Source organism: Pyxicephalus adspersus, chromosome W (assembly GCF_032062135.1).
Source record: "Pyxicephalus adspersus chromosome W, UCB_Pads_2.0, whole genome shotgun sequence".
Classification (NCBI taxonomy): Eukaryota; Metazoa; Chordata; class Amphibia; order Anura; family Pyxicephalidae; genus Pyxicephalus; species Pyxicephalus adspersus.
The window spans coordinates 3,869,969-3,942,057 of record NC_092870.1 but is presented as its reverse complement, the minus strand read 5'-3'; the positions used below and the strand labels follow the sequence as shown (position 1 = coordinate 3,942,057).

At 42.9% G+C, this 72,089-nt stretch overlaps 1 long non-coding RNA gene across 1 annotated transcript; it reads left to right on the top strand.

The window, feature by feature from the left end:
- Nucleotides 1-31,108: 31,108 nt before the first annotated feature.
- Nucleotides 31,109-47,625, top strand: LOC140342785 (uncharacterized). Its single transcript, XR_011923153.1, has 3 exons — nt 31,109-31,180; nt 31,269-31,329; nt 47,000-47,625. It is a non-coding gene; the product is annotated as an uncharacterized lncRNA (long non-coding RNA).
- Nucleotides 47,626-72,089: the final 24,464 nt, after the last annotated feature.

Here is a 72,089-nt window from a genome sequence, read left to right as displayed (position 1 = left end):
AGCCCATTTCATACCGCTACCCGTTACCCTAAGCCAAGGAATTGGCTGATTTATTTGTGTTTCATGTGTTCCGCCTTCATGGGGCTCCGGAGAACATTGTTTCAGACCGTGGGGTTCAGTTTGTGTCTCGGTTCTGGAGGGAGTTCTGTGCCCAAATGGCCATCGAGCTTTCCTTTTCGTCAGGGTTTCACCCCGAGACGAATGGCCAGACCGAACCAACCAACCAATCAATCATTGGAACAATACCTCCGGAGCTTTGTATCTGATTGCTAGGAGAGATGGGCTGACTATCTCCCCTTTGCGGAGGTGGCATATAACAATGCAGAGCACTCCTGCACCAGGATCTCTCCGTTTATGTGTGTCGGGGGTCGGAGTCCCAAAGTGTCCTTTCTGTCAGGTCCACCCTCTGATCTTCCCGTCCCTAACGATTGGGTAGAACGTTTCCGATTTGTTTGGAACCAGGTCCAGAGTAATCTTAGAGAGGCAGTAGCCCAGCAGAAGAAGTTTGCAGATCGCCATAGCTCCCCTGAGCCCCAGTTCCAACCGGGTGATCTGGTTTGGGTGTCTACCCACAATATTCCCCTTCGCCAACCCTCGGCCAAGCTAGGACTCAAATTTATTGGCCCGTTTCCAATATCGGAAAAGATTAATAGAGTGACTTATAGGCCCTGATTCATCAATGAAATCCGCGCTCGCTGGACGCGCGTACTTTCGCGCTTCCAGCGAGCTGGTTTCCCGCGGTCCGGAGTCGAGTGCGCTCGTACACTCGCCCCCCTCACTGCCAGCCGGATTCCTGTCTTGATAATAATGAGCAATAGGGGTCGCAAATCTGCCAATTAAGGCGATTAGATTTCAGTTGCGCGATAAAGGAGGATCTGTTAAGCTGTCACTGGTGAGATCATAGCAATTAATTAGCGCACACCTGCTCTCTGTTCTGTGCGTATCTACAGTCCATTACAGGTCAATTAGAATCTTTAATGCTTCATCTTCTTTTGGGTAAGTGCTACTTGCCTGAACTCTGCCTGCCCTGACCTCGGATTGGTAATGACCATTCTTGTCTGCTGCCTGCCCTGACCTCGGATTGTTCCTGACCTGCCTTTGCCTTACCCTCCTGTACTTTGCTCATTTGGACTTAACCCTTGTCGTGTTTTATGACATTAATAAAACGTGATGGAAGGATATCTGTAGTTGGTTGTGGTTTGTGTGCCCAGGCGCATTACACCGTTATCACAGATTATAGTATACATTGTATATTGAAGTGACTATAGAAGGTTAAGTCAAATGACCTAGATTTTTCTAGTGTTGGCTAATATTAACTACAGCTTACATGGTATAATCATTTATTCAAGCAACACAGTCAAAAGTAATGTAGCATAGTGTAAAATAAAGTATTAGGGTGTTGACATAATTTCAGGAATGTACTGTCACTAATAATGTTTGATACTTTTTGCAACAAATTGTTATTGAGGTAGCACAATATTTAAACTTTCGTTACAATTTTAACCTTTAAACTTACCTTAAGTCACATCACCACATCTGCTTGCACCATTCACCTCTGCAGACTTGCATACTAACCCTTGCCTACCCCAACCTCAAAACTTATTAACAAATAATATTATAATCAAATAACATTAAATAACGATAGAAAATAATATAACAATATATCAATATTATCATAGATAACCATTACAATAAACAAATATTCAACTGAACAAATAAAACATGAAACATTATAACAAAAATACAAATTAACAATACCATAAAATACTGCTTCAAGAATTTTTGCTTACTGGTTGCAGATCCTCGAAGGCCACCACTTTATACCTTTTGGGATCTGCACATTACAACAACAATTGCTCCCAGCCGCCCAACGAAACTAAACATTTATTGTGCAGACCCCAGCAACAACTTACACCAAATGGCAACCCAAACTGGGGGCTCCATACCTTAGATGGGCCTCCCCAACATAGTTATTACAAAACAACACTCTCCCCTTGAGGATCTCAACCGCCTACTACCAACCACCAAACCCCTCATATTGTATCCCTAATAACCAAATTAGGAAGGGAGGGTGGGAAAACTTTTCCCTCACTTGTGTCTCTTGCGAAAAGGCCTTCACTTCCTTTTCCTGACCTTTTTAACTCCTACTGACCCCTCCTATCGCCACCTCCCTACTCCCCTCCCACCACCACCTTTTGCACGCTCTCGCTCAGAAAAATTAACCCCCTGCTGTCTGCTCTCCTGTCTGCCCAGTCATGCCGGCCTTCCACTATACTCCTTTTCTCTCTCGCTCCAGACCTAACTTTGATTCCCTTCCCTTTAAAAGAAAGTGGCCAGACACAAATAAAATTCAGATGCAAGTTGAACCCTTTTTAAAAATATATTTAGCAAAGCCTAGATCTTTTGTAATGCAACATAAAGCCCTGAAAACTAAAGGCAAAAGATTAAATAACTTTTCTTCCACTAAACATAGATGCTGACATTTAAATTATTTGATCGTTTTGCTGCTTACCGAAATAAAGATGATGATAACGTACAGCCACAAAAATAGGAAAAAAAATTGTCAAAGGTAAAGCCAACAATATATCTTTAAAAGATTTGTATTTTTTGAATAAATAATAACATGTAATTGTGCTTTTTGTAGCTTTTAGGACAGACTGCTTGTATAAAATAAAGAAAACTGCTGGAAAAATATACATTTTGTAAATACATTAAAAAAAATGGTTCACACTATCCATAAGCAAGTATCTTTCCAGGACCAAAAGGTCCAAGGTGAAAAGCTGGTGTCTTTGGGAAAGGGCATTGTTTCTTGCATAATCCACTTGGTACACTAATTAGTTATTTTAGTAGCCAGGTTGTAAAAAGGTCTTTAATAGGCTGGGTAAACCTCTGATCAGCAAGGGTGCTTCTGAGCATCAGTAATGTTCTTTATCAGCATCTATAACCCAATCTTTTCCTTATGTGGACAAGGCTTTTATAGCTGGCCTTAAAGAGGACCTGAACTCAGGAAATGTCATTAGGAAATTCTAGTAATATTTGTGTCTAAAAACATTTTGCTTTTGCTTTTCCTCCTAAAAAGAATAGCAGTTCACTTCCAGAAATCTTGCAGAGCCTAGGTACCCCAATGCCTGTATATCTGCAATGTGAAATCGAAGGCACTGGTCAATTTTGGTTTCATTAACTGAATAATTAACGAATCATTCCAAGACCGTTTCTTTTTATTTAAATTGACAATGACATGACTATCGCATGTAGCCTTTGTTGTGCTAAGCTGACGTTCACATAAGCTATATTCACATTGATGCCTTTATGCTTCTTGACTATTGAAGTCCAAGATATAGTTTATCTCTGACATGGGCAGCATTTACAATGGTATGTAAAAGCACTGAGCTTTTTAAAATTTGCTTTGTAACTTCCAGTTCTGGTGCCACATGGAGTAGCAGCGCTTAGTGGAAGCTCCCACTCATCCGATGACACTAAGAGGCTGATTCATCAAGCAAAATCGGAAGCTCGCTTGCCCATTCGTATTCGGGATCCAAAATCATACGCCGTCGCGCAATTCAGCAACTGAATGAGCTTGCGGCCGGAGCCGCATCTCCGGCAGCTTTACACTGGCGAGCTTGCATTAAAAGTCACTGTTCCCCTAAAAAATCATTCTTTCTAATGGAACGACATATTATGAAGTGCTTACTAGTATATATACAGCTTGATCTCAATTAGTTTGCAGTGTTGCAAAGCAAACCAAAAAGTATAAAAACAGTGCAACAAATGTAACAATATATTAATTATTTTGTGCATTAGTACAATATAACCTAAAAAAGTAGCACTTCCCAAAAGAAGATGAAGCATTAAAGATTCTAATTGAGCTGTAAAGGACTGTAGATACGCACAGAACAGAGAGCAGGTGTGCACTAATTAATTGCTATGATCTCACCAGTGACAGCTTAACAGGTCCTCCTTAATCGCGCAGCTGAAATCTAATCGCCTTAATTGGCAGATTCGCGACCCCTATTGCTCATTATTATCAAGACAGGAATCCGGCTGGCAGTGAGGGGGCGAGTGTACGAGCGCACTTGACTCCGGCATGTGGGAAAGTACTGGCAACCAGCGAGCGCCGGATTTCATTGATAATTCAGGCCATAAGTATCAACACACGCCCACTTCACACTGCACCAACTTGGCAAGATGCCTGATCACCTCTGCTGTTTCATGGGATGGACAAATTCCTGGAGCGAGCACCCTCGACATCAAAAAGACAGCTGGAGAAAACACGGGCCACACAATCCAATATGGCCGACGCAGCTCCTCCGCAGGCCAATAAAGCTGCATATTGCAGCCTACATCTGAACACGCTCTCATTGCTAATGCAGTAGCTGTGCTCCTAAGACCTATGCTGCAAGAAGCTACAGATACGGCCATAGGTAAGGGGGTACAATTCGTCCACCTACAATTCGTCCACTTACACTCCGGGACCACTCTCTGTCCTATGCTCTACCATAATTCTTTCAAATTTGCCAGGTGGACAGGGCCCATCGTCTAGGACCTCAACACAAGTACACAGCTAACATGAGTTAGATCATAGTTAGCCACTGTGATTATGCAGACAGGTATACCATCTTACAAGCAAACCGCAACCACGGCGACCTTAGAGGGCGAAAATCTACTTATTTTCGTAGACTACTTTGCAGAGGTGTCACAGAAAAGAAAACAATTTCAAAGGCTGTGCTCCCTGCTTGATTGTCACCAGGTTCGCTTTCATCTGGCCTATCCAGCCACTCTCCATATTAACTTAACTTCCAAGGAGCAAACCACATATTCATGAACCACTGAGAAGCAGAGGAATTCATGCATGGATGGCTATCATCTCCACAATCATCGCAAGAGGAAACGGACAAGACACACACCACCCAAGATGCTTTACCTTAAAGACCCAGTCGCCCAACTCTGAAATTTCGCGGTAAGATCAAGCTCGAGTTTTAATTATAAAAAATTTCGGTCTGTGCCAATCAATAAATCCAGCGCCGACTGCAGGAAAATCAGAAAGCACTAGAGGTTTTGAATGGGGAGATTTGTCCCCATTTACCTTCTAGTGCCGGGGATCGCACACAGGAATCCCAGGGCTGCATGAACGAATGCAGCCCCGAGAATCCACTGCGATCCCGGGGCAGTAGAGGGTAATTAACCTCTAGTGCCCGGGGATCGCAGACAAAAGGATTTCCAGGGCTGCATGAATGAATGCAGCCCTGCTAATCCACTGCGATCCCGGAGCACTAGATCACTTCATTTCAGGGGGTCAAAAGTAATTGGACAATTGACTCAAAGGCTATTTCATGGGCTGGTGTGGGCAATTCCTTTGTTATGTCATTATCAATTAAGCAGATAAAAGGCCTGGAGTTGATTTGAGGGGGGGTTCTTGTATGTGGAAGATTTTGCTGTGAACAGACAACATGCGGTCAAAAGAGCTCTCTATGCAGGTGAAACAAGCCATCCTTAAGCTGCAAAAACAGAAAAAATACATCCGAGAAATTGCCACAATATTAGGAGTATAAAATTAGGAAAATCTACAGTTTGGTACATCATGATAAAGAAACAAAGCACTGGTAAACTCAGCAACGCCAAAAGACCTGGACGTCCACGGAAGACAACAGTGGTGGATGATCACAGAATCATTTCCATGGTGAAGAGAAACCCCTTCACAACAGCCAACCAAGTGAACAACACTATCCAGGAAGTAGGCGTATCGATATCCAAGTCTACCATATAGGCAAGACTGCATGAAAGTAAATACAGAGGGTGCACTGCAAGGTGCAAGCCACTCATAAGCCTCAAGAATTGAAGGGCTAGATTGGACTTTGCTCAAAAACATAAAAAAATGCCAGCACAGTTCTGGAAAAACATTCTTTGGACAGATGAAACCAAGATCAACCTTTACCAGAATGATGGCAAGGAAAAAGTATGGAGAAGGCGTGGAACAGCTCATGATCCAAAGCATACCACATCATCTGTAAAACATGGTGGGGGCAGTGTAATGGCTTGGCGTGCATGGCTGCCAGTGGCACTGGGACACAGAGTGTTTATCCATGATGTGACACAGGATAGAAGCAGCCGAATGAATTCTGAGGTGTTCAGAGACATAGCCCCTGATTCATCAATGAAATCCGCGCTCGCTGGAAGCGCGAACGTACGCGCGGCCATCGATCGCGGATTACCGCGGTCCGGACTCGAGTATGCGCGTACACTCGCCTCACTACCAGCCGGATTCCACCCAGGAGTTTATTAAAGCAAAGAAGTGGAATATTCTTGAATGGCCAAGTCAGTCACCTGATCTGAACCCAATTGAGCATGCACTTCACTTGTTGAAGACTAAACTTTGGACAGAAAGGCCCACAAACAAACAGCAACTGAAAGCTGGTGCAGTAAAGGCCTGGCAGAGTATTAAAAAGGAGGAAACCCAGCATCTAGTGATGCCCATGAGTTCAAGTTCTTTTGAGCCCCTGATTGTGATTGTGTTAAAAATTGTGTAAAAAAGGCTTTAGTTCCTCACATGTTTAAGCAATCTTTTTGTTCAACCCACTGAATTAAAGCTGAAAGTCTGCAGATCAACTGCAACTGAGTTGTTGGTAATGTACAGAACCAAAATTAGAAAAAAGTTGTCTCTGTTCAAATATTTATGGAGCTAACTATATATATATATATATATATATATATATATATATATATATAGACTTTAAATGTCATCATAATAAAACAATATAGGATATGCATACAAATTTGTGTGGATACAGATTCAAATATAACATGTATATAGAAATTTTATAGGTAAGGTCATTGGTTTGTTGCGTAATATATGATACCATATAGGGTTACATCATGATGTATAAATATTTCAAGATGGTAAGATAGGCTAGGTATATATAATTATCTATATATACAAAAAAATAATACTTTGAATAGGTAGGTTATTTATGTATGTATGTATGTATGTATGTATGTTGGGTTAGCACAATTTATTTAATATCAGTAATTTCTCACCAACAATAATGCTTTATCAGTATATACTGGTACATGTATACCATATATGAGGTCATCCTAAAGGAATGCAGCATATCCTGTAACTGACATCCTTATAAGGTAAAATGCTGGTTTAAGGGATGACCATTGGTCAGTACTGGTCAAACACTGGCCATTGTCTCAGTTTCCTAGATAGTTAAAAACACAGTACCATGCTTAATAACTAGTCTGGACCAGAAGTAACTGTATGCAACATGTTTTTTGATCATCTGCCAAGCCATTAATTTGGAAGACTCCTTGAATGATGAATGCAACTCACTTCCGTAGCTAAGTATTTTTGTTATATCTAAGTCTTTGTAACTGCATTGTTTTATCTATCTATCTTTATTAATAAATAGTATAATCTTTCAAGTCTGTGTGTTATCTCTCTTTGTACACTTCAAATTGAACCCATCAATATTTGCATAAACTGTCACAAATGATATCCGTGACATAACAATGTATATGTGTATGTATGTACCTGTGTTGAGTGGGTAGGCTGTATATAGTTTTATATATATATATATATATATATATATATATATATATATATATATATTCCCGAGTGGTTGAACTTGATTGTTTTGATTTTGATTACACTAACTTGATTGTCTTTTTTCAACCTAACCTACTATGTAACTATGTAGTAATGTTGTTGAAAGATATTAGAATAGACATAGATAAGGTTGACTTACCGTATTTTTGCAGTATAAGACGCACTTTTTCTTCCCCAAAACTGGGGGGGAAAAGTTAGTGCGTCCTATACGACAAAGGTGTGATAAAATAATTCATGAAAAACAGTGTACCGCTTTTGGTACAGAAATCTAGATATCAGTGAAACGCCCAGGTGGTTAAATGTATGAAATGCCTATGGAAAAGCAGTGGTAGTTAGACCATAAGGAATGACAGGGGGTAAGTTGTAGTCTGAGTGCTGTATGCAGCTGCTGTCAGATGGTGGGGATAAGCAGGACTGCTTACCAAGTCTGTGAATAAGGGAGGAGAGAGGTGTGCAGGGAAGCATCTTGCTGGATTTGGCTATCAAAGGGTTATGGTAGTGGGAAAGTTTGTCTAATATAGGCGAGAGTGTCAGCGCCCTAGGATTCTCTGTGAATGATGGACAGAGTGCTAGACCAATAGGGAGAGAGTTTGCCCCTGACGTTTCAGGGAAACTCAGTAGGCGTGCCTGAGCTTTAGTATGGTGAGCTGGTTCAGTAGGTTTGATAGGCGGAGAGTCTGACCGAGGAGGGGTTCCTCCCCTTCTGCTTCCCTCTTTAGCTTTCCAGATCAGTCAGAAAGAAGAAAATATGCACATATCTAAGATAAATAAAAATATTTAATTAGTGATTTTTAAAACTATTGTATCAAGCAGAGAAACTACATAATTGTATTGGCCAAATGGACATGTTTCATTTTGACTTTGCTTCCACTTTTTTCCAAATGCTCGAGAAAACAGGGTCAATTTGAAAACTTTTGATAGTACATTTGATATGCAACTGCTTCAAGTGGGTTTTGTGCTTCCTTAGACTTGAAATGCAAAATCTGCTTAAGGAGAACTCAAGTCTGGGGATGCAGGACTTTGCTGGCCCTGGATCACTTTATTTTTTTCAATATATTTTAGTTCATGGAGGTTCCCTTTTACATGTGGATGTTACCTAGAGCAGTCCACATGTAAATGCAGCTTTCCTAGAAATGCCCACTTCTCTAGACTGGCATCCACCTACTAATGCATTTTGATATTTGCATAGAGAACCAGTACAGTCTTCACCTGGGTCTATAATAAGGTATGTAAAAAAAGGAATGGTTTAATTTAAAAATTGAACTAGCATATTGATGAGGGGAGGGATAAACCAAATAAACAGAAGACTAAATATATATAAACTTTTAATGTATTCCATAGGCTTTCACATGTTCTGCATGTATATCTAAAACATTTTAGTAGTGGATACAGCAGGAAAGGGTTAAAACCCCAGTAAGTTTGTTTGTTGCCTGTATTTTTTCTAGTAAGTGAGGGAAGTCCTGTCTTAGACACCAGAACAAGAATCCCCTAGAAAGGTTTAATATTTCTACTTGTTCTGGTGACAATTCTTGGATTTCTCATTACATTTTGTCTTGGTCAATATGGTCACAGGGACAAACAGGTTATTAAAATGCTACATAAGGACACAGACAACAGTAAAAACTTGATAGAGGTTTTACCCGTTGGGCTACGCCATTGAAACTAAGAAGAAAGTTTCAGCTATACCTAAACTTTAGGATAATCAAAGGTTTTTCTTTTTGTAAATATTTTTTTTTCAAGGAGTAATATAAAACAATTTCAATCACATAATGCTACCAAACAAGTTGGCAGTACAAAAACAAAACGTGAGATAAATTTTATAACGGGATACAAAAAGCAAGAGGAATAGAGTACAACACATTCACAGTAGGGTCATTGCACAGAAACCAAGTTAAACAAAATTAAACAACTAGCAGGAAGGAGTGACCTCATTAGTACTGAAATTGGTAGTGTAGTTACATTTAGTCTATTACAATATAGATTAACACAGATGTTGAACAAATCTGATTTCGTGAACAGCTAACGCAATACTGGAGGATCATTATCTAAAAGACGGTAGGCATACCATGCGAACTGTTCAAAGGGGGAGACTATTTTCTTTCTTGTTTTAACATGAATAAGGCTATATACAGTATGATTCCCAAACCTCAAAAAACCCTTTGACTTGGGACTTTTTAGCTAAGGAGGCTTCATTCTATTCCGGTTGGAATATTATAGGGGACAATGGACAGCCCTGACTGGTTTCTCTGGTCATAAACACCTGAGCAAATAAAGTGCCATTCATAAAAAGTTTTGTTTCTGTGGTGTGATAAATGTATTGTATGTCGGAGTGGAAAATTTGACCATATGCACAATGAGCCAAAATAGCATTTAGGAGGGGTCATTTCACTCTAGCAACCACTTTCTCAGCGTCCAACCCCAGCAACATAGACTTAGGGGCGTTTACCCTAGCTGCCACCACCGTTGCCACTATTGCTGTGTGCACTCAAACCTTAGAGCGTTTCCCCCTGATAAAGCCCAGTTGATGTGAGGTAAGAAGAGCTGCCAAACGCTGCTATCTATTAGTCATCAATTTTGCCAGAATTTTGTAGTTGCAAATAAGCAGGGAGATTAGTCTAAAAGATGATACTGATGTAGGGTCCTGGCCTTCCTTTGGAATTAAAATGGTGTGTGCCTCATTAAAGTCTTAAAGTGTATTGTACAACAATATTGACTTGTATACCTCTGTTAATAATGGGGTAATTTCTGCAGTAGCCATTTTATAAAATTCTGCAGAGAAGCCATCTGGGCACGGTGTTTTATAGTTTGCCATACCATTAATGGTTTCTAAATTTAATCTGCGGTTATATGGCTATTCACTGCCTCCCTGTGCTCGGAAGACAATTTTGGACAGCCTGGCTTTCTGTAAAAGCTTGCCCAGAAACTCTGGACGAGAGGGCTGGGCAGTGTATAGCTTCAAATAGTCTTCAAATAGTCTTCAAATATACAACAATTTTTGCAAGGCCATGGACTGTGAAGGGCCCTAACTGTAAGAATAAGGCTTTCAGAAGGAGGAGGTTTGCTAAATTTCGCTATGCACCAATCTTGCCCCATCTATAAAATATATGTATTAGAAAATTAGTGTAAGTCTCCACCTTAGTGGGTACATAGGCGCTTAAAACCTTTGACTGCGTCCTTCCAGTTTTGTTTTAGTGTGTCAGTTTTCTTTGTCAGGTACTCCCTATATGCTTTAACTACTTTTTCCTGCGGTTCTGTTTTGATACTCTATTGGTATTGGTATTCCTTTTGTTTGCGGGTTGTATGTTCTAGAATGTGGTCCTTTAATACTGCTTTCATTGTTTTCCATACTGTCACAGATCCCTACAGGTCCAGGGGATCTGTGCCTCCTTCAGTGTCACCCACCTTACACTCCCCTGCTGCCAGCACCAGCTCTGCTAAGGCATCACCTCAGCTCACTTCCTGGTCTAGGTCATGTGACTCTCAGTCAGCTGCTCCACTACCTCAGAGGACTAGAGTGTTTCGCAGACGCGCTCCCCCTGCTGGTGGAGATGTGAACACCACCAACCTCTAGTCTCCAGGACTCCCTCTGGTGGTAGGATAGGATGCAGCAGGTTACATAACTCCATCCATCACATGACCTGCCCTTAAAAGGAAGTGAATGGCAACAGGAACTTGCCTGAACAAGGAGTTCCTTGGGCTCTGCTTCCAGGTTCCTGTTTGTTTTTCTCATTCTTGACTCTTGGTGTATTGACCTCTGCTTGACTTTGACTACTCCTGATTGCTACCTGCCCTGACCTCTGGCTTCCCTGACTACTCTCTGCTCCTCATTCTGGTACCAGGTCTTGTTTCTGCCGCCAGCAGTCACCTGCCTCTGCGTGCATGGGGGTCGCAACCTGGCAGTTGCCCGCAGCTCAACACCCTCACCTCTATAGGCTCTGGTGAAGAGCAGGCAGCTGCTTAGACTCTGCGCCCTGTGCACATCTCTACCAACTGAGCTGGTGACACAGGGTCCACCATCCTGCCGTGCAGCTACTGTGACAGTTTGTTCAGGGCATGATTCCATGCAGGACCTGGGGGAGCAGATTCAAAAACAAGAGTCACTTCAGATGAAGGTTGTGGACTTCCTCCAGGGTGTGATGAACGTCTGAATGAGCTCCAAACCTTTATTACCCATTACCCACTCTCCTACCTCTGCGACTGCAATTCCAGCCCATGTACCTGGGATTCCAGTACCAGCTCCAGCCACCATGCCGTCATACTCCACGCTTCGGATTCCCACTCCCTCCCGCTACTCCGGTGACCCCAAGCTCTGTCGTGGGTTTATTAACCAATTCCAAATAAAATTTGAATTGCAGCTCTGGAACTTTCCCACACAACAAAGCAAGGTGGCTTTCTTCATTTCCTTGTTGTCGGGAGAGGCCCTTGCTTGGGCTTCACCCCTCTGGGAAAAGGACGATCCTATCCTGGGAGATTTCGATGCCTTCCTACAGACCTTCCGCAAGGTCTTTGATGAACCTGGCTGGGCCTCCTCTGCAGCCTCAGAAATCTTGGGCCTACATCAAGTCTCCATCTTGGTAGGCCAGTATGCGGTGAAATTCCAAACCTTGGCGTCCGAATTAAATTGGAACAATGACACCCTGGTGACATTTTTCTGGCAGGGGTTTGTACTGTGCTGGGGAGGACCACTACAAGCTCAATAGTCCATTGAAGGCCCCAAGCGCCAGTGCCTAGGGAAATGGGGAGAGGGTTCCCCAGGGAAAACTATTACCTCTCCACCATCCAAAATAACTTTTACTGTCTGGATCTCATCTGACAGACACCATTTCTGGACCCATGCCCTTTTGCACTCTGGCGCTGCTGGAAACTTCATCGGCCAACAACTGGTCTCTGAGCACAACATCCCTGTGGTGCCCCTATCCAAGCCTTTGGTGGTCTTTGTGGTTAAATCACTGCTCTACTGGACTACATTCAGCATACCACTGTGCCACTCTTCATAAACCTTGGGGCTCTGCACACTGAGGCTATTTCCTTTTTGCTGGTTCCCAAGATCTTCCATCCAGTTTTGTTGGGGTTGCCATAGTTGCGCAGACATGCCCCCTCCATTGAATGGAGCACTGGAGACATACTCTCATGGAGTGCCACCTCCTTCCAAGAGTGTCTTCCCTGGCTACTTCTCGTCCAGCAAATCTTTTCTGCTGCTGCTTCACCTCAGCCTGGCTTACAAAGTCCATACTGGGGATTTGTTTTCAGCAAAAAACAGGCTGAGACGCTATCACTGCACCGCCCATACGACTGCGCCATTGACTTAGTCCCTGGCTCTTCTCCTCGGGGTAGAGTGTACCCCCTCTCCATCCCTGAAACTAAGGCCCCATCTGATTATATTCAGGAGAACTGAGTTCTTCTTCGTGCAAAAAAAAAGATAGTTCCCTGCCTCCCTGCATTGATTATGGAGGTCTGAATTAAATCTCAATTAAGAACAAGTATCCGCTGCCCTTAATCTTGGAGCTGGTGCCTTGCAGATCCCCCTCTGGGGGGATCAAATAGAGCGGATGAAGCAATCCCTGGAACAGTATCTCTGCATGTACAGAAAATCCCAGCAAAACAATTGGTCTGACCTACTGCCTTGGGCTGAGCTGGCTCACAACAACTGCTCCAATGAGTCTACAGGTTACAGCCCTTTCTTCATTGTCTGCGGTCATCACCCCAAGCTCCCTGCTCCTGTTTCTGCACCGTCGGATGTTCCTGCTGTAGCCGCTGACCACTTTCGGCAAGTTTGGAGAGAGGTTCAAGAGACTTTAAAATGCTCCTCCCTACGCTACAGGAAATGGGTCGACAAAGGATACCCCACACCTCAGTTTTCCCCTGGCGAGAAGGTCTGGCTTTCTACAAAAAATATTCCCTTACGGATGCCGTCTCTCAAGTTGACTCCGCATTTCATTGGTCCTCTTCCTGTTCTGTCTCAAATTAACCCAGTCACGTACAAGTTGAAACTGCATCCTTCTCTAAAAATCCATAATTCCTTTCACGTTTCACTCCTTAAACTGTTTATTCTCAATAGATTCTCTAAGAAGACTATACTCCCTGGACCTGTCCCTGCTGCTTCAGAAGAAGACTATGAAGTAGAACAGATTTTGGACTCCAGACTCGTCCAGGGATCATTGCAATATCTGGTGCATTGGAAAGGCTACGGCCCTGAAGAGCGTTCCTGGGTCCATTGTAAGGATCTCCATGCTCCTTGTCTACTCAGGGAGTTCCACGACAAGTTTCCCCACAAGCCCGTGGGGGGCAGGATGGCGGGAAGGGGGTACTGTCACAGATCCGGGGGATCTGTCCCTCCTTCAGTGTCACCTACCTTACACTCCCCTGCCTCTGCAGTCACCTGCCTCTGTGTGTACGGGGGCTGCAACCTGGCAGTTGCCCGCAGCGCAACACGCTCACCTCTAGAGGCTCTGGTGAAGACAGAGCAGCTGCTTAGACTCTGCGCCCTGTGCGCGTCTCTACCAACTGAGCTGGGGACACAGAGGCTCCATCATCCTACTTTGCAGCTACCGTGACACATACCAAGACAGGGGTGTCCCAATGTTCCAAGTTATCATCTAAGCTTTTAGCCCACTGATATTTAACCAGGTTAACAAAATCTGGCAACTTTGCCAAGTAGTTCAGGAATCGACAAACCAAAGTGCTATGAAACTGTTTAGAAAGTGCCAAAGTCAGCAAGACTGGGGCATGGTCTGATAAAGTAAATTCCACGATTGATGCGTGTGATACCTGGGAGAAGAGATTCCTCCACCAAAATATGATCAGTCCTAGAGAAGGAAGTGTGTGCCTCAGAATAGTTCCTCTCTGTGGGGTTAAGAAGTCTCCACGGATCAATCAGGGAGGTTTGAGATATTAAATTGAGGCATTCCCTAGGGGGTGTGACTGATGTCCTCCTAGATGTGGACGAACAATCTACCTTTGGTTCCATAGTGGCATTGAAATCTCCTGCCATAATCAGATTTGGGTAGTGTCCTTCTAATAATCTCTGTAGCAATCTAGTGTACAATTGCGAAGAATTGCCAGTAGGTGCAATGATAAAACACAAAGAATAAACAGTTCCCACCAAATCCAAGACCACAATGACAAATCTACTCTCCTCATCCAATTCCATTGATAAAACTTTAAAAGGCAAGTTTTTGCGCCAAAGAATCACTGCCCCGCTCTTCTTAGTTTTGTAGGTAGTAGCAAAGACCTCCCTAACCCATGAATCCCACAAGGTGGCTTGTCTCCTACTTTTCAATGCAAGAAAACAACATTGGAAGATTTGCGTTTCAGGTGTAGCAACAACTTTTTCCGTTTTTGAGGGCTATTAAGTCCAGCAACATTCCAACACAATATATGTAGCCTAGTATGTGAAATTGTTTTAGGTTGGGATGTTGGGGGTTTAGGAAGTCTTATGTACATAACCAAGTGAGGGTGGCATCTTTCTGTTCCTTAGCCTCTTGGGCATGCCGCAGTCCCAGCGAGCTGCAGCTGAGACCCAAACAATTTGATACTGACATCCTAAAACAAACCAGTACTGTCAATAGTATTCGATTTTGCATAACCAAACTCATATTGCTTTATAACCCATTTTGCATAGTACTAAACAATGTAACTTTATCCTACTTTTTAACTTTTTTCCTAAAACCTATTGCATTTGTAATCAGAGAGTTGAGTAACAGGTACAAGTAACCTTTAACAAACATCAATGTAAATACAAACAAAATGTGAGGCGTTCATCAAAGCCAAAATGCACATCGTAAACATTGGTATATAAACAATAACAATCAAACATGTTTTAGTTAGGTGCTCCAGCATTTGGATAAAACTAACTATAGTTACCAATGGGGCCATATCTAATCAAGCTAAATGTTCTTCTTGAGGCAAATTATTATCATAAAGGAGTGTGACTCTCCTGCTGCAGAAAGATCAATGCCTGATTTGGATCGTCAATATTTTAGTTTCACCGGCCCGCGTGACTCGTAGTTTCGCTGAGTACATCAAGGCGATCCGTGCTCCCAAGTCGACCAGACGAAGGAAGGCTGGAACAAACATTTAGTTTTTGTGTAGCCAAGAAGTTTTAACTGCAGCCGAGAAGTCCTGTAAAATCAAGATTTTCGACTCATCCACTTATTGCTCCAAGTACAACATGTTTATCCATTCCATGGAAAAATTTTGAGATGACCAGCCTCAGTCGGCTTTTGTCAACCACCCTTTACCAGATTACTTGGATGAGACTATCTGACTGGTCATCAGGATTGGCTGCAGACTTTGTGAGCGCTGCATGGAAAAAATTTCTGCACCTTAAAGACTATTCACTACCTCTTGAGTCAAGCCCACCTCCCTCTCTGGCCAAGTAGCCAATGCAGATGGGCTCCTGCAGGTTGTCAGCCATAGAGGGGTTGAGGAGAAGGTCCGAAGGGCTCTGTTTATATCGCCGAGAACCTGGTCACTTTGTGCAATTCTGTCCTCAGAAGATGTCGGGAAAACTTCAGTGCCAGGAATGCCTGGCAATGCTTTACCGAAGAATCCTAGGCAACTTTAACAGGTAAATGAAAACGATCAGATTTTGGAAGAAATACCTGCTTGCCTAGGTGGGCCCGTGGAAACCCACCTAGGCAAGCAGGTGTTTCTTCCAAAATCTGATCGTTTTCATTTACCTGTTAAAGTTGCCTAGGATTCTTCGGTAAAGCATTGCCAGGCATTCCTGGATAGCGGCGCTGATAGTAATTTTATGGCTATATATCTGGCTTCCCAGAGATCTCTCTTGGAATCCCAGTTGTTACCAACCTGAGTCATTATGTGTATTTGCTTTAGATGATTCTCCTTTGCAGCTGGGAAAACCAACATCCAGAACTCCTGAGGTTTTGGTTAAAGTGGGTGCTGCCCACTCAGAAATGTTATCATTTGTTCTTCTAGACATTCCTTCATCCCCTGTAATTTTAGGACTGCTATGGTTGCATAAGCATAACCCTGTAATTGATTGGGAATCTGGGCGGATTGTAAGATGGGGGAATGCATGTGGCGAGAAGGGTTTGGCAAACTCATTGCCCCTGATTCATCAAGCAGAATCGGATTATTGCTCGTGCATTCGTATTCGCGATCCGAAATCGTACGCCGTCGCGCTATTCAGCAACTGAAAAAGCTCGCGGCCGGAGCCTCGCATCTCCGGCAGCTTTACACTGGCGAGCTTGCATTAAAAGTCACTGTTCCCCTAAAAAATCATTCTTTCTAATGGCGCTGGCAGTGAGGAGGCGCGTGTACGAGCACACTCGAGTCCGGACTGCGGTAAACTGCGATCGCTGGCCGCGCGTACTTTCGCGCTTCCAGCGAGCGCGGATTTTATTGATGAATCAGGGGCATTGCCTCAGTGTTTTGCTAGTTTCCATGAGAATGTAAAAGCGGATGCCCCACCTCTTAGCTTCCCTAAAGCTAGACCTTGTTCTGCTTCTATTCCTGATTATACACTCCAGCAAAACCCCTTGCATAATTCCAACTAAAACCCTCCAGCTTGGTCTCGAGTTCTGCAAAATTTAAAGCAGGCTTCCGGGTGTCAGACAAGGATGCAAAGTGGTAATACTGAAAAACTGTGGGTGGAGGGTCCGGAGGCCCCTTCTTAGGAGGGGGGCTAATGTTAGGAGATGCTCATCTGTCCGGCGACTCCGTGCTGTGCACCATCGCAGTATAAAACTGTTTATTCTATCTATGCTGTCATTTGCAGCAGCCCCTGCTTCTCTTTAGTCGTGCGGCCTGATGTATTTTATGGTATCCCCAGCATCTACTGCTAGGCTGTACACAGCTGAAGGGGATTCTAGAAGCTGATCCTGATCCTGACTCTACTCTAGCCCTGCACTACTATTGGCTGCTGGGACTTTAAAGCCTCTCTGCTCCCAATCACCAGTGCCTGTTGCAGTATTTGGCTCGGCTAATCAGGGTGGAGCCGGGGCGAAGGATGGCGCTGACTGCTCTGCAGAGGATGGGGGCCAGCAGGACCTATTGGGATTTGTCAACCCAGCCTGTGAATAATTGGCAGCCAATCAGGGAGCAGAGCAATCAGCGGAGCTTACTATGCTGACAGCTCTGCTCCCCTGATCACTGTGACGAGTGATCAGTGGAGCAGAGCTGTCAGGCAAAGTTCCCACGGTCCAGGAATCCCACAATGACATTATGATTCATAATGTCATTGTCGGATAACCTGTAAAAAATAAAAAAAGAACAAGTTTAAAATAAAAAATACATACGAAATAAATAATTTAAGAAAAAAGAAAATTTTTTTTTTTTCCTTCTGAATTTTTGCTGTCGAATCCCTTGTTTTTCGGGTTGGGTCTACCCGAATTCGAACAGCCATATTCGGTTTGAATATGGGGACAACCCGGATTCGAACATCAACACTACTACTACTACTACTACTACTACTACTAAATATTGTACAATATTGGGAGCATGGGGGAAGAACTAACTTTCAGATATTCCCGGAAGCCCTAGTATAATTACTATTTTCACAGCTCACAGTACTTCAGTGTGGTAGTCAATAGTAACAATGTCTCCTAACAACTAAAAAGCGAAGTGACCGAAGAGCACAACCCTTAGCAACCTTTGTAAAAAAATCTCTAGTGTTACACTACATTCACAGAACACTTACTATAACAAGAACTAACATGTAATATGTTTGTCTTTTTACAGCTGACAAGGGATACGGGCAGCTTCCATGGCTTATGACACCTGTGCGTCACCCCCGGTCTGAATCAGAGCATAATTACAACAAGGCTCTGCATAAAAGCCGGGGGGTTGTGGAGCAAACCATCGGGCTGCTAAAAGCACGGTTTCTGTGCTTGGCGCGGCCCGGTGGCTGTACGCACCATGGAAAGCTGCCCGAGTCGTCATGGCATGCGGCGTCCTACATAACCTGTGCCTGCACCATGGGGATACCTGGGATATTCCAGAGGAACTCGAGCCAGAGGTGCACCAACATCCTGCCTCTGGCTCCCAAGGCACAGCAGAGGGACATCGAGTCAGAGATGAACTTATTGCTAATGTCTTTGCGCGTGAGTATTTACATATGTTTACAATGCATGCATTACATATTTGGTTTTCAAACCAACCTAGGAGTTTAAATCATAGCAAGCACACTTTAATCGTTTGGGAAATGAAATAGCAGACATATTTGTGTAAGAGCTGGACCTTTATGTGACACTTTACAAAAACACATTGCAAAACTAGGGCAGAGTGCAATTTAGTTTAGATTTGCATTGCTTATGCAGCCAGGAAGGCATGAAAAATATAATCCAGCAGCATGTAGTTACCACTAAAGCATGATTAACCATGCTGCTTAACACATCCTAATAATGTAATCTAATTCTTTACAGGGCTTTCGGTATAAAGGAGAAATCCACCTTTACGTTCCTTCACTCCCAAGCTGATGTGAGGAAGTGAATATATAGTGGGCTAAGGTCTAAAATGGCATTGAAACCTTCATAAACACCCAGGAAGCTGTATACTGGCTCAGTGCACAAATTTAGGGCGACGTGGTTTGAAAGGACACCCTTCCTAAAATATATATAGAGTCCAGGAGCCTTGTCATTCTTGGCACAGCCTGGCTTATCTTGGTTTTTGCTGCAATTTTACCTTCCAGAAAGATGTACAGGTCATGGATGACCTTGCGGGACAGGCATAAATGCCTTTTGACATTCTGGTCATTGGTTTGAGCAAAGCAATAAAATATGTTTGACACCAAGGTAAATTGTCCCTGCCATTTTTCTATACAAAAGGACTAATACAATTAGAATCATGTAAACACATAAATAAAGCATACTATCTGGTATGTAAGAGTGCTTGACCCTGCTTGTGAGCTTGGCAATCAATGTGGTTTGATGTTGTGCTTGGAACCTGGACCTCCTTCCATCACCATCAGTTGTGTTAGAATGAGTATGCAACTCAGCTGGACAACTAATTGACAACCAGTTTGGACAGAAAGTGGAAGTGTGTTTGTATACAATAGTGCTAAAATCAGGCAGCACAGCACAATGACAACAAACCTATAACACTACCACAAATGAACAGAGGAGTTGTGTGGCAGCAAATCAATGAGTGCAAATGTCATTAAATTAAATGTCATTAAAGAGTAATAAATATGTACATAATACATTCAAAAACCAATATGTGACTGAAAATGGGACAAAGGCAAACGGGGTTCAAGTAGCAGTTTGGAGTGGAAACCATGCAGACATTTGTACTGAATATTAGTTTAAAAAACATGACAAAACATTGCAGAAGATTTGCTAAACAACAGAAACTGGCATTGCAAACCAAGCACAAAAACATTGCAGCAAAAGATGAAACTAACAATAATGAGGATTACAACGTCACATCAATGCATAACATCCAAGCAAACTTACTTGATGACACACACACACACACACACACACACACACCAGTCCAGTAAATAATAATAATGAAAATGCATATGTATTTATATGCATTTAAATGTATTTTGACATACATACACAAGTGAAATCACTAAATGTTTTTTGATACATCTTTGGCAATAATCCTTAATTAGCAGATTCGCGACCCCTATTGCTCATTTATCAAGGCAGGAATCCGGCTGGCAAATGAACATGTGTGTACTAGCACTCTGCTCTGGCCCGTGGAAAAACACCTCGTACGTTGGCGGGTATATACGCGCATTTCATTGATAAATCAGGGCCCTTAAAGTCTGGCTCTCCACAAGGAACATTCGTTGCAAGGTGCCTTCTCTGAAGTTTGCTCCACAGTTAATCCAGTTTGCTACAAGTTAAGTCTTCCCTCACATCTCAAGCTGCCCAATGCCATATATATATATATATATATATATATATATATATATATATATATACAAACACTGTATATATACACATGTAGAGATATCTATGATAAATATATAAATATAGTATAAAAATATGAAAAGATATATATTTCAAAATATATATGTCTTCATATTTTAATAGTATATGTGTGTATATATATATATTGTGACACCAATGCAGGATTGGTGGTGGAAGGGAGGTATATTTGCCCAAGATTCCTCTCCTATGTGAAGTAGCAGGTGGAAGACTCTCACCTGTGAGGTAATTAATAAGCAGCACTGAGGGTGGGGATATAACAGAGCCAGGAGCTCAGTCAGTCTCTCTGCCTGGGGACACAGAAAGTTGGTCTGTGTGAATGAACTCAAACCTAAATAAAAGGTTGCTGAAAGCTTTGTTTTGACCTGACAGGGAGAAGCCCTCCAGCTGATAGTCAGGAACGTTGGATATATAGTAAATGCCGGACAGGCAAGGTTTTCTTTTGCTGTTTTTGTTATTTTATCTGAAACCTTCAATAAACCTGGCTGCAAGCCAGCTTAAGGCTGATACCTGGGTGTGTGATCTGAGTTGGATGAACTAGACAAGTGTCCTTTGACCCAGCAAAGGCGATCCTGAGCGTAACCCCTCACAATGTACACACATCCTAATGCATACATACATGTTTTGCTTCATGTGCACTCATGTCTATACATACATGCATGATTGCACATGAAGCAAAACAAGCAATATACACAAAAAATGAAAACTTACCTGAATGAGGACTGTGCAAAAGTGCGGTGCATTTTTCAACTGATAAACACATTTCACGTGCACATAGCGGGTCCGCCTTGGCGCACGACTATGAGCTACATACTCCTGAAGTTTGGCACACAACTATGCGCATCAAACAAATGAGTTTTAACAAGACAATTGTGCTGTTTTTAGCCTTTCAAACAATTCAGAGAAAGGAACAGCTTAAAAACAATCACAATTGTTTTTTTTAACCTCCTTGCAGTTAAGCCCGACCTTCGCTCGGGCAAAAAAAAATTGCAAGGATGGTTAAGCCCGTATATATATATATATATATATATATATATATAGATATTTCATATTTAGGCTTGGTCTACACAGACTGTTTTAAAAACGCATGTAAACATTTCTGCCAAATCTTTGAAATCTGGAAGCCTCCTTTAATAAGGAGACTCCCAGATCTCTGCCACCCCACCATGTGAAATAAGTACAGGGGTACATAAAACCCCTTACTCCTTCCCTGAAAGGCGAAAAAAAATATGGGTAAAAAATAAGAGAAGGCTTTAATGGTAAAGTAATTTAATAAATATGTGTGTTTAGTGTAACTTTAAAACTTTTTCTTTTTACAGGTTATTCCCCAATGAAAGGATATTTAGATTTTTTGAATATTTAATGGAATTTTATCCCCTGAATAAACTCTTTATTAAAATCATTATTTCTTTATTGAAATACATACTCACAAAGATTGTTTTTACATTCAAAAATACCTACTATCTTCAGACACAAGGGGTTGCGATGGGGGCAAGGTGTGCACCATCATACGCCAATATTTATCTTGGCGCATGGAAGAAACAACTCCTTTAAAATCCTCCTAATGCAATATATCTTCTCCACATTGTCACCTGGAGAAGATATATCGATGACATCTTTATCATCTGGTCAGGTCCAGAATCACTCCTTAATCAATTCTTTTCCGAACGGCAAGTTAACTCATACAACCTGAAATTCGCCATGTTTTCAAGTAGAACTGAAGTACCATTTCTTAACACCTTTATTAGAACTACAGATATGGGAACTATAAATACAACATTGTTTAGAAAGAAAACAGTGGAGCGTGGCTACGAGATGGTGGCGTGAGGAAGCTTCCTTCTGAGTTCCCGCCGCTTCCACCGCTCTATACAGTCTGGCAGCCTCCGCCAACGATCTCCTCCCCAACAAACTGCATGCCGCGCGGTAGGAGGAAGCTGGGTCCTAGGATAGTGGGTAAGGAAACCGACTTAGCCTGCTTTTTCACCCCGCAAGGCCCATCTGCCCCGGAGCACGTGGCGCCCATCATGGCGTCGGTCCACTCCTCTCCTCCTTACTCCTGCGTGGGAGCCTCTGCAGCAGGTCCTGCAGGCTCCATGACTCACTCCCCTGCTACCCCAGGGAGCCCGGCATTGTTTGCAGAGGGTTCCCGGGACTCTGCCTCCCCAGAGCCCAGCATCAATCACGCTGCACAGCAGACACCTGTTTCTCATGCCATGCTGCAGGAACTTTTTGCCACATTACCCACAAAGAGTGATTTGGAAAACATGCTGGCCAGGCTAGAAGGTTCCATACATGCAGATTTAGATGCAGTTAAGCAAAAAGTGTCAGCAGTTGATACTAGAGTAATAGCCGACCACCCTAGAATCTGATATGAGGCATGTTAAATCACAGCTTACTTACCTGGAAAATCGCAGTTGGAGAAGTAATGTACGCCTCAGGGGGATCCCTAATGCAATGGCTAATACTGACTTGCACGCCACTTTGACTACCATTTTCAACAAGCTCCTTGACTGCCCATTAGATACGGCCATTGAACTTGACCGGGTACACAGAGTGCGCAGTGTCCGAGACCGCAGTTCAAATCTACAGAGGAAATAATGAGAAAAGCTTGGTGGCTAGGTCCTGTGGACCTTGATGGTGCAAGTATACAGTTATTGCCGGATGTCTCGGCACAGACCTTACATATGCGCCGTGTGCTCCGCCCACTATTAGAATTGATCTGTTCTGCGGGGGCATACTATAGATAGGGCCACCCATTCCATGTATTAGTGACGAAAGGAGGAAAGACATTTGCAGCTTCCTGCGTTATTCTCTATGCTAGGAGTGGATCCAATTGTAATTCCAAACTGGCTGGATTTTCCTACAGAAGAAGCGGCCTCTCTGCTGCGGAACCGCAGGAGAGATTTTCCCCGGAGACCTGTGCATGTGTCGATACAAGGAGAAAGGAACACCCCGGGCCCCACAGCCAATGAACCCTGATCCTCACCTTATTGTGCCTGGCGTCTCTCTGGAACTAATGGTTTGTGCTCCTCTGGAATTGTTGGCAAATGTAGTAATGGTATTACAGCTCATCTGACCTATGACTTATGTTCAATGTAACTTACTGCTGCTTCTATTTTTAGGTTTGTTTGACTTGTTAGGTGGGTACTATGTGCCTGCCCTCTAATGACTCGGTTTCCTGCGGAAATGTTGAGTCTGATCTGCAGATGAACTTTGATTTTAGCTACCATTTATTGTTTATATGTGGTAAAATAAAATGCTAGAATATGGCAGGTAATACAGAAGAAAATACCCACCTTATGAGCAGAGCTGCTTGGTACTTAACAGGGATGGTTTATTGTTGTCCTGATGGAATGTAATTATGGTGGGCACGATACTAAGCTGTGTACTGCAATGCAACCCCGTGCCTTAGAATTTTACTCCTCCCAACAAGATTTGAAATTTATTTGGGAATAGCTGGGTCGCCTTGGAGGACCGGGCTGTCATGCTACAGTAGCCACTGCAGTGTCTTCAAGGTATTGGGGGGCTGACGGTTATGGTCCTCTTTAGTTGTTTAGTTGCTTACATAACCCTATTTTTCTAGATGCTAAGGCAGGTCTGACAGCCTAATGTACAACAGATGGTTTTCTATGTGGCGACGGCCGCACGATGACAATTGGCTTCTCTAACTTTGCAGCTCTAGGTTATTGATGTGGTACATGCAAAAGTGCTCTTATCCATAATGTATGTATGTTTACTGATAACATTGGTTGGCAGATCGTTCAGTCCACAGTGAGCGGTATCTGAGACATAATACTGCCCGCAGGGGTTGCCCCTGGAGGCGGAGAGGTGGGCACTGTTTTAGCCCGACGGCCTACTAACGCTGGTGGCTTTAGATACACCGCTGACTGTGGATTGTTCTGAACAAACGATTTTATACGGGTCTGTATATAAAGATTTGTTCGATATGTTTTTAAGGGTAAATATATTACCCTATCTGGGTTCCTTCTTCTCCCTGATTTACCTGGGGGAGCAATATTTGTTTGTTTTTTATGTTGTTATGCATCCAAGTTTTTACTGTTGGCGGATCTTAGAGTGTTAGTTATTTAAATCAGACGCGGTGGAGGCTGGTGGAGCCATGCCTATGTTGAGTTCCACTTCCCCCACTAGTCCACTCCTCTTCCTAGTGGTATAAGAGCTAGGTACTGATTTGTATTAGTACTACCTGGTGGGCTTCGGCTGCTTGACCGGAGCACTTTCCACCATCCTCTTTCTCTTCACTCCTCTTCCTCTTCCCCTCCCTTCCTTTTTGTTTTACTCTCCCTTACCCGCTCTTCTCCTCCCTCCCCCCCCTTTTTTTTTCTCTCTCCTTTTTCTGGTTTTCCTTTCTTTTCTAACCCCTCCCCACCCTTTGAGTGGTCCTGAGTCTACCCCTTGTCCCCCGTGTCTCTTTTCTTTGTTTTTCCCTTGATTTCAGTGGAACTATAGGATAATTAAAGAACTCTCTCAGCGCCCATATGTCACTAAAAATCACATCCATCAATGCAAAAGGTCTCAATTCCCCAGCTAAACGCTCAGTGGTATTGAATTCCCTCAACAGCCTAAAATGTCAACTAGCGTTTATACAGGAAACGCATTTCCGTCACGATAAGGTACCATCACTCAAAAACCATCGGTTTCAGACAGCGTAACATGGCTCATCCCCTGACTCAAAGTCCAGGGGTGTTAGTATATTGATTGATAAATCCCTCCCTTGGACGCTAGTTACTTTCAAGGTGGGCCCTGAAGGGCGGTACCTCTTAGTTAAGGGGAAGATCCACACTCGATTGTTTACCCTGGGTAACTTGTACCTCCCTAATACTAATCAAGTGTCTTTTTTGGAAGAATTCCTCGAGGTTGCTGATATGTTTGCGGAGGGAGTTTTGGTTGTGGGGGGCAACTTCAACTTAGCATTGGACCCAGCCCTCGATGTTTCTAGAGGGGCTTCCCACCTCCCTCACTCTGTTCTACGGCGCCTAAAAAGCCTTTTACACCTCCATCAGCTTACTGACATCTGGAGATTACAGCATCCTAGCGAGCGTGACTACACCTTCTACTTTCCTGTCCACAAAACTTATTCGCGAATAGATTTTTTCCTGGTCAAACACTGGTCAAACACTGGACACTGGTCCTGGTCAATACTATCTCCCAAGTGCAAAAGACAGAGATAGGAAATTTGACATTTTCTGATCACGCCCCGATTTCGATCACGATATTCTCTGATGTTTCCTCCCCAGGGGGCAGTCCTTGGTGTCTAAATGAATCACTTTTATCTTCCGGCGAATTTGGGACTCATTTAGAAGGAGAGATATTGGTCTTTTTTGATAGGAATGAAGCTTCTGTCTCTAGCTCGCCCATAAGTGCTATGTGCACGGTCTGTTAATACAGCAAGGCCATAGGGTTAAAAAAAGAGCGCCAGCTACTGACGCAGCTGCTTAAGGATCTATATGACCTAGAGACTAGACATAAACGTGGTCACTCCCCAGACACTGAAGCACAATTAGTAGAATTGAGAGGGAGAATAAATATGCAGTTCTGTTTTCAAGCAAAGTCCCAACTAGATAAATGCAGAGCGTTTTTCTATGAATACAATAACAAATGTGGGAATGCTCTAGCGCGTGCCATAAGAGTCAAAAGGGCCCGTACGTTTATTCCTTGCATCTGATCAAGTTCTGGTACCCTACTACATCGCTCTCAGGATATAGCTGATACCTTTAAGGATTTTTACTCCAAGCTTTATGTCCCTCAGACACAGTTGACACAAATATACAGAAATATCTAGCGGACTCCGGTGTCCCTAAGATACCGGAAGAAGCCCTGGCAGCTTTGGATGCTCCTATTACTTCAGTCGAGTTACAAGCAGGTATTACTAATGTGCCCACAGGTAAGGCATCAGGCCCTGACGGGTTTACCCTAGCCTAATATAAGCGGTTTCTCCATCAACTCTTTGGCCCATTTTTGACAGCCTTCAACGCACTTTCCCCGAAACACCCATTGCCTGCTGACTCCTCCAATGCCCATATCACAGTCATCCTGAAACCTGACAAAGATGCTACGTTGTGTGCAAACTATCGCCCGATATCGCTTCTGAATTGTGATATTAAACTTTTTTCTAGCATCTTAGCGCTTAGGCTTACACCCATCCTTCACCGCCTTATACACTCAGATCAAAGTGGTTTCCTCCCACTTAGAGAGGCAAGGGATAACACTACACGCATGCTGAACCTGATACACTATGTGACTATACACAAAATCCCTTCACTGATCTTCTCGGCAGATGCCGAAAAAGCTTTCAATCGCGTGAACTGGATATACATGCAACATGTCCTTAATTTTATAGGCGTTCCCAGCAGGCTGCTTACGTGGATACAGGCCCCCATACAGGAACCCCACCGCTTCTGTCCGAGTTAACGGAATTCTTTCCCGCCCATTTTCTGTCACAAATGGCACAAGACAGCGTTTTCTTCCTCAACTCTCTGCTTCCTTTTTGACGGCCTTCAACGCACTTTCTCAGGAACACCCGCTACCTGCTGACTCCTCAAGGGCACATATCACTGTCATCCTGAATATGACTATTTCTGTAAAATTGTATGCCTTTTCACGCTTTTATTTGCTTTTGCCATCTGTATACACTGGTTTGAGTTCTGTAATTGTCTGTTTTTATTGGTTGCTAATAAAAAATAAATAAATAAATAAATAAATAAATAAAAAAACCAAATGGCACAAGACAAGGATGCCCCCTATCCCCCCTACTCTTTATTCTGCTCCTCGAACCTTTATTAGGCCACATTCGCAAGAATCCAGATATTAAGGGCGTTAGAGTAGGGTCCATTGATCACAAAGTGGCTGCATATGCGGACAATCTTCTCCTTTATATTACTGTTCCCCAGGTGACCCTTCCCAACTTGCTGAAGGAGTTGCGTCGCTATGCTCAGTTCTCCGATTAAAAAATTAACCTTCAAAAATCAGAGGTGTTGGACATTAACTTACCAACTGAGTCATGGAAAGCGTTAGTCCCCCTCCTTCCCGTTTAAATGGGCGCAGGGTTCTATCAGATATCTGGGCACTAATATCCCTGCTGACCTCAGAAGAGAAGTAGAATTGAACTTTGTACCACTACTTAATGTCATACATAGCGATCTTCAGCGATGGCGACAACAGACCTTTTCTTGGTTTGGCCGTTGCAATATTTTAAAAATGAACATCGTGCCACGTCTTCTTTACTTACTCCAAACGTTACCTATACGTATCCCTCTCCATTTGTTGCATAAAATTTGCTCTGAATTCCTGAGATTTATCTGGAACACTGAAACCCCTCGCCTTAACAAATTTCTTCTTCAACTCCCAAAGGATCAAGGGGAGATGGCCTTCCCAGACCCAATATTATACCACAGGGCGGTACATTTGACCTGCCTGGTAGACCGGTGCAGACACGCCAGCTTTAAGGGATGGGTGACCCTGGAGGACTCGCTGTCTCATATAATGTTAAGCGTAGCGGCATGGTCCCCGATTGAGGATACAATTGCCTTACGCCGACACCCTCTGATAGGTGAGACGCTTAGAGTGGTGGCAAGGTATTTCCGTACAGAAGGAATTACTGCGTTCCCCTCCCCTATGTCCCCTATCCTGGGACACCCCAAGTTTCCGACTAGCAGGAGAGAATCAGTGTATAAGATCTGGATTGAGAGTGGTGTTTACAGGGCTACATTTCCTGCACCAATCCCTCTGGTCCAGTACGGAACAGCTACACAGAAGAACAGGAGAAAAATACAATGTCAACATTTTATTCTATCACTGCCGTCGGCACAGGATTTTGGCCGCTCCCTTGGCCCTCTAGAGAGTATATGTGTAAATGGAGATCCCTTGAGAGGGGTGCTTTCCTATAGGTATAAATTGCAACTGACAGCCCAGGACCCCTCAGCACCATATTTTGTCACTAAATGGGAGAGGGACCTTGATAATAAATTTACCAAAGATCAAATAGATTGTATGTTATATTACGGACACAAGGCCTCTATTAGCATCCGATATCAAGAGACTAACTACAAATTTCTCACCAGGTGGTATAGAACCCCTGATAGGGTGGCAAAACTTTTTCCACACACCAGCCCAGCGTGTTGGCGTTGTGGGCAACATACAGGTACGCTGTTACACATATTTTAGAGCTGCCCTGGGCTTCATTCTGCGCGAATGTTGCGGATATTGTACAAAGGCTGACAGGAGTGTGGATACGGGACAAATTGGAGCTTGCCCTGCTCCATATATCAGCAATGTCGAGGAAATGCTATAAAAAGTCGTTACTGCGCCATCTGTTAAATGCGACCAAGGCCTGCATCCCCCCGTTGTGGAGACAAACTACTCCGCCCACTGTGCAGCAATGGTTGACCAGGGTGAACGAAATACAATATATGGAGGAGCTTGTGAGTTCAGGGGATCGGTCCTCACACAGACCAATACGTACCTGGTTTTACTGGGATGACTTTAAGGTCACTGCAGAATATTTGCGGCTGCTCCGCTCACTGACATGAGATTATTGTGCCTCCACTGTTTGTCAGCCCTCCCCCCCCCCCCCCCCTTATCCCTTGTCAGTCCCTCCTCCCTTTCTTTCTTTCTCCCCCCTCTTTCTTTCTATTACTTAATATAAAATCAGCAACCAATGAAACCTGATTAAAGATTGCTTAATTCTATAACAGGAGTATAATTATGTGCTTTTATTTTTTATTACCACAATGTGGCATACTGTATGTTGTTTTTATGTCATTAGATATGAATACTTTTACTAAACTGTATGCCCCTTCATGTTCATGTTTGATATTGTCTTTTGTATTTGCTAGATTGAGTTTTGTAAATGTCTGTTTTTATTGGTTGCTTATAAAAATAAAGAAAAAAAAAAAAAGAAAGAAAGGAAACAGTGGGAAATTCGATATTATATTGCCGTAGCACACATTCCGCTCCTCTAAAAAACAGTATCCTCTTAAGCCAGTGTATTAGGCTCAAACGGAATTGCACCAACTACAAAGACTTCAAAACTGAGGCAAAAAGCTTACAACAAAGACAACTGGGACGTGGTTATAGTAAAAACGTACTGAGAAAAGCATACCAGAAAGCTCAAGCTCTGGATTGCAAAGCTTTAATTATCCAAACCAAACTGAATATGACAAATACACAAACAAGAATAATCACCACATTCAACAACCATTATAAAGCCATTTCTAATATCTTTAACAAGCACTGGCATATACTGACCCGAAAACCTACAAATTTATACAACCATACCCAAGTATAACATACAGAAAGTCACCATCTTTGAAGGACACACTAGTGAGTAGCCACTATTCAGATAAACAAAAATCTCATTTACAAACACTACCCCAAGATCCTTTACTTATAAATACTTTATGAATACAGGCAAAATTGTGACCCCTATTAGTCTTAATGCAACATAGCTTTGATAGCTTAGTTATTTTTCAGAATTGGAGAACATTATCCCCAACCCTAGGGGTGGGGATCTTGACAAATTATTACTACAATCTGAGACTAAATGGATATCTAACCTCAAAGCTACTATACCACCTGTCTGTAAAAACATTATTAACAGTCTCATGAGATACCCTATATCCCCTAGGCAACTATGATACTTTAATTGACACCCTAACCTGAAATATACATGAGATATCCTTTATTCCCCAGTTAATCATGATATTGCAATTATTGCACTCTTATCTGAAATTATTTATAGGTTTATTGGTTATTGCAGAATATTTGTAAAGTTTTAAAGTTTTACCTATTACAATCATGTTAACATATGATAAAAGGTAATTTACCAATTAAAATTATTCCTATCATTACTGCAATGTTAGGTATCAAATTTTATTATGATAACATGTGAATTATGCCAATGCCATAATGAATCAAACTAAGAATTGTTATTTGTATCAAATTAGGTGGAAATAAAATTTGGTAATGTATTATGTCACACTGACTTTATACTTTACAACAGATGTTATTATTGACTATACTTTATGTCAATCTCAATTATCAGATTACATTAACTATTATTGCTTTTTAAATATCATTGTAATGATATTCCCTGCCAACGGATTATACTTTAATTGATTTATATTCATGCATAAATACCCTAAATATTCTCCCCCTCTTCTATTTTAATTTATTTTATTTACGATAAAATACTTACCCTGGTTAGTATATGTAAGAGGATTGCAAAATAGACAAACTTCTACAAGATTAATATCCCTCTCCCCACCCTTCTCATCCCTAACCATACGGGGGACAGGAGCACTTGTTTGTTTAGGGTGCACCAGTCATCCAGCTCCTCTTTGCAGGATATTTGGTGACTATCCCATCCCCCGTTTGAGCATCCACCTAGTGGGTGTTCAGGACTTGCCATATTGGAGTATACACTCCGTGTTTGTCTGGACAGCTGCTGCCGGCTTGCTCCGCATCTTAGCATTTCAACGACTCAGGACCAGTAAGTTAACCCTTTGTCTGCATTTTTCTGATATAATTTATGAGTATATAAACCACTAGCTCTTTATATATTTGATTTCTTCTTAGATAAGCATTTCATTTTTCTGGATACTAATTTTGTGGAATAATCGTCAACATAGATGAATTAACCCCACTATTTCATCAGGTATAATTTGCCAAACATTTATGTAGTATTTGATAATCTATGATTTATTACTGAAATAATTAATTAAATACATTATTTTGTACATTAGGGTTTTATAAAAGTACCTGGATAATTCCTATGAAAGTTTCAACAATAAGAAAACACTACAGGTACGCCATTTTGTGGATAAATTTATTATTACCAACATCAAAATGTTCATCAAAAAATATATTTGTTAGAGTATCCAAATCCATTTGGCCACTTCATGAGATCGATTACTTCCTTCTCCAATTACAATACTTTATTGAGTAAGTCAGTTTGAAGTATATCTTATTGCTAAGCATATAAATGTTATCTTGGGATACATTATATATTTACACAATGACAGTAACTATTTACTAACCATTCTTTTTTTATATGATCTGCATACATGTTGGTGTTTAAAAAGCTTTAAGGAGCATATGTTAGATCTTTTGTGTACATATATTTTCTATAATTCACTACGGGGTATTATATTGCTCATTGTTCAGTCAATTTTGTTTAAATCAAAATTATGTATTTTATGTACTGTTTATAAATAAAGGTTATTTTAAAAATGTTATAATACCTAGTCTGCCAGAAAAAGCCATCTTCTTCTTTCTTTATCCATATACTATATTTCTTTATGGCTTGGCAACTACTACAGTAGTCTTTAACAGAGCTCCTGCGGGATAAAACTCTTTTGTTTGTTCATACAATCCAGTATTTAATGAGCAAAATTAAGTTGAGCAACAACAGAACATCTGTTTATTTCTAAGAGTGCTTGACCCTGCTTGTGAGTATGCAACCGAGCAGGACAGCTAATTCACAAACTGTTTAGAAAGCAAGTGGAAGTGTGTTTGTATACAATAGTGCTAAGATCAGGCAGCACAGCACAATGACAACAAACCGATAACACAACTACAAATGAACACAGGAGTTGTGTAGAATAGTGGCAGCAAATCAATATGAGTGAAGTATGGTAAACTACAGCTTTTTCAGCAAATGTCAGACTATTGAATGAAATAAAACCCTGACAATTTATTCATAAAAGGAATATGTACATAAATACATACATTCAAATACCAATATATGACAATCTGACTTTGAGAATGGGACAAAGGCAAAGAGGGGGGTCAAGTAGCAGTTTGGAGTGGAAACCATGCAGACATTTATACTAATTATTTGTGGATAAAATGGCAAAACATTGCTGAAGAATTGCTAAACAACAGAACGTGTAATTAGAAACTAGGCACAAAAACATTGCAGCAACAGATGAAGCTAACAATAATGAAGATTGCAAAAAGTCACATCAATGCATACCATCCACGCAAACTTACTTGTTTAATCCCCCCCTCCCCCCTCATACACACACAAACAAGTCCAGTTAAAATAGTAAAATGTTTTTCTGAAAGCAAAGGAGTAAAAGGTGGACTTTCAAGGCAAAATATACATATATCTTGAAAGGAGTAATGAACTGATGGGATTAAACATGTTAATAATGGAGATATTGGAATATATACTTACTAGAAACATCTTTCTATTTGATGATGTGACCTTCCTCCAGGTACAGGGAGTGGCTATGGGGACAAGATGTGCCCCTACGTACGCCAACCTGTCCCTGGGGGGGTGGGAAAAGGAACTGTTCTCAAGTGAGGCCTTGTTGATATATCTTTGCCACATCATTTTATGGCGAAGATATATCGACGTCTTCATGCTTTGGACAGGTACCTAAGAATGTCTGGCTGAGTTAATTGAGCAACTAGCTGACAATTGAAGCTTGACATTGAAACTAAAATTGATTCTGATTTGACCCTGTGTTCCAGTTTGTACCATAAACCTACTGCTGGGAATACTATCTTGCGATCAGAAAGGGCCCATCCTAAGCACTTAATAAGAATTTACTGTATTCCTAATATTTAAGAATTAGGAGGAACTGTACCGGAGAAAGCGATTTTGAGGAGGCAGCAAAGTCACTACGAGCTAGGCTCCATGAAAGGGGATACAGCCATAAAGTACTAAAGAAGGCCTACCATAGGGTTAAAAGTAGAACAAGAACAGACCTGTTATATAAACCTAATTTCCCCACAAAAGGAACAGAGAGCAAACTAAGAATTGTTACCCGGTTTTCGGACCAACATTCAGAGTTAAATAGTATCTGTAGTCGACATTGGTCGCTTTTAACATCAGATCCTATTTTAAAAAACTTAGTACCACCTTATCCACAATTTAGGTATAAAAAGTTACCCTCCCTAAAGGATAGACTTGTTAAAAGTCACCTTTTACCTCATAAATTAAGCGGGTCTTTAACACAAGCAGGCACCTTCCCTTGTGGTAGGTGCAATTAGTGTCAGTGGATATACAAAAAAAACAGATGATTTTCAAATACCGGTTCCAATTACTAAACAACTAAATAGTAATGTAAACTGTAGCACAGAAGGGTTAGTGTACATGGCTTTCTGTAGCTGTGGGAAGTTCTATGTCAGAAAGACAAAAAGAAGCTTTAGAAAACGCATGTATGAGCATATATATATAATGTTTAAAGTGGCAAAATAGTAACCCCACTAAGTTTTAATATGGGGACCTGCCAAAAATTCAACTTGAATGAGTTACGATTCATTGCTCTAGAAAAAATTCATCCAGACCAGAGGGGTGGTAATTTAGACAACTTGATTTTACAAAAAGAAGCGAGGTGAATTTATGAGCTAAATGCCACAGAACACCCTGGCCTAAATGAATGTTTCAGCTTCAGATCCTTTTTATGATTTGGTAAAAAATCGTTTAATATATAGTTATCGTGGGCGTACATTTGTCCCCCAAAAATACTCAATTTATATAATTATTACCTGTAGTTTAACGATCTCCTATAATAAAACATTGGGCCATCTAAGAGTTTAGATATGCTGCGGCTGACATGTGGGCACGACCCATAAAGTTTCTTAAAAATTGACCCCAGTTATGGTGGAGTCATAAATTTACCTGTTCTCAGCAATGTTTATTTGAATTAGTCCTATGAATACTTTCCTCTCCCTTTTTCCACTTGTTATTTCTGTCCCCCCCTTCCCTTCCTTTGTTCTCTCCCCCCCCCCCCCCCCCCTCCCCTCCTTCTGTTTTCTTTTCTTTTGTTTATTTGTATTTTTTTTCTATTTTTTTCTATTTATTTGATTACCCCTTTTAAATTTATTTATATATAAGGCTGGGTCTACATGAACAGTTTTTAAAACACATATGTCTGCTAAACTGACAGCTGCGGGAGCAATCGGGAGTGGAGCTGTCAGCATAGCAGAGCTCAGCTGACTGCTCTGCTCCGATTGGCTGAGGAATGGGAAATCCTGATGATGCTTGAGCTGTCATCAGGGTTTCCTATTTCTCAGCCAATCACAGAGCACTAGAGATGAATAGGCACAAGTCTCCCCATTCAAGTCTAGTGCTGAATGGCTGAGAAATGTAAAACCTCAGCCAATCACAGAGCACTAGAAGTGAATGGAGAGCCTTGTCCTCATTTAACCCCTAGTGCCCTGCGATCCCTCACTGTCAGGAGGATTCCCAGGGCTGTGCTTATGTCATGATTGCAGCCATGGAAATCATCCTGTCATTGGGATAACCTGAACAAAAAAAAAAGTTTAGTTACACAAACACACATACATTTAATAAAATAATTTAACACATAATAAAGCCTCGTCCTATTTTTTACACATTTTAACCCTTTCAGGAAATGAGTAAGGGGTTTTATGTACCCCTGTACTCAATCCCCAGGGTGGGGTGGTGGAGATCTGGGAGTCTCCTTATTAAAGGGGGCTTCCAGATTCCAAATATCTGCTAAAAATGTTTATTAAAGCCCCCATTGTTTTCAATAGAAGCTTTCATAAAAAGCTTAAAAACGCTTGTAAAAGCCCCCATTGAGTTCAATGGGAGTGTTTTCATGCGTTTTCTCGCGTTTATCCTGTGTTTTAATTTTTTAAACATTGCAAGCAACGTTTAAGATAAAGCTCAAAAATATGCCGGAAGGAAACGTCCTGGTGTGGATTAGCCCATGGGAATGCATGGGGACTTCAAACATGGGCTTTAAAAGCCTCAGGTTAAACGCTGAGGAAACAGTCCGTGTAGACTAAGCCTAATTAAAGATATAGGCCCTGATTCATCAATGAAATGCGCGTACGCTCGCGACGGTCAGCAACCTCTATTAGCGCGAGTCGGCCCGAGTTCTAGTGAACTCGGCTGCCAGTTTCTTGCAAGGGATGCCAAAGATCTCTAATACGCCAATTACGGCGATTAATTTTCAGCTGCGCGATTCAGAAGGAGATGTAAACCTCAATGATGAGGTGATAGCAATTGATTAGCGCACACCTGCTCTCTGTTCTGTGCGCATCTCCAGTCCATTTTACAGGTCAGTTTGAATCTTTAATGCTTGATGTTTTTTTTTTGTAAGTGTTACTTTTTTATGCTACAATCTACTCCATCACAAACTTGCTTCATTTATAGTTACATTTGTTGCACTTCTTGTTACTTTTTTGCAACACTGCAAACTAATTTCTATCAAGCTGGATATATACTAAGTGGCACTTTCAAATATGTCATCACACAATATTTCATAAAAAAAAAAATATATATATATATATATATATATAATATTTTTTTTTATTATTATAATACTTATAGTAAGTATTATATATATAAGTAAGTAGTATATATATACACACACACACACACACACACACACACACATACATATATATTTATAAGAAGCAAACAAGAACGTGTGTGGGCTTGTGACTTTTGTGGGAAAATCTAGTCCGACGGCAAAGCCGAGGCTTCGCGCACGGACAGTCGCAAGATTTACCCGCAGGCGGCTCCTCCGATCAGGCATCGTAAGCCTTTATATAGGCGCCTATGTAGAGGAGCTGAACTCGGTTAACTCTTGCCTAACAGAAAAGAAATGTCATTTTAAAATATGCTTTTTTCTTAGCGCATATAGATGTTTTAAACATTTGAACAGCACAATTATTTTTTTTTAGGGCTAAGAGTAATATGTGTGCCATTAGAAAGAATGCTTTTTTTAGGGGAACAGTGACTTTTAATGCAAGCTCGCCAGTGTAAAGCTGCCGGAGATGCGCGGCTCCAGCAGCGAGCTCATTTAGTTGGTGAATTGTGCGACGGCTTCCGATTTTGGATCGCGAATACGAATGCGCGACCGAGCCTCCGATTTTGCTTAGTGAATCAGGGCCATAAACTTATATGTATTCTATTGCTAATAACAAGTTTATTTACTCCGTGGCCAGTGGGGCACGGGGCCCCTCCTCCTTGATAGCGGGGGGGAACATACATTCCCCTTGCAGTTGGGTGGAGGCGGACTCTTGCTCCATTTAGAACCGGGCTTCAATTTGAAGCCTGAATTTTGCCCCATTGCCCACCGTCATCCTCCCTATTGTAAGGTGGCTGAAGATGCTCTGCACTAAGGGCGGAAGCATCACACCATCATAGACAGGAGACACCTCTCCTGTAGGGGGCGGAGCCTTGACCCGCCACGAGGGACACCGTCAGAAGAGCTTGCAGATAAGATGAGATGGGGCAAGGTGAAGCTCTACACGCATCAGGGATCCACATAGCAGCTCAGGGAATACTCAGTGTGACTTTGGCTGGAGGTCGTGGAGTCATAGAAACAGGAAAACATTGGGGATTCGTTTTAGAGGTCTCTAATATGTAAGTGCATTCAAACTATTGAGTAAGAAACTCTGAGAATGTTAGCAGAAGTTGTTGATATTAGTTATTGGTTTGTCACTGTGGCAAATGGCATTGGTTGGCTGAATTACTGTTTGATTTGGATTCTGGAACAACTTGGTCATTATTGAGAATGTAAGTGCAAAATTATTCCTGAATGGGTTTTTTCACTTGGTATATGGGCACATATTATATATTATATATATAAGTGGATAATGAGATTATACACTGATTTTTTTCTTTATATACGGCTAGTCTTTATATATGGCTATATAGCCTTTGGATATTTGATAATTAGTGGTATTGGAGCAGAGAGTATTTATTTGGTAATGCACTACAGATTCACTAAATGGTCACCCTTTATATCGGACATTTTTCAATGGTCATTCCTTCTTTTTTTTTTTTGTTTTTTTTTTTTTTTTACTTTTTTGCACATCAAAAAATGAACAGATTACACTTATGTGTAGTCGTTGCTGGCTTGGTATTTGGGTAAATGAAACGCGACGCTGGATGAGCACAGCGGGACCAGGTAAGTGAGGATTTTAATGTAGGGAGAAAAGTTCGGGGTTAACGATAATTGCAACTTTTTTTAGTACGGAAACGTGCGGGCTTAACGGTTGGGAGGTTAATCTCAGCAAATGCACATCAGGTGATGTTGTAAGGGTTTGAGTTTGTTTATACACTTTTTGATCAATTTGGTTTTCAAACTTTATAAAATACAGATAAGAAAAGACTGGCCTGGTGAAACTTTTTAGGTCCCTAGGTGCAATTTGAGCATCCCCGGTTGCCCAGTGCTCAACCCAGAAATTTTTTTAAGCCGGGTGGGAAGAAATTGTAGGTGGGTGGCAGCCCCTATATTGTGACCAAACTCTTTAGTAATCATCCAAAAACAGCCAGGTGGGTGCTGAAAAGTGCCGGGGGGGGGTGCACCCAGCTAAAAAGGCCTGGGGAGAACCCTGTTGCCCCACCTCGTTCTGCCTGCAACCTCTTGACATCTAAGGGGAGTTCGCAAAATAATTGGTACAAAATGTTTGAGACACTGTGATTATGTTGGTAAATTAATTTATTGATGTATCTGTTTACAATGTATATGTATTTTTAATTGTAGAACCATGTCCTCCTGAAGAAGTGGGGGAGTTCCACCAAACGGGTATAGGTTTTTGGTGGTTATGTCATTAGATGCACATTGTTAGATTAATAAGCATATATGTTACACATCTGATTTGGTTTTAAGGATTTGTATTAAAGTTATACATTTTAATATGTGAATTGGTAATTAATGGAAACTGATGTATATTTTGCCCTGAAAGTCCCTCTTTTACTCTTTTGCTTTCAGAAAATTAATTATATTGGGATGTGGCAAGTAGACTTTTACCTGTAATGCGCCTGGGCACACAAACCACAGCCAACTCCAAAAGTCCTTTTATCGAGTTTTATTATAGTCATAAAACAAGACAGGGTATTTACAGATATCATGTCCCATAAGCGTAGTACAGGAGGGTAAGGCAAAGACAGGTCACAAACAATCCGAGGTCAGGACAGGCAGAGTTCAGGCAAGAGTCAGGTATCAGACCAGGTCGCTATTATAATGACAATTAGAGAAACATTAACCAACACAGAGAACGCACCCAAGCACACTGTGTACACAGAGGCTTATAGCGGGCAATGGTTCAGGACAGGTTCTCCTTAAATGGCCAGAGTGACCAATGACCTTGCGCCACCTGGCGCCATTTGATTGGAGAGTAACTGAATCCCCTGCGCCGAATTCAAACTAACTATGTCCTGCCCCGCGGCGAGGCAGCTGAGTGCCCCGCCCTCGGGGGGTACAAGAGGCATGCATTGTAGCGCGCGCACCTCTTCCCACAGCACCCCTGGGACGTGCACTACTTTGCACATCCAAAGGAGTGCTGAGAACAGGACTTTCTGTAATCACGTCCATAGAGATGCAAGGGATGCCGCCTGGCCGAACAGTAGTTTGGCCAGGACGGATCCCTCCGCCTGCAGAGAGAGACACGCTGCAAACAGGGCAGCAGCCTCGGCCATGCTGCCTGCTGCAGCGGCATCTCCCTCTGCGGCTGGGATCCCCAGGGACGCCGCGGGCTCGCAGGACAGGTACGTTCCTTACATTACTCTTTTTAGGATGTTCCAGCCCTCTCTTTTTCTTTTGTATGTCCTTAAAACATGTATTATAACATCTTTGCCAACAACCTTTATTTTTCAAATATTTGATTTCTCTAAAGCCAAATTATAATGAAATTTGAATCAGGTCCAAAATGCTTTTGAACATTTTTCTTACATTCATACTATTGTGTGATGACATATTATAAACTGCTAATTATTATATATACAGCTTGATATAAATTAGTTTGCAGGGTTGCAACCAAAGTATCAAAACAACAACTGCAACAAATCAAAGTATAAATGAAGCAATTTTGTGAATTAGTATAATGTAATATAAAAATGTAGCACTTAACAAAAAAAGATCAAGTACTAAGGATTCCAATTGACCGCTGCAGTAAAGGCCTGGCAGAGTATTAAAAAGGAGGAAACCCAGCATCTGGTGATGTCCATGAGTACAAGACTACAGGCTGTCATTGCCAGCAAAGAGTTTTCAACCAAGTATTAGAAATGAACATTTTTTTCAGCTTTTTAATTTGTCCAATTACTTTTAAACCCCTGAAATGAAGTGATTGTGTAAAAAAAAAAAAAGGCTTTAGTTCCTCACATTTTTATGCAATCTTTTTGTTTAACCCACTGAATTAAAGCTGAAAGTCTGCAGTTCAACTGCATCTGAGTGTCACAAACCTACGTCTAAATGAACCTTATTGCACATACTCAGTGCGTATACCTACTCTGCACATGCCCAGTGCAAGCTCCAATCAGAGGACGGCACTATATGAAGGCTCCATGATTTCCTTTCAGTGCGGATTGATCATGACAACTTCCTGTTTCCTGGTTGCTGTTTTCCTGATTCCTGATTCTTGGTTCCTGCTCCTCGCTACTCATGCATCCTCCGCCCTCCATCTGATCATCCGTGTATGACTTCTAATGTTTGTCTGGAATCAACTTTCACCACTGTGATCCGCAAAATCATTGGACATTTACCAGCATTGTTATTTGCCCAGTCATTGGACATTTTCTTCTACTGTTTACCTGCAAGGTCATTTGACATTTACCATTATCTGGTCTGCAAATAAACTAAAAGGGACATTTACCCATTAACCTTTACACATGTGTGTGATCTCCTGGCTAATCACCGTCAAGATTACCTCAAACAGAGCTCTCCTTTCTGAAGGCTGACACTAAGTTGTTTCATTTAAAATTAATTGTGGTAATGTACAGAACCAAAATTAGAAAAAAGATGTCCCTGTCCAAATATTTATGGACCTAACTGTATATGTTTCCTAAATTCAATAGTAGCCTCTTAGCAACCTGCTATGGGGGGGTTTGGGGGAGCTAGACATAGACTCCTAATTGACTGAGGTGGGCGCAAAGAAGTAAATGAAGTGGATGTCGTGTACTGATGCGTTTCGCCTAAATTGGCTTCTTCAGAGTACTAATAAACATCAGAATATAAAGTTTAATGTAGGTGAATAAAAGGACTATTCAGAGGGGACATGGTCAAAAATGATTGGCAAAGCACATCAGTTCTAGTGGTTAGTATTGCCTGTTGAAAGGGGTAGGATTTCCAAAGATGCCGACGCGCCTGATGGTGGTGCTGGTGGTTAGAATGCAGCAATGGTATGCTAATATACGCTAATATATATGTTAAAGATTTGCGCTTGCAGGTGCAAAATGAAATTGCCATTGTCCTGAAATTCTTTAGTATCTTTCCTATTTGCGCATTATATATCACCAAACAAGTTTTGGTCATCCCTTGCATTTTTTCAGGGCAGCTTTGGCCAAACCACTTGATATGCAGCTTAACGTTTATTTATTGTGATAGAAAATTTGTCATAGTTCTCCCCAGAGGTTTTTAGCCGGTTGCTCCGCCCGGCTGATTTGAATACCCCGCCCAGCTCTCGGCAGCTCTCATCCTCGGATGCACGGATCTCAGGCTGCTGTGTGTCATCCGTTCTGAGGATTGCTGCTGGAGAGGTGAGCACGCAGCTAAGCCTACATGTGAAAGAGACACAGGCAGCCCCGCCCCCATCTCATAGCACAGAGCTCGGATTACTGTTCGGATTAAAAAAAATGAAATGTATCCAGTGTGTGTGTGTGTGCATGTTATTTTGCATCCTCACAGCTCTGTATACAAACTTCCATATCTCCTAATATGTATGTCACAATGACCTGTAATGTTCAGGGTGTACGGGGGACCCTCATAGATACTAGTTACTACAATTGCAGCCCCCCAGGTTCAAAGAATTTCAAGATATGGGGGTCACAAATGGGTTGTGAAGTTTGGGGTTGCTGTTTCAGGGGAAAGTACAACTAGGAGTCCTAAATTGAAAGAAAATACATAGAATAAAAAAATTGGATATACTAACGGGGCAGGCATTACAAAGTTGTAACAAATAATTGGGAGAAGGTAGAACACTGAAACAATAAGAGGTTACTGGATACCCATGGCATAAACAACTGGGTGCACTAAATTTGCTGTGTTTTGCCACACCGCCTTTTTTACCACCCGGCTACAGCTTCCTACCACCCGGCTGAAAAAAATTTCTGGGGAGAACACTGTTTGTGTTTGCAAAAAAAATTCTAAGTTGTTAAATCAAAATCATAATTCTATATAATGTCATATTCATGTATGAGACTGAAAAAATGAAGGACAGAACATATGTCATTTATTTATCATACTTGACAGAGTTGATGCTATTTTGGAGTTTGAGACTGCCCAGAAGGCTGGAGCAACTATTCATGAGTTGTGTTATCATATGGTCTTCATTCTCTATTTCTATATGTATGGATCATATTTGAATGTATGGAACTGTATTTATCGTATTGTAACTATACTGTAACAGAAGACGATCCTGTTCTTAATACGGCCGAAATGATAACAATAATAATAATACTTTTTACAAAAGTGTTTCAGTTCCACCCCTTCCCTGTATTGGAACCACTAGAAAACATCACCATGCTAATGTAAAAGGATTATGACCATTAAACAGAAAATCCATTAAAGGGCTAGTGGCACAAATTAATTTGGAATTTTTATACTGTATATTAAAGTGGAATTAAAGTCATAATAAAAAAAACACACTTACCTTTAATCCTGCAGATCTGTCGATCGAGAGGTTTCTTCGATTGGGTCCTGTGTTGTCCCAGTATCCGTCTTCAGCCCGGCGCTTCCGCCATCTTCTTCACTCTTCTTCTGAGTTCTTCTTCGTATGTCACCCGATCTTGCACTGCAGCCGCGAGATCGGGTGACATAGATGGAGAAAAAATTGCCAATCTCACTAAGCATGTGTGAGATCAGCAATTTTTTTCTCCCAGTATAGAAAGGGCTTGTGCAGAAGGAGCAGCCAAAAGCCTCCCAAGATGCATGACGTAGGTATCCCGGGATGATTTGCGGCGATCGGGACAGAAAAGGGAGGTGTTGCACCCTTTTTATTTTTTTTTCTTTAAAAAAAAAAAAAAGGGGTGTTGCCTCACAGGATTCCTCACAGATCTAAAGGTTTGATGGGTTATACTGCCACCTGCAGGAGTAGAACACTGGGCACAAAAAGCCTAGCACAGGAGGTGGTCCCAGCCATTAGCCAAACTCCTATGTGGTGTGTTTGCAAAAATGGTACATGCAGTTGTTTTGGTGTGTTAGGCAGCCCAAATGGATGAATTCAAATGAATAGGCTGGCTTAACACAATAAACTGTAAACACTGCAATGGTGTTAACAGACCCTAAGTGTTTAGGCTTCAATACTGTCTGCTAAATTAAACCTCTACGGTTGGCTTCTTTAACAGGTCATTCAAAACCTTTTGAACTAGAGTAAAGCAACCAATGCAGATACCATTGATATGCATGACAAAAGCCCCTTTGGAGGATTGTTGCTTTTTACATGTGACAAATATAGCAATATTCAGTCATTATCAAACTAGTTTTGATTTCCAAAACAAAAAAAAGAAGTATGCAACCTTCTGACAACATATGCCAGAGCCATGAGATGATCTAAAGCAGGGGTAGGCCAGATACAGCCTCAAACGGCCTGCATTTAAATGCATTTAAAAAAAAATGCTCTGCCCTGCATTTTTTTTTTTTGTAAACTGAAGCCATAGTACATTTTGCCTTCTTCTTGCATTGGGACTTTATTAGGCAGTACAAAGTTGATGGTGTGAAGTGTGAATAAGGCCTTAGCTGTGGTTCGTCAAACACAGTATGGTTTTCCATATTTTCCATTGTTTACATTTTAAACAGAGATTTTTTTTAGGAATCTAGAACTTTAGTTTCATAATTTTGTGACCTGAAAACTTTCAGCATTATTTTGTTACAGTGACATAATTCCTAAACAGATTTCTAATTCCTAACATATGAAAGCTTTTTTGTTAAATTGGTACTAGGCTTCAAATGGAGAACACAAAGAGAAAAGATAAGAGGGATTTGAAGGCTTCAAACAATTATATTGTATATCCAAGTAAATACAAACGCTATATCAATGCATCGTGTATGTCCATCACACATTTACATAGCCTGGGATAAGGACTACTGGTCTATACAAAGATAACTATTTCAAGTATAAACCATAATCGGTACTCATTACGTTAACCCTAGAAAAACGCCTTGTTACCTGATGTGTTTCACCCGATTGGCTTCTTCAGGGGTATGTAGATGTTAGTCAACTAATAATCAGAACAGAAGCATATGTTTCTAATATATACAAAATGTCAGTGAAAAAACATATTGGTAAACGAGCAATATATTTAAAGATTTAAAGGTATGTAAATAAATATGCATTTTCATATTTACTATTTTAACTGGACTGGTGTGTGTGTGTGTGTGTGTGTGGGGGGGGGGGTTAATCAAGTTGAATTGATGTGATTTTTTTTTACCCTTCATTTTTGTTAGCTTCATCTGTTGCTGCAATGTTTTTGTGCCGGTTTTATAATTACAGTCTCTATTGGTTAGCAATTCTTCAACCTGTTTCTTACAATGTATTTGTAATTATTCTTAGTAAATGTTTTGTTTCATTGCCGTTGTCCCTTTTTCAAAGTCATATTGTCACATATTGCTGTTTGAATGTATTATGTAATAATACTTTTATGAATAATTTGTCATGCTTTGTTTTTTTTCTTATAGTATCAGATATTTGCAGAATAAGCTATGGTTTTCCTTTAACATACTTCACTGTTGATTTGCTACCACTATTCTACACAACTTCTCTGTTCATTTGTAGTAGTGCTATAGGTTTGTTCTCATTGTACTGTGCCTTGTAGTTGCTATACTGGCTGATCAGACAGAGAGGAACACTGGAACAGCACAAGGGAATTGGCTGTGAAACAACAGACTTGGCAACAAGGGGCTAACACAGGAGCTGAACAGGGGCAGGGGAAGCACTGAGTTAACCAATAGGTGTACAGGAAATTCTCAGCAGAGCTAGGGGCTCAGTCCTAATGCTGTGTCTGAGCTAGCTAAATAGCCAGGGATGATTGAGGTCATGTCCTGATGCGCTGGCAAGATGGGATGAAACTGCTAAAGCTTGGGAGTGCAGGCACGCCCAGAGTCAGAACTGGCCGCATGCACAGGAGGCGCTTGCGCTTTAGTGAGGAAGAGGTAAGTATGACACTTGACCAAATCTGCACTAACACACACTCTGCCCCAGTTTGGGAATGTATTCTTTAAAGTGTCACATAAAGACACAGTTCTTACCCAAATATGGCTGCTATTTCTTTTCATAAAGGACTAAAGACTGCTTGCTCTGACAGACTGTCTGGCTCAGTTACCTCTAAAGTGTCCTAGGTATCAGCATGGTGTATGCACAGTGAAAGGGCCTGAGACACTCCATTTTGTTTCTTATTCTAGTTTTTAGTTATGAGAGCTAGATGTATTCCTTGGTTGTTTAGACTATATGTGTATAAACCTGATGTTCTGCCAAGACGAGTGTCCTTGTTAATTCTGCTAAACTCAGATAATGTCGACTGTTTATAAATAACACAATGTTTTGTACGTGTCTGAAATTATGTAGCTAAACAGTTTCATTTTAGAATATATACCAGTGATTTTCCATTCTAATAAATGAGCATGCGCTATGGCATATTGTTATGATATATAAACTAGATGTTTGCTATAATAAAGTTGGAGACTGCTTGATACCATACGAGTGTATGCGTTGTGAGTGATTCTTCCCAGGCGCGCCTGTTCTGATGCAATGAGAGACTCTGGGATGGATTGAGATGAGAGAGGAATAGAGCCAAGAACCTTTCAGAACCTTTCACACAGGTTGTGCTGGAGGCAGCATGCCATGATCACTTGGGCAGCTTTCCAGGGTGCGTACAGAAGTTCACCACCGGACCGCGCCAGAAACCGTGCTTTTAGCAGCCCTATGGTGTTCTCCACGACCCTCCCCCCCCCCCCTTCCCGGCTTTTCACACTGGTGTCTTAATCCATAGAAGCTTCCCATATCCTATGTCAGCTGTTAAAAGACAAAAAAAAAGTTGTGGTTATTCTTCAAAGTGTTCTCTATCTTTATCCTTCCTGCCCCAATCAGGCATATACAACCAGGATTCAGTGGAACCCTAGTGGTTCTTACAAAGGTTGCTAAGGGTTGTGCTCTCAGGTCAGCTAGAGCTTTTTGGTTGTTAGGAGGCATTCTTCCTACTGACTACCACACTGTGAGCTGTGGACGTAGTAATTATAGTAGGGCTTCCCTGAACACCTGAAAGTTAGTTTAAGGGTTCCCCCATGGTCACAATATTGTAAATCACTGTACAGTAAGGTAATAGCTTTGCAGGCAGCAAACAGTCACTGATTTATTCCTAATGTTATTCATTGCTCCATTATGTTGTAGAGGACCAATGCAAAGAGACGTTGAGGTGTATGAGTGCAACTACTTAGCAACATAATAACAGGGCCCCCCATAAGCTACTTAGGTGTCTTTAGGAGATAACTACTGCTACTGTTAGTTGTGTTACAGTAATTACAATATACATTAACTACTAACCAGCCCTCAGGCATTTCTCCAGAGTTGAACTTCTGTTAGAGGGCTGTCTGAAGTAGGACATAGGCATCATGGCACGATCCTGGGAAACCTGTGCGTATACTCATGATTCTCCTGTTGGTATTACAAACTACCTGCACATTCAGCGAATGATACTGCTTTCGGTTTCCAAATGAGATTTCCTGTTGTTTAGGAGCCCGAATTGCCACATGGGTGCAATCGATGGCCCCCAAAATATTCAGAAATCTCGCTTGCCTGAGAAAAACCACCCTTACATTCCTCCACTCCCGAGCTGTGCGAGGGAAATTAACATACAGTGGGACAAGGTCCAAAATGACATGAATGACCTGCATAAACACCCTGTATACTATAGGCTGGTTCAGGTCACAAACTAATCCAAAGGTCATCTGGAACGATCCCCTGCCCAGTATGTATAGAGTGGCCAGAAGTCTGGTAACCCCCGGCACAGCTTGGCTTCTTTTTGTCTTCAGGGCAATTTTGTCCTCCAAAAGACTATAGAGGTTCTGGATGACTTCACGGGACAGATGGAATTGCACTTTCACATCGTGGTCCCGCATGTAATCTAGGTTGGTCCGTTGTAAAAAAAAAAAAAAAAAAGCCGTGGCTGCCAGACCTGCACAGGACTTTGGTATAATGTGGATGGCTGCTCCTTATCTTCCAGCAACCACCATTGTTGCAGTTGCGGCCACAACTACACTCGCAAGAACTACAACCACCTCCATGTGTCCGGCGTATATATCACGTGTGCATGAGATTGCATATGTGTTTGCATATGTTCGTGCATGCGTGCATTCGCGCAACTCATATGCGCCATTGCAACCCTATATATTTTCTGAGATGTTCTTAGCTTTTCTCCTTGCAACATTTAAAACTTTTGGGTCATAAAATCACAAATCTGTATTTAAGGTAAGAATTTCCTTTACTCATCAATTAGCAAACTAACATAAATCAATTTTTTGGGTTTTGCCCTGTTTTTCTTTTTTCCTCCTAGGACCTTGGAGCCTCCTCAGAAAAAAGCTTTAAAAAAAAAAAAAAAAAGCACATCACACCCCTGGCTCCATCATCACTGGCACCACAACCCCAGGGCACACACCAGCCCATAGACCAGCAGGAACCTTCTCAGGCAAGCTAAGTTGCCTAGCAAAGTAGGCCAAAAAGATCTAGGCCTCTGGCCCCTCAACATTGCAGCTTAGCAAGTTTGAGTCAGCTCAGGGATTCTGCTTTGAAGGCAACCAGCTTCACTCCTGAACAAAATGCAGCCCTCATGGAGTCCGACTTTGAGTTTTTCCAACAAATTTGTGGGGGCATGCACTCCTAGACCTCACTTTGGGAGGAAAGTGCCAGGAGAGTAAATGCAGTGGGCAGTACATAACAGACTGTTCACCAGTGTCAGAGTGACATCTTTCGCCGCATCAAAAGTGTCCTGGGCACAGAGGCACAGAAGCTATAGAGAGTGGAACATATCCCCAACACCTTGTGTAGCGTCTCAGGGACTATGAAAGATTAGCGTTGTCACTCATTAATATTAATATTATTAAAACACAATTTAAATAGCGCCAACATATTACTCAGCACTGTCTATTAAATAGGGGTAGCAAATGACAGACAAATACAGATAGTGACACAGGAGGAGAGGACCCTGCCCTGAAGAGCTTACAATCTAGGAGGTGGGGGAATTACCACACAATAAGAGGGGAGATCATTGGGCCAGAAACGGTAGTAGGGGTGGACTACCAGGATGACTATTTTTGGTTGGGAGGAGTTCTGAGATCATTTTTTATTTAGGATTAGATGCTTAATTTTTTTTGCTTCTTTTTACTTGCATCAACAATTTCTTATTTTAATTTTTTTGGACACCCTGAGACGCACCAGTCCTCTCCTGGCCTCTGATGATGAGGATGAGGCTTCACACACAGAAGATGACACTGTTCTTCCTCCTGGTAATATGAACCTTCATGATATATCTTGTTTGACATTGTCTAGCTGTCTATTTTCATGTTTACAACAGTCATATGTGTAATATTTCTAAGTGCAGTGTGTGAGCTAGCTAAATAGCCAGGGCTGGTCAAGAGGCTATCGTCTGATTGGCCAGCGTATTGGATGGAATTGATAAAGATTGGAAACAGAGGCACCCCCAGCGTCAGAACTGCCCCCATGTGCAGGAGAGCGGCGTCTGCGCTTTAGTGAGGAAGAGGCAAATGTGACATTACCCCCCCTTTTACGGGGCCTCCTCACCAGCTGGGATCCAGGTTTAAGGGGAAAATGAAGATGAAACCTCTTGGCAAGAAGAGGTGCAGACACATCTGTAGCTGGAACCCATGACCTCTCCTCAGGACCAAAACCTTTCCAATCAATTAGGTACATTAGCTTTTTGCAAGAAAACTTGGAATTCAGAATTTTATGGACTTCATATTCCTGAGAAAAATCTGGTGCAGGATTAGCCAGTGTAGAGAGACGAGAAAAGCGGTTCAGGTCCAGCGGCTTAAGCAGAGACACATGCAAGACATTGGGCAGCTTGAGCTGTGGGGGAAGACGCAACTTATAACAAACTTGGTTAACCTTGGCAGAAATGGCATAAGGTCCGATGAACCGTGGAGCAAACTTCAGAGAAAGCACCTAGCAGCGAATGTTCCGTGGGGAGAGCCAGACTTTATCTCCAGGTTGGAAAAGAGGCGCGTACAGCCATCAGAAAGAGGGACATCCATGATAAAATCCATCAATAGATGACATCAAGGTTCTGTGGGAATAGGTAGTGGAAGGAGTGGGCCTGCAGGGACGCAGGTGGCAGACTTTGTTTGAGCATAGACAGCATTGGCCTTGACATAGTCCGTCACATCCTTTTGAAGATTGGGCCACCAGTACTGTCAAGAGAGAAATGTGAATGTTCTATGAATGCCTAGATGACCAGAAAATTTGGAATCATACCTCGGGAGGGGCTGGATATTTCCGGTTCTCCTGACTGTGCCACTTAATCTGGTCTGACCCAATAAACCAATAGAGTGAATTTAAACAAAAAGAGGATTTCATTTTGTTACCACTATAATAAAGTGAGTTTAAGAGATGAATAACATACAATATGTGATAATTTATTACGGTTGGGGAGAAAATAAAAAAAAAAAATATAATCAATCATGGAACAGTGCAAAATATCAATAAACATATTCTACCACCACCACCAATCAGCAAGGTAGTTCTTCTTTATCCTTGGTCAATATACCTAAGGAAAGGTTGACCAACACAATTCCCTTAAAATCCTCCCTCACTGGCCAGTGATTACTAATAATCAGTACCATTTACGTCGGGGCCCTTACTCCTTTAGGTGGGAATCAGAAACTTGGATGGAGCGCTCATGAGTCAAACAGTTCTCCTCCTTGGGAAGAGCAAAGGGGGAAGCCACAGCTACAAAACACTATTCGTGCAGCTGAGCGTAAGTGAAGAAAATCTGGCCTCAGCGCTGATTTCATTGACTACAAAGCCAAGCTACAAAGCTTTAACCCAGAGCTCACTGTCACCAAGCAAAATTATTTCTCCGCAGTCATTTCCCTTTCAAGCTTCCAACCCACGAAACCTCTTCTCAACAATTGACTCCCTCCTAAACCCCATACCTGCTCCCCCCACAACATCCTTCTCTGCCCAAGACATTGCCACCTACTTTAGAGATAAAATAGACAAAATCAGACATGATGTGTCTGCTCACCAAGCCACTCCAACCATACCCAACCCTTCCACCTGTAAATCATCACTGGCCTCCCTCAGCCCTGTTACTGTGGACGAAGTCTCTTCTCTTCTCTCATCATCTCCATCTACTACCTGTCCGCTCGACCCAGTTCCCTCTGATCTACTCCGTGCCCATTCCTCAACCTGGCCCCCTGCCCTAACCGAATTATTCAACCTCTCCCTTTCTTCTGGTAAATAGCCCTCAGCTTTCAAACATGCCATAATTCTCCCTATCCTAAAGAAACCCTCACTGGACCCCTCCCTACCCTCTAACCATCTCCCGTCTCCCATATGTCTCCAAACTTGAACGTCTTGTCTACAAAAGACTCACCGATTACCTGAGCACCAACTCCTTGACCCTCTCCAGTCTGGCTTTCGAGCTACCCATTCCAATGAAACAGCCCTTACTAAAGTGGCCAATTACCTCGTCAGAGCTAAGTCTCAAGGCAACTTTTCCCTGTTCCTTCTCCTTGATCTTTCTTTCCTCTGCTTTTGATACTGTTGATCACCCCCTTCTAATACAAATCATGCGCTCCATTGGTATCAGTGACACTGCTCTCTCTCGGTTTGCTTCCTATCTGTCTGACCGCTCCTTTCAAGTTTCGTTCAATGGTAATTCCCCCTCACCCACTCTCCTCCCTGTTTGTGTTCCCCAAGGGTCAGTCCTTGGACCGGTTTTCTTTTCTCTGTACACTTCCTCTCTCGGTAGTCTCATATCCTCCTTTGGGTTACAGTACCATCTGTATGCTGATAACACTCAAATATATCTGTCCATTCCTGTCTCCCTCAGTCCTGGATAAGGTCTCATGCTGCCTTTCAGCCATCTCATCATGGATGTCTGACCGATTTTTGAACCTCAACCTGGATAAAACAGAACTCATCATCATCCCCCCCTCAAATAAATTCCAAATCCCCCCCTGACATATATCTAACGCTTTAACAACACTGTTATTCGGCCCTCCCCTCAGGCACGTTGTCTTGGTGTCACCTTTGACAAAATCTGTCCCTACCTTTTCCTGAGACCACCAAACTCCTTGTACATGCTTTTATCATCTCTCGTCTGGACTACTGTAACCTCCTCCTCTCTGGTATTCCACTAACCCGACTCTCTCCTCTACAATGTATTATGAATGCTGCACCCAGACTCATCCATTCTTCCCTTTGCTCCTCTTCCGCTGCATCTCTAAATGAGTATTGTTGAATGCAGATGACTGCTGTCAAATAAACGAAGAGAAAGGGTTCTTCATACAACAGGCAGTGCTTATCTGAAGGCCCACAGCCACATGTTCCACTTTGAAGGGTCGCTCAGCCTCACAGCAGATGCACTAGACTACTTGCTTCTGCCACCTAAATCAATAGCTTTCCTCTCACTGCTCTCCTAATCGGGGAGCCTGATTCATCAAACCAAATCGGAAGATCGACATGTGCGTGTATTCGCGATCTGGAATCGGAGCCCCAAAAACAATTCATCAACCAAATCCGAGGCACTGGCCTACTCGCACGGAAGTCATCAACTGACGCGATCTCTCCGATGGATATGCGCAGCCCCAGTAGTTTCACACTGGCGGGCTTGCATTAAACTCACTGTTCCCCTAAAAAACATTCTTTCTAATGGCACACAAATTACCCTTAGCCCTAAAAAAAATGTTTGTGCTGTTCAAATGTTTAAAACATCTATATCAGCTATGAAATAAGCATATTTTAAAATGATTTATTTCTTTCCTGTTAGGCAAGAGTTAACCAAGTTCAGCTCCTCTACATAGGCGCCTGTCTAAACGCTTACAATGCCTGATCGGAGGAGCGGCCTGGGGGTAAATATTGCGACTTTCCGCAGGCTAAACCTCATTTTTGCCATCGGACTCCCACAAAAGTCGGATTTTCCCACAAAAGTCACAAGCACACACACGTTCTTGTTTGCTTTTATAGATGTGTGTATAAGCTGTTCCTTTCTCTGAATTGTTTGAAAGGCTAAAAACAGCACATTTCTCTTGTTAAAACTCAGTTGTTTGATGCGCATAGTTGTGCGCTATGTGCGCTTGAACTGTGTTTTATCAGTTGAAAAATGTGCCGCACTTTTGCACAGTCCTCATTCAGGTAAGTTTTTATTTTTTATGTATATTGCTTGTTTTGCACTCATGCATGTATGTATAGACATGAGTGCACATGAAGCAAAACATGTATGTATGCATTTGGATTTGTATACATATACATAGAAAAGAGAAATTATAGGAAGAAATAGCAAAGAGGGCTTTTTGGACCATATTGGTTCACATGCTTTAAATTGAAAAGATTGCCTATTTGTTCCTATGATTTCTGGTGTCATGGGGCTTGGCTACAGGTAACATTCATGGATGATATTGCTTCTGGTTAAAGAAGGAATACACCTCTATGTGTTTCCACTACCAAGCTAAGGTGAGTAAGTCAATATATATAGTGGGCAAAGGTCTAAAATGCCATTCAAACCTGCAGAAACATCCTGAAGGGATGGAAAAGCAAGAACATGTTTGGCACAAAGTGGATTTGGCCCTGAAAGTTTGATATACTAGTACTATTTGTTTTGTGTAAACACCTAAATAATGCATACACTCCAGTATTTATTGAGCATTAAGGTAAGCAACAACACAACATCTGTTTATTTCCAAAAGTGCCTGACCCTGCTTGTGAGCTTGGCAATCAATGAGCTTTGATGTTGTGCTTGGCAACCTGGAACTCCTTCCTTTACCATCAGATGTTTTAGAATGAGTATGCAACTCAGTTGGACAGTTAATTGACAACCTGTTTGGACAGAAAGTGGAAGTGTGCTTGTAAAAAAGCCATGACAATTTATTCAGAAAAGGACTATGTACATAATACATTCAAATACCAATATGTGACAAAGGCAACGAGGGGGTTAAGTAGGAGTTTGGTGTGGAAAACCATGCAGAAACCATGCAGACATTTGTACTCAATACTGGTGGAAAAAATGACAAAACATTGCTGAAGAATTGCTAAACTACAGAAACTGGCATTACAAACCAGGCACAAAAACATTGCAGCAACAGATGAAACTATCAATGCATACCATCCAAGCAAACTTACTTGATAAACCCCCCCAGAACAACAAGTGCAACAAATGTAATTATAAATGAAGCAAGGTTTGTGAATGAGTAGAATGTAACATAAAAAAGTAGCACTTACAGAAAAAAACATCAAGCATTAAAGATTCAAACTGACCTGTAAAATGGAATGGTGCTAATCAATTGCTATCGCCTCACCATTGAGTTTAACATCTCCTCCTGAATCGCGCAGCTGAAAATTAATTGTCTTTATTGGCGTATTTTAGATCTTTGCTCATTTTTGCAGGAAACCAGCAAATGAGTTCACCGGAACTCGGGTCGGACTCGCGGTAGAGCAATAGAGCTTGCCGACCAGCACGTGCGTACGCATATTTTATTGATAAATCAGGCCCAATGGGTCCAGGCTGGGCTGGTTCTCCACTGGAGAGTCTCTCCCCTCTCTCCTTACTCACAAAAAACCCTGTCCCCCTCCAAAAACGTTCCCCCAGCCCTCTCTCTCCATGCAACAGGTTCCTCGTTTCTTTTGTTCCCCCTCCATGCTGCCATCTAGCGGCGGTTTAGGCACAGTGTCTTCATACAACATAATGATTTTGCTGACAGCATTAACCTTAAAGTCTTTAAAGGACAAACACATCTGCTCCCTTACAGGGTTTACACACTAAATTGACTTGATAACAAGTTTCAGTAAATCGTGGAGCCTGTGGCTTTCACATTCCTGTGAGCGGTCACAATAACTTTTTCTGTGCTACTTCCAGGTAGGTCATAAGTTAATCCTTTCGGGGCACGCACCAGACGCTTCTCTCTTGGTTCTACAGTTCCAAGTGGTTTCTTGGTCAGCAACCTCAACTCTTACTTCAGAGGGTGGTGACAGAGGATCCTCTACTGTAGCAAGCGGGCCCATCACAGTCTCCCCTTGTAACTACTCACAGATTCAGTTGTAACCTCAGGCACAAACTCAGGTGCCTCCATCCTCAATGAGCTAGGGTAGGGCTCATCGACACAACAACTGTTGTCTTCAGTTGCCTGTTCCCAAAGCCAATCTGTTTCAGTTTCCTCTTCCCAGTCATTATCCTCCTCTCCTCTGGCTCACTTTGGTCAGATTCCGGAAGAGATAATCTTGACCGTGTTACAGGGACCCGTCTCTGAGGCATTCTCTCCACTGGAGGGGGCACTCTTACTTCAGTGGTCCCGTTTTTCTCTCAGGACGAATCAGGTATACAGCATGTCCAGCAGGGTACAATTAAATCTCTCTAGTTGAGGGTCCCCCTGAGGGTGATATGGGGTAGTCATCGACTTCTTCACCTCCAACATATCTACTAGCTCTCTGACCAATTTACTCTCAATATCTGATCTGATCTTGATCTGAGTGGATTCTCTGTGGTAGACCATAATGAACAAAGTACTTCTCCACCAGGTCTTTGGCTACAGTGGAGGCTTTCTGGTCTTTCATGCGGAATGCTTGAGCATAACGAGTGAAATGATCTGTAACCAACAGGATGTTCCCCTGTCCGCTTTTGTCCAATTCCAAGCACAGAAAATCCATGCACACCAGCTCCATAAGACTTTGACTGTGCAAGTGACTCATTGGAGCAGCTCTTGATGGTAGAACCTTTCGTTGAATACACCTCAAACATGAGTGGCAATAACTCTCTACTTCAGCCCGCATACAAGGCCAATAGAATCGATCTCGGATCAGTTGAAAAGTTCCACTCCTATGTGACTATGGTCATCGTGCAAAGCTGTCAAGACAATGTGTCGATGCTTCTCAGAAAGGAACAGTTGCAATTTCCCTTGAGGGTCTTCAGAAGGGACCCTCCTGTAAACTAAACCGCCACTCTAGTGTAGTCTGAACCATTCTTTGAGCACCAGCTTGGCTTTCTCTGGTGCAACAGTTTGCAGAATTTCTGGGTTCTGGCCCTCTTAAACGTTCAGAGCCAACCAACAGAGGGGGTCCTCCAACTGGTCCTTCCGCAAGTCATGTCGGCTAAGGGTGGGCAAACTGGGTTTTCTTAACTGAACCAGATTGCAAAATAGTTTTGGCACTCCAGCAGCCATAACCCCAACCGCCTCAGCACCAACTGCACCCTTGGCTTGCCGATCAACTCCTTGACATAGAACATGGATCTCTTCTGGGTCCAACCGGGTCCAGGTTCATTGGGGTCATATGGTCTTCGAGACAACACATCAGCATCTCAATTTCATGCTCCCGGCCGAAACTTCAGGCTGAAGTGGAACTCAGCCAGTGCAGCCAACCATCTGTGCCCAGTGGCATCCACTTTTGCAGTGGTGAAGATGTATGTGAGGGGGTTATTGTCAGTCTTAACTTCAAACTTTGCACCATATAGGTAGTCGCTTGTCCACCACTGCCCACTTCAAGGCCAAAAACTCCAGCTTATGAGTGGGATAGTTCTTCTCCGATGGTGACAAACTTCTACGCACATAAGCAATAGGCCTCATCTTTCCTCCATGCTCCTGATACAACACCCCCTTATTCCTTCCCTGCTTGCATCCACATGAAGTTCGTAAGGACAGGCTGGGTCAGCGTAAGCTAGCAGTGGGGCATGTGTGAGACTCCACTTCAATTTATTAAAAGCCTCCACACAAGCAGCAGCCCATTCCTTTTGGATGTTTTCTTTGGACCTCCGAGGTCCTTTCTCAGAGTTTGTTGAGATAACTGGCGTGAGTTTACCCTCTTCACCCTCATTCTTCAATAGCTCGTTCAAAGGCCTGGCAATTTTGGCGAACCCCTCCACAAATCTTCTATAGCAAGAGCAGAACCCCAGAAATGGGGCTATTCTACGGTTTTGGGTCAAGGCCTGGTGGTTACAGCTTCCAACTTGGAGGGATCAGTGGCCACACGACCTGCCGAGACAAGATGTCCTAGGTATGTAATGGATGGAAGGCAAAACTGGCATTTTTCTAAGGACAGCTTGAAGCCTTCACTCTGGAGACGATCTAAAACCTTTATCAGACGTTTCTCGTGTTCTTCCATTGTTCGTCCGAAAACGATCAGGTCATCCAGGTACATCAGTACTTCCTGAAGATGCATGTCACCCATTGTCCTCTCCATCAGCCGTTGGAAAGTGGCTGGAGCTCCTTTCAGGCTTTGAGGCATCCGATTAAACTGATAAAATCCAACAGGACAAATGAAAGCCGTCTTCTTATTTTCTTAGGGATGCATGGGAATTTGATGATACCCACTTCTCAGATCCAGCACACTAAACCACTTAGCCCCTGACAAGCACTTTAGTGCATCCTTAACCCTCGGAGTGGTTTACTGGTCGGGTATGGTCCTCTTGTTAATGTACGATAGTCAATTCATAAACGGAGGGACCCGTTCTTCTTCCGGACCACTACTATTGGCGAGTCATAGGGGCTTGTTGACTCCCTGATAACTCTAGTCCTTTTTAGCTCACTGAGATATTCCCGGAGATCATCCAAATCTGCCAGGGGAATCCGTCGAGACCGTTCTTGGAACAGCTTCTCATGTGATGTTGAACACTCTTTGCACATCCCACATCAAACTTATCAGTGGAGAACAGCTTTGGCCGCTCTGACAGTATAACCTGAAATCTTTTCTTCCTTTCGTCAGGCACTGGAGAGGCATTTGGGTAGGACAGCTCCTCTACAAGTTCATCAGACACTCCCCCCGAGAGAGAAGGAGCAATGGGGGTGACAGGCTTCACTTCTCACTATAGCATCCGAGCCCGGAACTTCATCGGTGAACCAGTGGTATTTCTGACACTTATAGGAATTTTTCCCTTATTTTGTTTCAGATCCCGAGTGGGTACTGTCTCAGGTACCAGCTCAACTCTGGCCTCCTGGCTTTCCCCAGAGGCTGTCTCCCAAAGCAAATGAGGCCCCTCCTGCTTATATGTCAACCGCACTTCTGCTCTGAGGCATGCCACCTCCCCCAGTTGTAAGACTCTCTTTTTGTTCTCCAGAAGCCACAATTTTCCCACTCCTTCTGGTGGGGCATCCTTTTCCTTAATGAGGCTCTGATATGCAGACTTCAGTGAAGAATTAATTTTCTCTGACGGAGGACCTTCTTGATCCACTATCTGGGTGAGTATTCTCCTCACCAAGTTTGAGTTCGTCCCTATGATCAGGGAATTTCCCAAGGACCCAGGGGAGCGAGGGCACACAATAGCAAGGGTATTGTAAGACCCTTCTGACCCAGCCAACCGAGTATCCACAGTCAATCTGATCTGAACATAGCCATAGGGAAGGTTCTTGGCACCAACACCCCAAATCTCCAAATTCTCCAATGTCTGTATTGGTATGTGCTTCAGATGCTTATAGAAGTCCCGGTACAATAGGGTAACCTGGGCTCCAGAGTCAAGGAGGGCCATAGTATATATCCCTTCAACTTGAATAGGAATCACAAGGGAGGGCCCAATCAAATCTTTGGGGACTTTCTGAATATCGATTAACTTTGAGATTTCAGTGGTCTGAAAACCCCAGCTTTTTCTTTTCTGGAGCAGAGCTGGAGACTGGTGTGCCTATCCCCTCTGTGACAAGGAGGCAGTCCTAGGCATAGAGGCTAACATTTTCCCTTTCTCTTCCCCATTTTTGGGAATGGAGCCGACAAATTTTAGGGCACCCAGTTGGCTCCTTCACTGAGACCCTTGGAAGTTTCCCTGATGCTTTTCTGCAAGTAGTTGCTCTGTCACCTTCTTTAAGTTCTCTTGGTTGGGGCATTGTTTCTGGAGATGTCCCTTTTCACCACATTGGTAGCAGTATCCCCATATTGGTCGTGAAATAGGCACACTTACCGCCCCAGCCTTTTCTTTGGTGGCCTCTAACAGTGGTCTAACTTTCATGGTCCTATTTTCTTCAGCTTCTCTACTGTTTCTTTCAAATGTATATGGGATGTGGTAAGAGCCTGAACTGCCTGCATCATCTGAGACTGTGATTGCGCAAACTTGGTGAAAGTATCCATCAAGGTAACCATTTGGCTTTGCAATTTGGTCAACCCAGAGTCAGTGACTTCAGTATTAAAGGACGCAACACCTGCGGACAACGGTGTAACTCTGTTCTCCAGCATACAGACTGACGCGGATATGGGGAAATTATTCTGGGATTTAGCATCTAAAAGGGTCTTTTCCTCTCTCACTTCTTGGATCAATTGGGTGTACGTCAGCTCATCCCTTCTTTCTCCTATTCTTAACTTCCACACGACTGGGTCCATAGGTTGAGCTCCTTGCAGTACCTGAGCAATCCTCACTCAATCAGTCTCCATCGGGTCCACCCCCTTCTTCAAAAGGATCTGATGGAGTATCTTGTCCAGTCAAGTGATATTAGTAGACAACTTCCCACCCACACTCTGATGAGTGTGCTCAAATTGGTCCTGCCAAACACATGGCTTCTAGATAATGTTGAGCCTCACAATTCTCCTTACACAAAGTCACAGCCTTAATATCTAGCAGAAAACTCCTGCCCATACCAGACAATCTCTGGCTAACTTTGCAAATTTGTGGATCAGTTAATGTTACACCAGGCATCTGCAACACTATACAACTCTCTGGAGACAATCTGTGATGCTTGCACCACTCTGCAACTGTCTTCGGGTCCATGGTGTAATGCGGGCAGACCCAGGAATCCAAGTAGGCTTAGAAAAAAGGAGAATAAAAAAAAAAATCTGGATGAGCTCCCATGTCTAGCTGGATATTTCCTGTTCTCCTGACTGTGCCACTTACTCTGGTCTGACCCAATACACCAAAAGAGTGAGTTTAAACAAAAGGGGAGTTTAACTTTGTTACCACTCTAATAAAGTGAGGTTAAGAGATAAATAACATACAATATACGATCAATAAATTACCGTTGGGGAGAAAATAAAAATAAACAGATATAATCATGGAACAGTGCAAAATATCAATAAACATATACCACCACCACCACCACCAATCAGCAAGGTAGCTCTTCCTTATCCTTGGTCAGTAAAACTAAAGAAAGGTTTACCAACACAGTTCCCATAAAATCCTCCCTCACTGGCCAGTGATTACTCATAATCAGTGCCAATTACGTCAGGGCCTTTACTCCTTTAGGTGGGAATCAGATACTTGGATGGAGTGCTCATGAGTCAAACAGTTCTCCTCCTTGGGAAGAGCAAAGGGGAAGATATATTCAGTTCTGATGTGAACATACAACGATTCCTCTCAATTCAAACAGGGATTTCCCAATGATGCAATGAGTCAATGTAAGGATAAGGGCAAAGGAGAAAAAAAGAATCAAAGCCACCGGCAGGCAAACAGCTAATAGGATTGAGTTCCCAAGGCAGGAATAGGTTAGATCTGACCCTCCGGTTCCTATCAGAAAACAGGGATTGTTGAATGCAGAAGACTGTCAAATAACAGATGAGAAAGGGTTCTTCATACAACAGGCAGTACTTATCTGAAGGACCACAGCCACGTGTTCCAAGGGTCAGCCTCACAGCAGATGCACGAGACTCCTTTCTTCTGCCACCTGAATCAATAGCTTCCTTCTCACTGCTCTCTTAGTCAATGAGTCCAGACTGGGCTGGTTCTCCACTGGAGAGTCTCTCCCCTCTCTCCGTCCTCACAAAAAACCCTGTCCCCCTGTAAAAGCGTTCCCCCAGCTCTCTCTCTCCATGCAACAGGTTCCTCCTTTCTTTTGTTCCCCCTCCATGTTTCCATCTAGCGGCGGTATAGGCACAGTGTCTTCATACAACATAATGACATTGCTGACAGCATTAACCTTAAAGTCTTTAAAGGACCTAAACATATCTGCTCCCCTACAGGGGTTACACCTGGATAGAGGTCAAGGCTAGGATGCGGGCTGGAGCCATGATAAACTATGGCTCCACAGCAGTCTCGGAGTCCTGTGGGTCAAAGGAGTGAGGGAGCGTCAGATCTGGAGTTAGCAGAACAAGGTTTGAAGGTAATGATTAAATCGAACCGAGAAAAGAAAGCCTGGGGTTTAGGTGGCGAGCCGTTTGCAGGTACTGGAGGTTCTTATGATCAGTAAAAATAGTGACCTTGCGAGTGGCTAGGAGCTCCCTGTCCCCAATGGAGTAGAAGGCAATGGGGTGTTGGGCTCCGGTGGGGCTCTGGAAGAGAATAGCTCCCACTCCGACAGAGGAGGCATCAACCTCAATGGAGAAGGGCTTGGTGACATCCGGCCTAACCAGAGCTGGGACAGAAAGAAAAGCTTTCTTTAAGGAATGAAAGGCCTCAATAGCCTCAGAGGACCAGTTCTTAGGATCAGCATCCTTTAGGGTCAGTGCCGTGATGGAAGCTACCAGAGTGGAGTAATTCCTGATAAACTGCCGGTAATAGTTTGTAAACCTCAGGAAGCGCGGAGTAGCCTTAAGACCGCAAGACAGATGCCAGTTGGAAATAGCTGCAACCTTTTCCTGATCCATGGAGAGGTCTTCTTTAGAAACAATGTAACCCAGGAAGGGTACCTGAGGAAGTTCAAACAGGCACTTCTCTACTTTCGCTTAGAGTCCGTTTTCTCTGAGCCGCTGTAGAACCAAACAAACATGTTGTCTGTGAGTAGGCAAGTCTGGAGAAAAAATCAGAATATCACCAAAATAGACTACAACACAGACGTGTAAACGGTCATAAAACACCTCATTAACATAGTGCTGGAAAACGGCTGGGGCATTGCAGAGACCGAAGGGCATCACAAGGTATTCATAATGCCCATCTTTGGTGTTAAATGCGGTTTTCCATCTATCCCCCTCCTTGATCTGAACTAGATTGTATGCACCTCAGAGGTCTAGTTTGGTAAAGATCTGTACACCATGGAGATGGTCGAAGAGCTCAGGAATGAGTGGGAGAGGGTAGCGCTTTTTTATGGTGATGGCATTCAGATCGCGATAGTCAATACATGGCCAGAGAGTCACATCTTTTTTCTGGACAAAGAAAAACCCTGTGCCAGCAGGGGAAGAGGACTTGCGTATTAAAAATCCCCTTTGCAGATTCTCCTTGATATACTCATTCATAGCCTGCGTCTCAGGGAAACTGAGGGGGTATACTCGACCTCTGGGAGGTGTGGAGTTGGGAATGCAGTCTATCGTCGTAAGACCGGTGGGGAGGTAGCTGCTTGGCCCTGCGCTTAGAAAAGACGTCTTTAAAATACATATACTGACTAGGAATAGATAGTGCAACCTCAGGAGTGGAAAGAGCAAGAGGACTGATAGGCGTGACATTTGGAGTGACACAAGGGACTCCTAGCCAATAACTCTGGAGAAGACCAGTCCAGCACTGATGAGTGTTGTTTAAGCCATGGGAGGCCCAGAATGAGTGCAGAAGTGGCCATAGGAAGTACAAGAAAAGTTATAGTCTCGTGATGAAGCACACCAATAGACATTTCAATTGGTCTCGTACGAAAGTGAATAAGTCCACATGACAGAAGGTTCCATCCACTGCAAAGATTCACGGAGGTTGTGATAATGGCTCCATAGGCCAAGCGCATTCCTTGAGAAGTGTGGCTGAAATTAAATTTCCAGCTGCTCCAGAGTCAATGAAGGCCCCAAGGGCAAGTGTGGAGTTGTTGTGGTGAAGCTGGATGGCTATTGGAGGGATGCTGACTGGAGGGGAAAGAAGAGTGACCTAGCATGCCCCCCTCAGAGCATGCTAGGCGCTGAAGTTTCCCAGCCTCTGTGGGTAATATTGAATAACGTGTTCCTTCTGTCCGCAGTAAAGGCAGAGACCAGATGAGAGACGCCGGGTCCTCTCCTCTGGGGATAGCCTTGCTCGGCCTAGCTGCATAGGTTCTTCAGAGAGGGTGAACAGGGGAGGCTGGAGTTTGCAGATGCCACTAAAAGGATGGTGCCAGTCGCGGAACAAAGGCCTTACGTAAGCGAGATTTATCCTGGAAACGTTCTTGAAATCAAATGTCTATCTGGATGGCCAAGGAGATCAGATCATCCAGAGAAGGGGGAATCTCTGGACCAGCCAACTTATCCTTAATGCGGTCAGAGAGGCCTTGCCAGAATATAGCGTGAAGTGCCTCATTGTTCCAGGTGAGCTCGGCCACCAAAGTATAAAATTTAACTGCAAATTGACCAACAGTAAGCGGCCCTTGACTGAGACACAAAAGCGCTTGCTGCTAAGGAGGCGTGCGTAGGTTTGTCAAAAACCCTCCTAAAGAGGTTCAGGGAAGATTCAAAATTACCCGTAATCGGATCCTTTCTTTCCCAGAGTGGGGTTGCCCACGCCAGAGCTTCTCCAGATAGTAGAGAGATTAAATATGCTACTTTGGCCCGGTCAGTGGGGAAATTTTGTGGTTGAAGCTCATAATAGATACCACACTGGTTGATGAAGCCACGGCAGGTCTTGGGGTCTCCAGAAAATCGCTGTGGGAGTGGCAGGGGAAGTGCAGAGGCCACCGGGATAGCCTGGGCTGGTGGTTCAGCAGGTGCACTGGAGAGGATTAGCAGCTGATCCAGGCGAGCAGTGAAAGAATGAAGCTGGTGCAGCACCTGGACTTGGGTAGCATCCTGGGCTTCTAGCCTCTAGGCAAGTAGTTTGTTGAGGTTTTCTGAGGTCTGGGAGGGTGTATTCATGGTTCATGCAAACTGTCAGAGACAGGACCACTAGGGGGCTACGGGTTGCGCTGAGGTGGTGTGAGTCCTGAGAAGGGCCAAGGTGCAGAGTCTAAGCAGTAACCAGGTCTTCTCCAGAGCCTCTGATGGTGAGGATGTTGCACTGCTGGTTACTGCCAGGTTGCGGTCCTTGGGCACACCAAGGTGGGCAAAACACGGTACCAGATCACAAAGCAGAAGGATAGTCAAGGAAGGCCGGGGTCAAGGCAGGCAGCAAGCAAGAGAGGTTAGGTCACACACCAGGGGTCAATAGCCAGGTATTCAGGAGACAGACACTAGTGACACAGGGGCCACTGCGGGTGCAGGTAACACAGGAACACTGGCTGGGAACCAACAGACTGGGCAACAAGGGGTTAACGCAGGAGCTGGACAGAGGAAACACTGTGAATTAAGCACCAGGTGAACAGGAACTAGCGCAACAAAATTAGGGGCTCAGCACAATTGCACGAGACACGTTGGACGAACACTAAGTGCAGTGTGTGAGCTAGCTGAATAGCCAGGGCTGGTCAAGAGGCTATTTTCTGATTGGCCAGCGGATTGGACAAAATTGATAAAGCTTGCAAACAGAGGCACGCCCAGCTTCATAACTGCCCCTATGCGCAGGAGAGAGGCATCTCCTCAACAGGAGGAGGTCGTTGAGCCACTGCAGAGAGGCCTGGAGGAGATACAAGGTAATTTGGTTTGTGTTCTGCCTTCCAAAAGATAAATTAGGGAGTGCGCATGCGCCGCCCGATCAAGCTGGCTGCACGCTGATCGGCTCGGCGCTCCCCGGTCCCTTGTAAGGCTCCTAGCAGAAGACGGACTCGGCAGCCACGTCTCCCGCAAGCAGCCTCTTCTCCTCCTCACCCGCCACATTGCTCAGGGGGGATGAGGAAAGCCGGGAACAAAGTAAAAGACCGGGTTTCCCGGTCTCAATCAACGCGCCCAGCCCCCAAGATGGCGACCGCCCTGGAACCACGAGGCTGTGAGGCCCCAGGAGAGGTGAAGGGAGCGAGCGGCTCCCCCTCAGGTATGAGTGGGGTTAGAGGGGATAAGGGGGGCTGCCGAGCCTATAGCCAGCATAGTGTACCTGTAGTTAGAATGACAGGATTTTCAGGCTATTGTTTGCTGGTACTCTTTGCCTCAATTTTAGTTTTCGGGGGGGGGGGATCCGGGGGTTAAACATGCCCTCGCTCTACGGAGAATCCGATCCGGGTCTTATTTAAGGACTTGGTCCAGAGGGAGTTTCTCCGCCGAGATGGAGCTATTGAGAGCTCCTGGAAGCAAGGGGGTTGTCGCCCTCTCCTGGACCTTGGGACTAGGATTTTCCCGGGGGCCGGGATGGGGCCGGAACCCTGCTGTGGTTTTGTTGCACGCTTTTAAACGCTGTGTGTCTCTATTGTTTGGTCTTGTTTTTCCTTGGTTTTGTTTTGTCTTCCCTTTTGTGTCTCTCCTGTCCCTAGAGGAAGTACTATTTTGGTTCTTTGGTCCTCACTACATTCATGACACTTGATCCATCAGTGGCCCCAGTGGTGGCCTCTAAACTAACATTGCTATCCCATAATGTTCAGGGTCTCAATTCTCCGGCTAAACGGTCCACAGCATTCCGTTACTATAATTCTTTACAAGTGGACATATTGGCCTTACAGGAAACGCATTTTTCCAATAATTCAGTACCCAACTATCTTCATAAAAATTACCCGCTGTTTTATAATGCTACTTCTGACAAAAAGAAATGCGGAGTTCTTCTGTGCTTTCGGAAAAGCTTAAATTTCTCACCCCTAGAGATTTTTAGAGATCCGGGAGGTAGATTTTTAGTGGTAATTGGGTATGTTGGGGTGCATGTGATTACTGTTGTCTCTTATTATGCGCCCAATGAGGGTCAAATGGTATTTTTCCATACTCTTTTAGACGAGATTTGGCCCAAAGTACGAGGTTCTTTGCTTTTGCTGGGGGATTCCAATCTGGCGTTGGACCATATTTTAGACAAATCTAAATTAAGCAGATATAGAGACCCCCCTAGAAAAAGCCACAACCTTGCTCTTTTACTGAGAAAATATAATTTAGTAGATGGTTGGAGGGAAATGAATCCATCGGTTAGGGACTACACCTACTTTTCAGCAGCACATAATCAGTATTCACGCATAGATTATGGCTTCATCCAGTCTTCTATGCTCCCCAATTTGTTGGGAGCACGTATTTTGTCTACTCCCTGGTCAGACCATGACCCCCTTGCTTTATACCTGTCAGGCTTCAATAGACCGCAACTTGGGTTTAAGTGGAGATTCAATGAGAGTTTTATTTCTGATGATCTGATGAAGCGTGATATAGAAACGCAGTTGGGCAACTACTTTCAGATTAATGTTGCGGATGATACATCCCCAGCCATAAACTGGGAGGCCCATAAAGCCTACATAAGGGGTGAGATGATTAAAATGGGGGCGCAACGTAAACGAACCCACAATAAGATGATAGATACCAGCCTTCAGGAATATCATAAATTGCAATTGCAACATAAATTGATGCCAAGTGTAGTTCTGAAATCCCAGTTGGAGGCGAAACGCACTGACCTTAATTTGCTACTGACTACAAGAGCCGAAAAATCTTTGAGATGGTCAGCACATAAATTCTTTGTTTGGAGTGACAAACCGGGAAGTCTATTGGTCAATAAGCTTAACCCCAAGCCCAAGTTTCATGCACTTCCTAAAATTAAAACTAAGGGCGGGCGACTGTCACAAAACCCAGAAAAAATTCTTGCGGCTTTTGAAGATTTTTATAGCCGTTTATATGGTTCTGCTGATTCCACTAATACATTGGAAGTAGAAAGTTTCCTTGACCAACTTGCCCTCCCTAAATTGCACTCCAAACATAGAGCATTTTTAGATAAACCTTTTACGGTGGAAGAGTTACAGGGGGTTATGGGAATGAAGTATTCACCTTAATTTCAAGAGTGGTGAAACAGGAGATTCTGGTCACTGTGGAAGCTGCATTGTTTAGTAAAGTTGATACAACATTGTCGAAACCCACCCAAAAACTGATTAGGACGCTACTGGTGGCTAGCAGAATTGCATTGGCTAAAGCCTGGAAGGCACCTACAATTCCTTTGGAACCTATAACCTCCAAAATGAACTGGATCTGGACTGGACTGGTAAATGACAAACTTACCCATACCTTAAAGAATTCATTAGGCAGATTTGAAGATGTTTGGGAACCATGGTTAACATATACCGGATCATAATAGCTGCTTACGGGACCTCAACCTGTATTTTTGTTTTGTATTTAGACTTTGCTAGTACTTCCTCTACCCCTCTCTTCCCAACATCTTGTTGATGTTTTCCCATCTTTGGTTTCCCTTCCCTTATACCCCTTTGTGTTGCCCCTGTTGTTCGTTATGCATCTGTTTTGTGTTAAGAGTCAGGGTCAAAGTAAGAGAGGCATCTTCTTTTCTTCCATCCGTAATAATTTTCTTTTCCTATTCTTCCTTATTTCTCTACCTCTGTCCTGGTTTCATACCGGGATTGTGACAATTACGGGTTTGGAAGGCTGTTATTGAATTTTACATTCTCACATATCGCAGATGTCTTTTATAGTTTCAAGTTGTCTATTTTTGTTCTTTTGTTTTTGACCACCATTGTACTTTTTATTGCAAATGTTTGTTAAAGTGTTTTTATGTTAATATTTTTTCAAAACTTCAATAAAAATATTGAAATACAAAAGATAAATTAGAAACTTCTTTCTATATATGTCTTTTTTTTCTCTTTCTTTTTTGAAGGTGTTTATGGAGCTGCCTTCCTTTGGTAATGTCTTCCTCTTCAATTTTAAAAATAGACTCCAATTTCTTTGTGATTCTACAATTTCTGTTTGCCTTTGCTAAATATTGTGGACTTTAGATATGTGAAGATTTGTCTACACATTCATTCATTTTGATGTTATATCATGTGTCTTTGTAGAACATCTGTGTCCTCTGGTTTGTGGTGCTGGAGATTTTGCACGGGCTGCATCCACTGTGGAGGTAGGCAAGAACTAGACAATTGTATTTTGGTTTTTATGGGGTGTGGGATGAACATTTCCCAATCTGTTGGATTTGTATTTCTTTGTTAGGGCCCCTCAGGTGCACAGTTAATACCAGAAGAGGAAATGCCTGAGGTTTCTGTAAGCTAAGCAAAGATGATCCCCAGGGTTTCCCGGGGACGTTGGTGCATGCGTCGCTGCGGGCAGGAGGATCGGCGGGAAATTCTAATAATTTACAGATACATACAGATATTTAATTCTGATACCACTTGCTATCTATAAAAAAAATCCATAAAAATTTCTGTATTTATGTAAAAAAAATTTCAGATATTTAATTCTGAAACCACTTGCAATCTATCAAAATAAACAGCAAGCAACATTTCTGTATTTCTGTAAAAAAAAAAAAAAAAAACAGTTATTTAATTCTGATACCACTTAATTCAGGCTACAACTTGCTATCTATCTAAAAAGCCATAAAAATGTATGTATTTCTCTCCAAAAAATACAGATATTTAATTATGATTCATAATGAAATATCAGTATTTTTTAGAGAGAAATACAGATTTTTTATGGGTATTTAGATAGATAGCAAGTGAGATTAGAATTAAATATCTGTATTTTTTTTTTTACAGAAATAAAGAAAATGTTATGGGTTTTTGGATCATCGGGATCATTTGCTATCAGAATTAAGTATCTGTATTTGTTATGGATAAATATAGAAATTTTTCTGGCTTTTGTGATATATTACAAGAGGTATAATTTAGGATACCGCTTGCAATCTATCACAAAAAAACTAAACTTAAACCTAACCTTCTCTCCAAAAAATACAGATATTTCATTCTGATCCCACTTTGCTACAAATCTCCAAAGACATAAAAATTTCTATATTTCTCTCCCAAAAATCTAGATACTTAATTCTGAGCACTTGGTATCGATCCAAAAGACCAGAAAAAAATTCTATATTTCTCTACAGAAAATACAGATCTTTAGTTCTGATCCCACTTTGCTATATATCCCTAAAGCCATACAAATTGATGTATTACTCTACAAACAATACAGATATTTAATTCTGATAGCACTTGATAGTTGGTATCTATCCAAAAGGCCATAAAACACTTTTATTTTTTCTCCAAAAAATACAGATATTTTATTCTGATAGCACTTGGTATGTATCCATAAAACCCATAAAATGTATGCATTTATGTGAAACAAATACAGATATTTAACTGTGATAGCACTTGCTAGATATCCACAAATGATGTATGTATTTGTATGTATTTTCCCCGCGGATTCCACCAAGCCCGTTCCCTTTTATGTGGTTTCACTAGATAGTAGGTATGGAAAGTGTGATTTTCGTTAATCCATTTATGTCTCAATTAGCTACAGCTTCTACACTGTCCATAGAGGTGATGGCCTCAACCTCCAATGCGGTCCACGCTCCATCACAGGGCCCATCGCCTCCTACTCCTGCTGTTACTGCTGCTGCCTTCCCAGTACCCAACTCTAGATGCAAGATACTAATGCAGTCCACACTTTGTCTCAGAGCCCACCACCTCCTCCTCCTCCTGCTGTAAATGATGCTGCCACCTGCTCAGTACCAAACTCTAGATGCCAGATACTAATGCCGTCCACACTCTGTCTCAGCGCCTCCTCATCCTGCTGTAAATGATGCTGCCGCCTGTCCAGTACCCGACTTTAGATGCCAGATACTAATGCCGTCCACGCTCCGTCTCAGAGCCCACCGCCTCCTCCTCCTCCTGCTGTAAATGATGCTGCCGCCTGCCCAGTACCCGACTTCAGATGCCAGATACTAATGCAGTCCACGCTCCGTCTCAGAGCCCACCACCTCCTCCTCCTCCTGGTGTAAATGAAGCTGCCGCCTGCCCAGTAACAAACTCTAGATGCCAGATACTAATGTCCACACTCCGTCTCAAAGCCCAGCGCCTCCTCCTGCTGTAAATGATGCTGCGGCCTGCCCAGTTACAAACTCTAGATGCCAGATACTAATGCCATCCACACTCAGTCTTTGAGCCCAGCGCCTCCTCCTCCTCCTGCTGTAAATGATGCTGCCGCCTGCCAAGTACCAAACTCTAGATGCCAGATATTAAAGCCGTCCACGCTCCGTCTCAGAGCCCACCGTCTCCTCCTCCTCCCGTTGTAACTGATGATGCCACCTGCCCAGTACCCGACTGTAGATGCCAGATACTCATGCCATCCACACTCCGTCTCAGAGCCCACCGCCTCCTCCTTCTGTAAATGATGCTGCCACCTGCCCAGTACCAAACTCTAGATGCCAGATACTATGTCGTCCACACTTTCACCACCTTCGAATCATGCTGTTACTGCTGCTGCCTGCCTAGTACCCAACGCTAGATGCCAATTACTAATGTCGTCCACACTCCGTCTCAGTGCTAAATGCCTCCTCCTCATGCTGTTACTGCTGCTGCCCAGTACCCTACTCTAGATGCTAGTTACTAATGCCGTCCACACTTTGTCTCAGAGCCCACCACCTCTTCCTCCTGCTGTTACTGCTGCCGCCTTCCCAGTACCCAGTACCCCGCTGTAGATGCCAGTTAACAACGCTGTACATGCCGTATTTTAGATAGTTACAGGTAGCAGATAGGAAAAGGCTGTCCCCTACAAAGCAATGTCTCCACTAGTTACAGCTTCTACACTGTCCATATAGGTGATGGCCTTAACCACTAATGCCATCCTTGCTCCGTCTCAGGGCCCACCATCTCCTCTTCACAGTACCCAGCTCTAGATGCCAGTTAACAATGCCATCCACACTTCTCAGGGCCCACCGCCTCCTCCTCCTGCTTTAACTGATGCTGCCGCCTGCCCAGTACCCAACTCTAGATGCCACTTGCTAATGCCGTGCAAACTTCGTCTCAGGGCCCATCGCCTCCTTCTTCTGCTGTTACTGATGCTGCCGCCTGCCCAGTACCCTACTCTAGATGCCAGTTACTAATGCCGTCCCCACTTTGTCTCACAGCCCACCATCTCTTCCTCCTGCTGTTACTGCTGCCACCTGCCCAGTACCCAGCTGTAGATGCCAGTTAACAACGCTGTACATGCCGCATTTTTCAAAGTTACAGCTAGCAGATAGGAAAAGGCAGTCCCCTTCACAGCAATGTCTCCAGTAGCTACAGCTTCTACACTGTCCATATAGGTGATGGCCTCAAACAATAACGCCATCCTTGCTCCGTCTCAGGGCCCACCGTCTGCTCCTCCCAGTACCCAGTTCTAGATGACACTTAACAATGCCATCCACACTTCTCAGGGCCCACCGCCTCCTCCTCATGCTTTCACTGATGCTGCCACCTGCCCAGTACCCAACTCTAGATGCCAGTTACTAATGCAATTCAAACTTCGTCTCAGGGCCCACCGCCTCCTACTTCTGCTGTTACTGATGCTGCCGCCTGCCCAGTACCCTACTCTAGATGCCAGTTACTAATGCCGTCCACACTTTGTCTCAGAGCCCACCACCTCTTCCTCCTGCTGTTACTGCTGCCCCTACCTACTATGTAGCGAAACCACATGAAAGGGAACAGGCTTGGCGGAATCAGTGGGGAAAGAAGACCCTGTTGAGCTTGAGTCTAGTCTGGCATCTAGAGCTGGGTACTGGGCAGTGGGCAGGCGGCAGCAGTAAGAGCAGGAGGAGTAACACAGCCATCCATGCCGTCCTTGCTCTGTCTCAGGGCTCACTGCCTCTTCCTCCTGCTGTTGCTGCTGCCGCCGCCTGCCCAGTACCCAGCCCTGGATAGCAGTTAACAATGCTGTCCACACTCTGTCTCAGGGCCTACTGCCTCCTCCCTATGCTGTTACTGCTGCCGCCTGCCGAGTACCCAGCTCTAGATGCCAGACTTGACTCAAGATCAACAAGGTGTTCTTTGCCCGCTGATTTTTCTTGTACAGTGTGTATGCAGACCTGGGGGGAGTCTTGACATGTCTTTTTTTTTTTTCAAAAGACACGGCACAGCTATGAAAGGGGGAGGGGCAGCCTATGTCCTGATCTCCTCATAGCTGTGCTCTCCTCACTCCGCCCAGCTCTAATCACCTATCAGCTCTTATCAGCGGAGAACAGAGTGAGCAGAGCAGCCTCGCCATTGTCTGATCAGAGCTGCTGAAAATGTGCCAGGCAAAATAATCACAGCAGGTGGGCGGCCCGCCCCCCAAAAACGGGCTGGGGAGAACTATGGTTATAGGTTTGTTCTCATTGTGCTGTGCTGCCTGATCTTAGCCCTATTGTATACAAGCATGCTTCCACTTTCAGGCCAAACAGGTTGTCAATTAGCTGTCCAGCTCAGTTGCATACTCATTCTAACACACCTGATGGTGATGGAAGGAGGTCAGGTTGCCAAGCACAACATTAAACCATATTTACTGACAAGTTAAGAAACAGGGTCAGGTACTCTTAAATACTGGATTGTATGCAATATTTAGGTATTTACATGATTCAAATAGTATTAGTATATAAAACTTACAGGGACAAATACACCTTGTGCAAAACATATTTTCTTGTTTTTTCAGGGTGTTTATGCAGGTTTGAATGCCATTTTAGACTTTGGCCCACTATATATTCACTTCATTACATCAGCTTGGTAGTAGAAGCACATAAAGGTGGATTCCTCCTTTAACCAGGAGCAATATCATCCATGATTGCATAGTAATCTGTGATGCAACATTCCAGAGGCTTGCCAGAGGTTCCCAGCAAAAGGATGTTATCATCCAGTTACAGAATAGATTCAATTACGTTTGTTAAGCACTTAAGTAATATTATTAAGTAATAATAAATAAGTTAAATCATGTTTTCTTGACAACTAGATCGTGCTGTATTGTATTTGTCCTGCTTTTCAGGCTGCATAAGCAATGCTTGGCCAAATCTAGATATGTGCATGTATATGTATGAACAGTGAAAAAACCAAGAGGAAGAGAAGGCTGCACTCTTTCCTTTAAAGTCTGGAGATCAGAGAACTAGGTGGGTATCTTGTTTCTATGTACATATTTGAAGTCCCTTTCTGTGATGTACATTTTTTTAATGCCACAGAAAAGGAGCCTAAATATGACATAACAGAGGATGACAAAACCTAAAATGGTGAGGACTGGTTTGAGCAAGGCCCAGAATATTCCACTTAACCAATTAGCAGGGTTAACTTAGAAGCTCTGTATTCAAGTATACCTCACCAGCAAGGAATAGAAGTAGTGAAGGAATTTCTGGCAGAAACGAGTCAAACATTGCAAAAGCAAAATTAGTTTATAATAACACTCTTGAAATATATACTGACACGCAATATATTTACTTTTGATGACAATACCTACCTTCAGGTACAGGGGGTGGCAATGGAGACAGCTTGTGCCCCGACCTACGCCAACCTGTACCTGGGGGGTTGGGAAAGAGAACTTATGTCAGATTATGCCCTCTCCATATACCTCCGCCACATCTTGTTGTGGCGGAGGTATATAGATGATGTTTTCATCATCTGGCAGGGGTCTGAGAAATTACTGATAGAATTCCATCAAAAAATTCAGAAAAACACTTACAATTTGGCATTTACGTTGCAATATGACAGAACATCAATATCATTTCTTGACTTGGAAATTGCACTTAGCCCAGATCTATCTTTAGTAACAAGACTCTTTTGTAAACCTACCACAGGAAATACGATATTATCTGCAAAGAGTGCTCATCCGGAATCCTTAAAAAGAAGTATACCATTCTCCCAATATTTAAGAATAATGAG